The 70,125-nt window shown below is 36.1% G+C and overlaps 8 protein-coding genes across 9 annotated transcripts in view; 5 read left to right on the top strand and 3 right to left on the bottom strand.

Moving 5' to 3' along the window:
- LOC122019606 overlaps positions 1–3,819 on the top strand; it is a 5,876-nt gene extending 2,057 nt beyond the window's left edge. Inside the window, exons 4-7 of the mRNA XM_042577059.1 lie at positions 1,109–1,280; positions 1,437–1,577; positions 1,666–1,864; positions 1,965–3,819. Of these exons, the coding sequence (XP_042432993.1) occupies positions 1,109–1,280; positions 1,437–1,577; positions 1,666–1,864; positions 1,965–3,706 (2,254 nt within the window). The 3' untranslated portion in view covers positions 3,707–3,819. The remainder of the gene's footprint in view (positions 1–1,108; positions 1,281–1,436; positions 1,578–1,665; positions 1,865–1,964) is intronic.
- A 2,900-nt stretch (positions 3,820–6,719) lies between these two features.
- LOC122021945 lies at positions 6,720–10,627 on the top strand. Its single transcript, XM_042580131.1, has 2 exons — positions 6,720–7,259; positions 10,419–10,627. Exon 1 carries the CDS (start codon positions 6,880–6,882, stop codon positions 7,243–7,245), a length of 366 nt encoding a protein of 121 aa, XP_042436065.1. The 5' UTR covers positions 6,720–6,879; the 3' UTR covers positions 7,246–7,259; positions 10,419–10,627.
- Positions 10,628–14,233: 3,606 nt separating this feature from the next.
- LOC122018555 (polyamine oxidase 1-like) lies at positions 14,234–15,922 on the bottom strand. Its single transcript, XM_042575896.1, has one exon. The coding sequence runs from the start codon at positions 15,874–15,876 to the stop codon at positions 14,344–14,346; it is 1,533 nt and encodes a 510-aa protein (XP_042431830.1). The 5' UTR covers positions 15,877–15,922; the 3' UTR covers positions 14,234–14,343.
- A 589-nt stretch (positions 15,923–16,511) lies between these two features.
- Positions 16,512–22,764, bottom strand: LOC122018554 (cysteine-rich receptor-like protein kinase 3). Its single transcript, XM_042575895.1, has 8 exons — positions 22,024–22,764; positions 19,323–19,702; positions 18,446–18,559; positions 18,245–18,384; positions 17,960–18,170; positions 17,645–17,879; positions 17,382–17,526; positions 16,512–17,292 (listed from the first exon to the last, which is right to left on the bottom strand). Exons 1-8 carry the CDS (start codon positions 22,449–22,451, stop codon positions 16,969–16,971), a joined length of 1,977 nt encoding a protein of 658 aa, XP_042431829.1. The 5' UTR covers positions 22,452–22,764; the 3' UTR covers positions 16,512–16,968.
- Positions 22,765–26,667: 3,903 nt separating this feature from the next.
- On the top strand, positions 26,668–34,243 carry LOC122020096 (serine/threonine protein phosphatase 2A 55 kDa regulatory subunit B beta isoform-like). The gene is made up of 9 exons (XM_042577850.1): positions 26,668–26,846; positions 29,041–29,144; positions 29,280–29,375; positions 29,479–29,598; positions 29,746–29,934; positions 30,274–30,365; positions 30,613–30,731; positions 33,584–33,707; positions 34,075–34,243. The coding sequence occupies exons 1-9, from the start codon at positions 26,765–26,767 to the stop codon at positions 34,241–34,243; spliced, it is 1,095 nt and encodes a 364-aa protein (XP_042433784.1). The 5' UTR covers positions 26,668–26,764.
- A 6,910-nt stretch (positions 34,244–41,153) lies between these two features.
- Positions 41,154–56,125, top strand: LOC122019607 (alpha-glucan water dikinase 1, chloroplastic-like). The gene is made up of 32 exons (XM_042577060.1): positions 41,154–41,222; positions 42,907–42,948; positions 43,025–43,134; positions 43,238–43,316; positions 43,407–43,498; positions 43,605–43,782; positions 44,561–44,899; positions 44,983–45,090; positions 45,190–45,288; positions 45,503–45,637; positions 45,731–45,819; positions 46,886–47,020; positions 49,069–49,231; positions 49,311–49,400; positions 49,474–49,659; positions 49,825–49,887; positions 49,955–50,017; positions 50,113–50,172; positions 50,794–50,946; positions 51,041–51,124; positions 52,761–52,937; positions 53,014–53,120; positions 53,367–53,580; positions 53,657–53,760; positions 53,842–53,968; positions 54,111–54,236; positions 54,316–54,426; positions 54,871–54,969; positions 55,086–55,259; positions 55,321–55,413; positions 55,575–55,690; positions 55,760–56,125. The coding sequence occupies exons 1-32, from the start codon at positions 41,154–41,156 to the stop codon at positions 55,962–55,964; spliced, it is 3,990 nt and encodes a 1,329-aa protein (XP_042432994.1). The 3' UTR covers positions 55,965–56,125.
- A 106-nt stretch (positions 56,126–56,231) lies between these two features.
- Positions 56,232–59,227, bottom strand: LOC122020804. The gene is made up of 7 exons (XM_042578828.1): positions 58,767–59,227; positions 58,578–58,664; positions 58,291–58,497; positions 58,023–58,187; positions 57,896–57,949; positions 57,648–57,794; positions 56,232–56,789 (listed from the first exon to the last, which is right to left on the bottom strand). Exons 1-7 carry the CDS (start codon positions 58,950–58,952, stop codon positions 56,412–56,414), a joined length of 1,224 nt encoding a protein of 407 aa, XP_042434762.1. The 5' UTR covers positions 58,953–59,227; the 3' UTR covers positions 56,232–56,411.
- Positions 59,228–62,997: 3,770 nt separating this feature from the next.
- The window catches only part of LOC122021148 (SUPPRESSOR OF ABI3-5-like), a 7,438-nt gene continuing 310 nt past the window's right edge, over positions 62,998–70,125 (top strand). For both annotated transcript variants that reach the window (XM_042579232.1, XM_042579233.1), the window contains exons 1-9: positions 62,998–63,167; positions 64,062–64,167; positions 64,347–64,419; positions 64,855–64,909; positions 65,006–65,097; positions 66,938–67,204; positions 67,407–67,633; positions 68,603–68,827; positions 69,916–70,035. In XM_042579232.1, the coding sequence (XP_042435166.1) occupies positions 63,046–63,167; positions 64,062–64,167; positions 64,347–64,419; positions 64,855–64,909; positions 65,006–65,097; positions 66,938–67,204; positions 67,407–67,633; positions 68,603–68,827; positions 69,916–69,999 (1,251 nt within the window). In that variant the 5' untranslated portion in view covers positions 62,998–63,045 and the 3' untranslated portion in view covers positions 70,000–70,035. The remainder of the gene's footprint in view (positions 63,168–64,061; positions 64,168–64,346; positions 64,420–64,854; positions 64,910–65,005; positions 65,098–66,937; positions 67,205–67,406; positions 67,634–68,602; positions 68,828–69,915; positions 70,036–70,125) is intronic.

The raw sequence follows: 70,125 nt of genomic DNA on the forward strand, positions 1-70,125 counted from the left end.
GCTGAAACTCGCCTATCGAAACAACCAATTGAAGAAGAAAATAAAATAAAATCAGAAAAAGAAAAAAAAAAAGAACTTAAATGGTTTCCTGTTGCAAGAATATATACAGTAGGGCCTTAGCTTGTGTAGAAAAGTAATGTTAATGAGTCCTGATATTGCATAAAATATATATATATATATATATATTGCTTGTGTGCTCCAAATATATGTATAAAATCTGTTGATATTATTTTTGGATCACTTTGATGCATATACTATTTCTAAACCAGCGATTATTAAGCCTGTTGCTTTTCTAGTACGACCTCAATAGCACACCATAACTGTCAGATTGCGCTATGAATTGTTATAATCAGAAGAACCTTCATGTTAAGGTACATGTCTGGTAAATTAATCGTCCCCTCAGATGGGTCTAGTGGCTAGCTCATGAGATGTTGCCATAATGAGGTCTAGGGTTCAAATCTCGGCAAAGTCGAGGTAAATACCTCCCTTATGTGCTAGTCACTATTCCAAAGGCTAGTAGCCGTCCGTGATTTACCCCCTCCGTGTTGGCCCTGGGACGGGTTGGCGGGGGCGCTGGGGGCGAGCGTATTCACCTTATGCCACAATGTCTGGTAAATTAATCTATATGCAGAATCAGTTTCATAGATTAAAAACAATAATGGCCCCTATCGAAATGAAGGTGCAATTTGGTTATTGCATCTTTATGCCATATAAGTAGAAAAACCAGCATCTAAAGGTCATATATATCTCTCCATCTTATCACAGATTTTTCTGCTTATCTAGGATTTCTCATGCCTAGAAGGTGCCTTCTACCAAGTTGATAAAGTCAATGGAAGATGTGTTTGTGTGTGCTCAGAATAAGGATTTCTCACTTCGTATTAATTGTTCTAGTGTCACTAACATACAATGTCTTATGAGAAAATAAATTATGATATAATTCCTAAGTATACTTTTCGGTTAATTAGGGATTTCTCACATGTTCTATTGACACTTTAACATTAGATTTTTTTGAAAGTGATGACTCATAGTATACATTAGATTTTTTTTTTGGTTTTTTTCCTGCATCAACTATCTTTTCAGCATTCTTTATCTTTTTCTCATCTAATAGGAACTGCCCTAAGGATCTGAAGGAACCTATTTGTAGTGTGATATTTGCATCTCCAAGGTGCACAGACATTCCAGAGCTTAAGGATATTAAAAAGCAATTTACGGCTAAATATGGCAAAGAATTTGTTTCCAATATTCTTGAAGTTAGACCAGATTGCGGGGTTAGCAGAATGGTAAGGACTTCCAGTGTATGACTCGATAAGTAATTCTGTAGAAGGAAAGAACTTTTAAATTTAATTGTAATGTTTTCGTATGAGTTCTTACATGGTTCAGTCTTTTGAAAAAAAAAATTCTTATACTATTGATTGTTTAACTTGCTAAAATTGCAGATGATTGAGAAACTATCAACAGGAGCTCCTGAAGTAGAGTTGAAATTAAAAGTCTTGACTGAAGTTGCCAGAGAACATAATGTCAAGTGGGAACCAAAGTCATTTGTAGACGAAATTAAGAAACCGAGAGATGATATTCTGGTAAATTTTGTTCTTCGTTTACATCTGATCCTCCATCTGCAATGCATGGCCAATTGTTTCTGAGCTCTTTGAGTTCAAACTTGAGCAGAATGATCCAATCAAGTTTACTAGTGCCAATACGATGTTGATGCAATCCTCTGATGTGGTGCTCTCATCTTCACATATCACGGATGAACAGGTTAAATTGTTCTCCGAGATCGGTGTCAGAGGAAATTCAATTGGTTTAAATAAAGCTCCTAGTGTAAGCATATACAGTCCAAATATATTGCTAAATCCCCTAGGTTCAGGTATGAGGCATGCATTAACTAGTAAATCCCCTACTATTTGTATTTTCTAATTTACTGCTATCCTTTTCTAATTAATGGTATTCTCTGACATTGCAAAAAGAAAGAAGGCCTGTGGAGGAAGAAGTGAGTTGCACCAATTGCAGCAAAAGGAATGCTTCTTTTAATAGCAACAACTGGAGCTTGGAGTTTAAAGATGCAGTCTCTGCTGCTGAGGCTGCCGCTGAAGCTGCCGAAAAGGCTAGCTTGGCAGCTAGAGCTGCAGCTGAATTGGCAAGCCATGGAAATTATTCTGTTCAACATTTTCCATCGCATGAATCATCTGCCTATGTTATCAAAGATGAAGTGTCTGAATCATTGCAAGTCTCAAAGCCGGAAGTAGCTCGGTTTCTAGAATTACCTAAGAATAAGGAAGATGATGTGCTGGAGTACTTTTATTGTGGATTTAGTGAATCATCCTCCTCCTCCTTCTCTGACACTCATCGTGGCTGCACGGAATGGGATATTGTGAGTAGAAAAGAAGTTGATTCCTCTATCATAATTTCTGATCAGAATAATTCTTATATCGATGAGAATTCTGCAAGTGGGAGATCTAGTAAAGAAAGTTCTTCAAAATTGGGGCAAGGAAAAGGAAAACATAGCGGTTCAACTTCAGATGTAAATTCTTGGAGCCCTAAGCAGCAGGTGGATGAGATACATTTTTCATCAGCAACACACCGAATTAAGGATTTAACAAATGCAGAAGGTAAACTTCTTTCTGACCCTTACACAGATTTAGTACTGAATTACGAAACAAATGACGATAGCACCGACAACAAGGATTGCGTAGAAAAATTTGAGGACAACACTTTTGAAAATGGTCCATATGCAGCAGCATCTAATGAAGGTACCTCTTTCGGGTTCAAGAAAGGAGTTGAAAAAGCAACCCTCAGTTCAAGCAATGTTGAGAAAAGTATTTCCGGATTAAGCATGCAAAGTATGCAGCAAACTCCAAGAAATCAATCATCTCCTAGAAATATTGATGATCTAAATGGAGAATTAACACATTCTGCAGCTACTGATGAAACTTCTGAGACTGGAGGATTAAACTTAAGACCGCTAAAAGGTGGACTTAGAAACAGGAGCTATCGTCATCTTCCACATTTAACAGGTTCTGTTCTTGATTCTGTACCTCAATCAAGATTTTCATCGAACAACTCATCTCCTATCAATAAGAAAGAAGATTCATCTAATGATGATTCACATACACCTCCTTATGCATTCAGAGTAAGAGCTTCAAAATCTTATGCAGACAGACACTATGAGAAGGAAGAAGACCAGTTTCAAAGGGAGGTCACTGCCATCACATTAGTAAAGACTGAAGATTCGATAAATACAGAGGATGCATCCTTCCTTACAATGTCAAGGAGAGCCACTAGGGATGCTAATCTTTCTCGAAGAACAAGAAGCATAACGTCAGTTTCTAAGGAAGATACCATCTCAAGAATCATGTCTCAACCGTCAAGTGGAACTCCATACAAATGTTTTTCAGATAGAATAACAGATAAAAACAATAATAATAGTATAAGTTCCAAGTCCGTGCAGTCAGATTTATCATCTGAAGAACCTTGTTTACTGGACAAGGAAGTTCCGCCAATTAAGCGAAGTCAAAGTTCACCGATACATGGGTTGGGAATATGTTCAGTTCAAAGAAATGATGGACCAAACACATCAACCTCAGTGGAGAATCTGACTTCACATCAAATGTCTCTCAAAAGGGCCTCCCATGTTCATCCCAAACTTCCCGACTATGATACCATCGTCGCTCATTTGCAATCACTCCGTTTAAACAGTCATCCAACATAATGTTGCAAGTTTGTTTTCTTCTCCTTTGGGTTAAACTTCGGTTCTTGTTGGTGAATATTCATGACTATAGTCATTTTGTTACTTGAATAGTTGAACAATAAACAGAAGGTAAAAAATTCCTGCACTTTTCCCTCAAATTGGTTTCCCTTTATTAGTAAGGCCATGTTGACTTAGAATCATATTTATTTGGATGAGGAAAAAAGAGGAAATTAAATTCCATCTTTATATCCTCTTCTCCAATTTCCTCTGCATTCCAACATGAGAATGTGATGATGGTTGAACTAGTGGTAGACTTAGCACGGGAGGTTAATAGTTTAAATATGGCTTAATCCATGTGCTAAAAATGATAACCTTGGTTCTTCCATTGTAGTTAAGTTGTTCATTTTTTAAGTGACTTAATTTGAACTAGTGATCTTGTCTTGGATTTGTGATTCTGGTAATTATTGCAGGTCTTGAGACTTCCTAAAATACTTTAGAAGTCTTGAAGGTGCCTTATTTGGTGTTTTAGGTTGTGTTGTTTATCAATAGTTAATCTATGACTCCAAACTTAGGTTGATTGTTATTGTGATTAGCCAACTAGATTAGACATCATTACGCCAGTAAATCATTATGAGGTAACTGTATTTAAATTATAGTTTGCTCTAAGAGATGTTATTAGTCGACTTGATTAGTGAGGACTAATTGACTCCTCACTAAAAGCCTAGTGCCTTGATAACTTGTACGGATCCGGAATTAGAGTTTGGGGTTGAACTTAATGTAATAAATCATATATTATTATCAAAAATATATATAATAAATTATATATGTATAACAAAAAAAATCATTATTCAATAAAATTGTGCCCAACGAGATTTTGAAATATAATCTACATCTATATTCTCATACTCAGCTAAATCTCATTCAAAAAGAAGGAACATAGGGTTGCTGTTGATCGGTGGAAAAATAACAAAAGGAAGGGAAGAAGGAGAGCTGCTGTTCAGGAGAAGAGGAAGAAGAAAAGAGCGTCGAAGGAGAAGGGAAAAATAAGTAAGCTATGGTTGGGGGAAAAAATCAGGGAGAAGGAGAATATAGGAAGAAGTTGGGCGAGTGGAGGCTTGCGCGTGAGGCTCAGGCTGTGGGAGTGAGTCTAAGAGCATCCACCATCGTTACTTCTCGGAGAGCTTCTTCGCTGTCACATTCGCACCACATCAAAAGTAAAAAACCTCACATATCTTTCCACTATCAAAAAACCTCTCAACAACTCTTTCACGGATCCTATACTTTTTAAACCTCCACACCATATATATATATCTCTTTCCTAAATAAAAAAACATTTCTAATGTTATATTTAAATTAAAAAACTTATTTTAATTAAAAAAATAAAAAAAGGTGAAGGAGCGGTTCCATATGTATGAAGTCGCTCCTTGCCAAATGGAGAAGAAGCTTCTTTCGTACTGTCACATCCGTAGTGGGAGCCCTGAAAGAGCTCTCACTGTGGATGGCCAAAAAGAAAATAAAGGAAATAATAGGTTTTCTAAAAAAAAATTCACTAACTCATTTTAGATCGATTGGACTAGTTTAATCTAATTAAACTTAGTTCAATCATAATTTAACTAAGTTATATCATTGTAATAAAAAGTAATTATACTCATTTAAGTATTCTTCACAGTTCATCCTTAGATTATGTGAAGAGAGGTAAATCACAAGATTGGTTTATTGCTGACCACACAAGTGGATAGGGAATGAGGGTAATTTTTTTCCTAAGGACATGCACCCATCGAGCTGATTTATACCAGCATACTCCTTATTTTTGTGTGTACCCAATGGATTTTATTTGACCTTAATTTGATTTTAATTTTTTTAAAAAATGATAAACTCAGTTAATCTCATTGACTATCGGAGTGATCGGCTCGGTCCCATGGAAGTTTCCCATCGACCACTAGGATAAATCAAGAAGTGCACGTGACAGCTAGCCCAGAAGCCCAACATCCTTTAGTTGCACTTTCCATTTGGAGAAAAAATTCTTGCAAATATGTCATAGTTAAGGATTGAACCACATGTGTCTGGGTGACAACCTGGATGTCCTATCATGGAGCACAAATCTTCTGAACTACAATTTACGGTCCAGAAAATGGACCACTACATCCATTGATTGATGAGGATGGATTCCACCTATTAAATAGGTGAGATCCATCTCCATCAACCAATCAACTTGTATGGTCCATTCTCTGGACCGCAAATTATGATCCATCCTCTGGATCATAAATTACGGATCAAAAGATCCTGGCTATCTATCATAACACTGTAACCCAGTGACAATTTGATTTTAATTCAGCACCTTCACTTCTTATGTTTGATTATTATATTTATTTATTTTATTTAAAAAATTAATAAATAAAATTTATATAAATAATAATAAAAAATGATGGCTTCATCTGCTGGTTTAAACCATTTGTTTAAATAAAATAAATAAATATAATTTATATAAATAATAATAAAAAACGATAGCTTTATCTCCTAATTTAAAAATTTGTTTAAATATATAGAAAGATGACATGTTGGGTGGGGCACCCAGCATAGGCGAGTTTCAGGGCACTCAATCGTCTATGTTAGACACATAAGGGGACGTCCAACATATCATATCAATCAAATCTTTGATATATTATAAAATAATTCATCAGTATCTACTCATCCTATATTTGGTATTAGGGTAAGTCCAACTTATCACATCAAAAATATTAATTTAATTACTGAAGAATTATTAATTTCATTCCAACTTAATAAACCCCGAATCATTTAGAAATTGATTCCTACCTTTCCAAATGCAACCACTAAAGTTCGACGTAATTGCACCTTTAATATTCTTTTAAAATTAAATATAATAAATAAAAGGAGTTATTCTTTCTTTAAAAGAATCATAGATAATTGTTCTTTCTTTTTTTTCCCCATAAAAAAAAAATAAGAAAAAAAATCTTTCTTTATGTGTTTCTTTAACCCTTTTTAATAACGTAGAAAAATAGCTCTAATTGAGGAAAGCACCAACAAATAGGCAACGGTCAACGGCGTTGCCAATTCTTTTTCCCAGCTCCTCACGCCGCCGCCTTCTCTCCCCCCATTTCAAACTTCGAACCCCCAAATTCCATTTCCCTCGACGTGACCGCACTTCGCCTTCCTCCTCCTCTTCCTCTGCTCCCATGGATAGCCGCCGATCCAAGTCCACCAGCGGCGGCAACTGGCAGATCGAGGGCTACGGCAGTCGGGAGGCGGCGCCGCCACCCTCCGGCCTCTACGACTACAGGAGCTACAGCACCTACTCCTACAGCGGCTACGGTTCCAAAGGGGTGAAGGAGAAGGCTGTCTCCTCTTCCTCTGTCGCTTCCTCTTCCTCTTCCTCTTCCAAGAAGAGCAGGTGGGCCCTGAGCGACCCCGATTTCCAGCGGAGGAAGCGCGTCGCAAACTACAAGGCCTACGCCGTGGAAGGCAGGATGAAGGGCTCCTTGCGGAGGAGCTTCCGCTGGCTCAAGGATCGTTACAACAAGATGCTGTATAGCTGGTGGTGATCCCTCCTCTCCAGGTAGAATCCCTAATCATCCTTCTGCTTTATGAACCGATTCTTGATAGAAAAACCTGATTCTGAGATAACTCAAAGAATTTAACCTTTATCCGGCATCCTTCTTGGCCAAGTATGTGTTGGGATAAGTATATCTTCTTCTTCGATTGTACTGTTCCTGTGGAGATGGGACAATGAACAAAACAATTATAGAAGCACAATATGGCAGTAAGCCAACTCCACTACACGTCCACTTTGTGATAAGGATTAAAGATTCTCATGTCAATACAAAATTAAATAATAAGCTACAAAGTTCAATCGACTCTTAGATTAACACATGGAACCAAAAGCTTAAAATCATTAAGCGACTATTATCCTCCTTGATCTCCAATTAATCAAACAATGACTTGATTTCTGATATAAAAGATTAATGTCATAACATGGTCCCCTCTAAAACAAACTCATGTATTGATTCTCAGGTTATAAATCCATAAAACAATCACAAGTTAGGTTAATATATCATGTAGCAAGTCAATGATCAATTAATATTATAACTCAGGACAAGTATGAATATCCCAATCCACAATTGTCATTTAAAATCACAAATCACAATGCAACACATGGGTCAGTAACTCAAAGTTTAACATCATCAATTAGAAACTTAATCATATAATATAGTCTAACCAAGGTTAACTCTATGCATCTCTTTAAGATTAACTCTATGCATCTTATTAAGTGGCATGTGGATGAAGATTCCCTTTTTTTCAGAATTGGGTAGTCTGAAGGCCTGCTATGCTTCATATTGTAATATCTACTCTAGATTTGTTCATACATAGTATAATTTCAATAGTGCGTAGAAAGGGAGGAGGCGACTTATCTAAAAGAGAAAGGATGAGGAGCTCAAGGATTAGTCAGAGGAGTTAGACTCAATGCTGATGTAAACCAAGTCATGATAGATTGAAGTGAGGGTTTAGTCTAAGAGGTGCACCAACAAATGTTAAAAAACAGTGATACGGATATTAAAAAAAATTAACATGGAGAAACATTAGAAACTAGTGCATGACACCTAAAATTGAATGACCAAAGAACACATAAGTCAATGGGCTCATTAGTCTGTATTAACACGGCAAGGATGAGCATCCATTTAAATTGTCCCTACCATTGAATCTATTCCTTGCTGGAGACTGCTCCCCAATGTCCTGGCGATATCACAATTAACCAGGTGTGGGATTATGTCATACAAAGAGGGAATGGGTCATGAAGGACACAGTAGAGAGGTCATGTTGTTACTATCGGTTCATGAACTTACTCAAAAGTGAGCATGAAGAGGATGATGATTGTCCAACATGTCCAATTCATAGGGGCACATTGTTACATCCTAGTTTGATCCTTTTCCTTGGAACGACTGAGTTCACTTGCCAACACAAAGCCTTCCATGATCACTGTGCTTATCGTGGGCTTAAATAGAAAAACACTAGACAACACATGTCACTTACCAAATCTTGACTTATTCAACAACATAGAGCTTGAAGAACATTGCTATTGACACGTTTCTTTCTTCATCTTGGTGTTGTCTGTATAGTTATATTAATAATTAATATCATTCTAAGGGGCATCTTATAGATTGAGGAGATTGTAACCTCTAATGCATGAGTAGGACATTAATGGAGATTGGGTGGCATTGATAAGCAATGAGAGCCTAATTTCCCGATGGATATAATTTTCTTGCCGACAATGGATGCAGAGCCTAATTTCCTTGTAATCTTCTTCAATGACATTCATAGTCCTAAAATTGGAGACCATGGATTCAGTCACTCGACATTCCCAACCATCTGTTGTAGGTTCAATAGAGTTGCATATTCACTACCAAATCAAGCTTATCTATATTGCCCTCTGCCTTTGATGCTACATAGATGTTGCCGAAAGGGGGGAGGAGAGTTGCGAGAAGCCAGTCAAGTAATCTTCTAGAGAAAATTGACTAGAAACGCACTCGAATCACATTGGAAGGGATTCTAATCTTATTCACTTGGACAGATTGAGATGAAAAATTAGATTGTGCCCTTGAAATCCGTCATTATTAATCACATAAAATTGTCAACCGTATCTTGTGTTATTCGTGTAGAACCATCTTGGAGGTGCTGCAGAAGACTCACCTCACCATGGTAGGATGTTGTGGGAAGGGAGCTGAAGATGGAGGAGTGCTGGAGGAAAGAAATGTTTGGGTGAAGCGCTGTTGTTGAGCTCGGCATGGGGGGAAGTGGAGGTCTTACAAGGATCCTTGGTATATTAACTCCTAGGTGGGTTGATGACACATAGATGGTCTTGGTGCCAACATTGGCCATATCAAAAATTTATCCTCACTCAATGCATTTTACACATATATTATGCATGAATCCTCAAGGAGGGAAGCACCTCCTTCAAGGAGAAAATAGAGTGAGGCTCGTCATCGTTGGCGGATCCTCTAAATGACCAAGAAGCACCTCCTTGAAGGAGAAAATGACTTGGATATTAAGGGGGTTGACTTGTCTTGGTAACAATGTTAAGGTAGCACTGGCAGTGTCGTAGGGTCTGCAATGAGGTTACTTAGCTACTTAGTGCCAAAAACCACTGTTTGCCACTTGGCTAAGTCCCTCCTTTGAAGGACTGGTGAATCACTCTAACACAGAGCAATTTGGGACCACCTTGATCCTCCCTTTCTAATGTCAAGGAAATCTCTGCTGGAGTTGCTCCATCTGCAGTGAGATTGTGCATCTACTTTGTGCCATGCTCCAATGTACCACTTGGTTGAGTCCATCTTTGAACCACAGATGAGCTGCTCCAACCCATAACGAGTGGGACACCTTCAATCCTCCCTTTCTAATCTTGAGGAAATCTTTGCTGGAGTCCGAGTCACTCCATCATCTCGTTTCTAATACTAGATTTTTTTTTCTTTCTTTGCTACAAGATATGAACTAACTCTTTGACTAACTATTTCTCTTTATACCCTCATGTTTTTTTTTTGCATTACTGATCAAAAGTACCAATAAAAATATTTCCACGGGAAGTTAGTGTATCCTTTACCAAGGCAGCCATGATCATTTTCTGTAGATACAAACTTAATGGTGTTTCAGTATTTGTTTGTCTGCCTGTCATTTATGATCATGGAAAAATATTGAAGTAATTTGGTGTTTACTGATGATACAGGGGGCAGACCACTGTTGCTCAGAGCTTTCTGGAAGTAATTGGAATTGAAAGAAAAGTCCTATACTTGTTTTCTTGTAGATTCCTATTAAGATGCTACTAAAAAGTAATAATGTGTTTTCATGTTGTGCAAGTGTTTTCTGGAGATGATGAACGCTTGTTGCTGGTCTTCACAATTAGTGAAAGTTGAGTAAACGCCAAAGTTATTGTTTTGGGATCATGTCAAATTCCATGTATCGACATTCTTCAAACTAGGTGGTTGGACCATCACAGGCGACCCGTGATGGCTGGGTCTGGCACCCAGTGCAGGCTCAGTTGGCTTCTGAGCCCTTCTAGGCTTGGTCGTTTAATTACCTGACGACCTAATTGGATTGCCACCTTCTTGTTAAAGTTTCTGAGAAATTCTGAGCAACGCCACTTAACTACGACTGACTTCCGTAGTTTGGTTACGTCTATTAACCTTAGTTTTCTCACCTCTATACGTGCCTGATTAGGTGTGTGAATGTATGGTACTTGGAAGTGATTCGGGCGTCAAATCCCTAACATTCACATACATTCAGACGCCTGCACACTCACGCGACCATCATGAGCACCTATCACACGCGGAGGTGCCTTGCTTGCACATGGTGCCTCTCACACATGAAGGCACCTCCACATGTGTGAGAGGCACTCATGGTGGTTGTCCATCATGGGTGTGTAGACTAACAACTTGCTATATATATATATATATATATATATATATATATATATATTAAAGATATCTTAGGTGACTTGTCTTACATAACTATCGGCAACATTCCATGTGGATCATCTGTCGCGGTCAAAATTAAATTTTTATATTCTCTTCTTTCGTTTGCATGCAATTTTCTTCTCTTTCTCATGCGCATGTAAGTCTCTCTTCTGCATGGATTTTGGTGCTAGTCTTTAAATATCAGCACCAGCCTATTGTGTTGGTTTTCACAAACCAACACCAACGTGATGTTGATTTGTGAAAATTAGCATCACGTTAGTGCTAATTTTTTAAACCAACACAAGCGTGCTAGTGTGCAAATCAATACCACTGTTGGTGCTGATTTGCACAAATTAGTACTAATGTGGTGTTGATTTTTGTAAACCAGCACCAACGTGCTTGTGGCGTATGTAAATCAGCACCAATGTGCTGGTGTTGGTCTATGTGTATATAGGAGAAAGACTTGCATGTTGCATGCAGATGAAAGAGGGAATAAAAAAATCAATTTTATCCGCGTCAGATGTTTCACGTGGGATGTCGCCCAGGAAATATATATATAGAGAGAGAGCCTAGGGTCACCGTTTCAACCTTACGAAAGTTTTCCACTTATCATCAGAATAAATTGAGAAGTACTTGTGGCGAGCAGTCCAATATCATTTAGTTATAGGTCACATTTGAAGGGAAAATTTATACACACACATCAAAGTTAAGTCATCAACTAGTCAATCAACCAGCAGAGAAGTCCATAATGCTTTATTTACTTTCAAGCGCGGATAAAGAAAAGAAAGGAATCTATGGTGGAAAATTATTCTCAGAGGAAGAGAAGAGAAAGGGTAAAGAAATCTCTTCCTTTGTATTCTTGTTTATCTTCGTTGAGGAAGATGGATACATGCGACGTAATTTTATAAATAAAAAAGTATACATGCGTCATTTTTTTGGTACATGGTGTAATTTTATAAGTTAAAAAAGGGTGCATGTTTTATTATTTTTTTGTATATGGTGTAATTTTGTGAATGAAAAAGGATACATGCGTTATTTTTTTTCATCCGCTGTTTTTCGTCTAATTTTGAGATGATCGATTTTGACTTCAAAATTATCTGTGGATAGATTACGTTTTTCTTCCATCTGAAAAGTTCAATGAAATAAATGATGAAAATTTTTTCACGGTAGAAATTTTTCCTTAATTTTATTTTACGCTTTCCAAAATAAGCATAGCATAAGATATGATACAGTGATAAGTGACTGAGTATTTTTTTCCAAATAATTAAATTCAAAACTCATGCAGTGCATGTATACTATATTTGAACAATTAGTAATATACTGGGTATCATGTCAAGAATCATCTCGCTTTCTAAATTTATTTAGTGGATAGAATATGATTCTTAATAATAATACTGGGTACCATGTAAGAATCATCTCGTTTTCTAAATTTATTTAAGAATCATCTCGTTTTCTAAATTTATTTAGTTGGTGGAATATGAGAATTCGACCATCTATCCTAGATTAGAAAAATTAAGTACTTGATCTAAATAAATTACGATGGATTGGAATAAAATATGATATCGGTCTGTAAGACTGACAGATAAAGACAAAGTATGAAAACAAATATTTTATCCTAACTCAATCAAAGTTGGTTCCCCGATGAATGCAATAAATTGCTCTCATCTCTCGGGAGCCGCCAGTCGATGCGACGGTCCCATTGCCTGCCATATGCCAACTTTATCTCTCTTCTTTTTATCACTGACAACGAACAATATTCTCTTTATCTCTTAGACTACTCAGCCTAGCTGCGAGCTCACGGCCATGGACGAACTACAAACTCGTGACCATGGAGCAGACAATAATTAGCTGCGACCTCACGGTAGTGGACTAGCTGCGAGTTCGTGACTGTGAACTAGCCACTAATTAACTAGTCGTGAGCATGCTTTTGTCGACTAGCCTCGCACAAAGGACAAGAGAAATGCCCAACGAGAGTTTCAAACAAACAATACACGAAGTGAAGTGCAGGAAAATTTTCAACCTTTATTATTCACAAAAATAAAGAATTACAAAGTGGAACATTACTCATGGATTCTTCATTACTCTCCGCTCCCTTTTGTCGATGCCCAACCTTATCTATTTATAATGCATTGATGGCGATTGTCTTGACAGTTACACGATGGCTGTCCAGAACACTTTACTCGTAAAAAATATTTGTCCATAACACTTTACTGCATTCATCCCATGCCAAATGTCAGCAGCATGTATACATTATGCTTTACCCTGTCATTCTGCTATTTGACACCATCTCAAATGTCAGTTTGCACACTTCGTGCTTTCCCTGTCACATATCAGCCTATACGCTATGTATGTTAGTATATATATCATGTGCATAATCACATCATTGTACTACTTTGACGCCTTGCTTCCAAATGTCACCATGCACATCATGTGCATGGCTACTTCATTTTGTTACTTTGACACCAGGCTTCTGAATGCATGTGCATTGTCACATCATTCTGTGCCTTTGACACCATATCAAGTATCAATTTGCACGCAATGTGCATGACTCAAAGTCCAACACTATGAACTTAGGTAAAAACAACCCTCGTTGAGCCATCAGCTATGCTGTATTCACAATTCAAATTTATCTCTTCCATGACTTGTGGTTGAACAGCTCTCCACGCTACCACATCTTTTATGCTTGCTTGTGTCCTACTCGTATGATCACTAAGTCTATCTCCTATACGACTTCTACTTGGACATCCCATATGCCCCGTTGTAATTCTTGTCACTCATACCTTGCATACATGCCCCGAATCCAAATCTACCTTTTACATGATGATAAAAAGATGATTCGTTCACTTACAAAGGTAAGGAGAGACACCTGACTATTAACCAAACATGGCAATGAGATTAGAACTCTATTAAAATCAAGTTAATCAAAAATCAAATAAATATCGATTAATTCAATCTATATTAACCAAATAAACTGATTTATCTTAATTTTTTTAACATGTAAATTTATCGATTCATTTTTTTTAATTTCAATTTATTCAATTTAATCGAATATTTTTTAAAATCAAAATCAAATTAACCCAATAAACTATTTAGAAAAATAAACGAATAAAAATTCAGATCGATCGAAATTTTGTTCAAAGGTAACGCGATCAGAAAATGAACGACATCTAAATGCAAATGGAAAAGGCTTTTGTTTTTCTAAGTGGCCGCGGCGCTAGGGCATAGCTTTGGCACGTAGTGTCGCAGGAGCCTCGTAGCCTCGCGGACCCCACTGAGATACGCTCCATGAGTGGTCGAGTAGTGGCTTTTGTGCGTCGCCTCCCCGGCGAACAGTAGTTCCGGAGTCGGAACCACGGCCGAAACCCTAGCTCCGGCCAGCGGCTCCGCCATCGCGTCCAGGTCGTCCGAGCTCGATCCTACCGCCACGTAGCTGTACGACCCAAGGAACAGCGGGTCGCGCCCCCACCCGCTCCGTTTAACCCTTTGCACCCTCGCTGCCGCCGCGGTCGGTGGAAGGAACGCGTCCAGCGTGGCGCTCACCCCGGAGATGATTTCCTCGTCCGTGAGAGCCTCCAGTTCCAGCGCCTCGGTTCCGGCGAACCAGGCCAGCAGTACCCGCGAGCCGCGATAGATGGGGCAGATCGACCCCGTTTTCCTCATCCACGCCGGGACGGTCCTTTTCGCCTCCTTCGTCGGCGGGGCGAACGCCATCTGGAGGAAGGGGAACCGCGTCTCGTCGGTGCCGCCCATCTCCATGAACAGCTTGTTCACCACGCCGAACCCTAGCCGCCTGATCGCCTCCCGCTTGCGCTCGGGGAGAGCCGGGGAGAACTCCAAACCGCTCGTCTCGCCGCCGCCCTCTTTCCCCAGCCCGGCCTTCAGAACTCCCAGCGAGACCGTCACAATGACGTGGTCCGCCGTCATGGTCAGGTTCTCGCCGCCGTCAAAATGGAGCTTCACCGGGCCGCCGTCATCGCCGCCGAGGCGCCACTCGATCCGCCGGACGCGCCTGCCGAGGAGAATCGTGGCCGGGGACAGCGCGCTGGCCAAGTGTTCGATGATCCGAGAGTAGCCGTTGGCGATAGTGACATGATCCCCCGGGTAGTCCCTGTACTCGCCCTCCGCCGCCAGATCGAGGTCGCTCAGGTCATCGGCAGAGGTGCAGACCCGCTCGGCGAATTCGTGCAAGGCGAACACGGCCTCCTCCATATCCTCCAGGCTCCAGCCGCCGCCTACATCCGCCCCTTTGTCTCCCCTGGAGACGCGGTACTCTTGGAGGCCGCGGCGGAGGAACGGCCCCACGCCAGGGCGCTTCGGTTCGACGGGAGCATCGCCGTCGCGGGCGGAGTCCATGAGGCCGCAGTAAAGCGAGGTGATTGGGTCGACAACGAGAAGCGGGTCGACGACAGTGCCTCCCTCCGCGACGGTGAGCGGATCGGAAGGGAACCCGTCCATTCGCTCCCAAGGGACGCTAGCGCTGCCGGCGAGAGCGCCGATGTCAGCGGCGACAGCGTGAATCGGACTCCCGTCGATGCCGTGGATCCAAGTGGCGCCCATCTCGATGCGGTCGCCGGCGAACTCGGAGGTGAGCACGCGGCCGCCGATGCGATGGCCTGCCTCGACGACGCAGAGGTCGAAGAAGTCACCGGCGGAGGCGGCGTGAAGGCAGCGGGCGGCGGTGAGCCCGGCCAAGCCCGCCCCAATGATCACCACGCGAGGCTTCTCCGCCATGGATGCTCTGCTTCCTAGCTATTCGCCATGGAAGGGGCGGACGATCAACAATATATAAGACGGCTTCCTTTGCCCTAGCTACGTGAAGGGCGGCTTCCGACCGTACGATTCAGGTGCCATCCATCCTAACTGCTCACATTTGAACGGCTAAGATTAATTACGGCGGCAGAACTAGTTTAATATCCGTGCTGTCCGCGAATGAAATATAAAATTAAGAGTTTATTATTATTATTATTATGATTATTATTATTAGACGTGGTCGCTGCATTGTTCGGGGCAATAAGAATTTTATTAATTAATAGATAAAGTTGAATAATTTATTAAAACTAAATGAATAAATTTGAATCTATATGTATTTACATCATTAATGTTTATATATAAAAATTATGAATTGATGGCGAAAAATATATTCATTTTTTTATAATCCACGTATCTCTAATTTTAGAGGTGATCGATCTAATCCTATAAAAATTTTCTACCAATCATCAGGATAAATCAGAAAGCACATATATGTTTTAAAGAATAGCTCAACGTCACAAGTAATTTGAACTCATCAAGTGTAATGTGTCATAGATGAGATTAGAATTCTCATTGCCTAGAGAGTCTGTCCCACCGCTTACTATCACACCATAACCTTGAGGGCATGAATAATGTATTCACTTTTCACATGTAATATTTTATACTAGGAGAATAAGAACATTGATCACTGAAACATTCTTCACAAATTTACTATCAAACTCTAGTAATCAGTTTTGGTTCTTACATGTCCAGCCTGTGGATTCAGGGCAGATAACTCCATTCAGCGAGCTGAGGAAGGATCCATCGTTCAGTAGTGACTTTGAGAGGAGATTCAAAAGGCAAGGTAAAGTACTTCTTTCCTTTACCTGAATATATCAGCTCAGAGAAGTTTTTGGATAAATCTTTCAAAGTTGGAAGAAACAATGGCCTTTCATTATTTATGCTAAATACAATTTCTAACCTAAAGATCCAGGCCAAAATTTGTTTCAAATAAGTCTGTCTAAATGTAAATTCACAGCCTATACTCTCGATTCAATCACAACCTACATAGAGTGAAATAGTGTTTCAATCCTTTTACCTTGGCTCGATTACCGTCATTGTTGTGCTGTTCTCTGAAGATTGAGTGGAAGTTCCATTCCTGGAATTAACTTTCATTTGAGCCGCCAGTCCTCTCCGAATGCTGGAGCTGAGAAATGGTGGTTGGGTTGGGGAAGGGATAGGGGAATCATCCTTGAGCATTTTAACGACCGACGACATCATCGGTCTTAGCTCAGCAGATGCTTGAGCACAAAGGAGCCCAATTTGAAGCGCTCGAGACGCCTTCTCTGTCGGAAAATTGCCTTGTAAAATAGGATCCATAGCTTCCAGCAATCTATCTGAAGTGTAGAGACTCCAAACCTGAGTAGACATACGAGTTTAGTTGTTCTAGTTTTTTGAACTTCTATATGGACAACAAGCTGAGGATTGATTGAGAAAGGGACCATTACCATTTGCAAAGCCGAGACAGTATCCTGCGATTGGAAACTAGTCTTTCTTCCGGTCATGATCTCGACCAAAAAAACTCCAAAACTGAAAACATCGACTTTCTCAGTCAACTTGCCTTGAACAACATACTCTGGAGCCATGTAGCCTCTACAAGCAATGGTAAGAAGTGCATTCACAAAGTGAATACCGAACGTAAATAATACAGTACAAAATGCAAGGTACATCGGAACCATTCTATTGATTCAAGCTGAACCAGCTAACTCACAAAGTTCCAACTACACCGGTGCTAATGTGGGTTTTGTCCTCTGGGAAAAGTCTAACAAGTCCAAAATCAGCAATTTTAGCAGCATACTCTTCATCGAGCAGTATATTGCTCAGCTTAATATCTCTATGAATGATTCGTAGTTGCGACTCTTGATGAAGATAAGTCAAACCTTCTGCAGTCCCCAGGATGATGTTGTATCGTATGCTCCAGCTAAGCAGCCTGGCATTTGCATCATCTATGAGGAAAACATTTTTAGGTCACAAATTTATGGTAAGATTATTGAAAATTAAAGGCAAATGAGATATCGAGTTGAACCAGAAAGGTAATGATCAAGGCTCTTGTTTGGTACATATTCATATACAAGAAGGCTCTCAGGACCAGTGATACTGCAGCCCAATAGCTTGACGAGATTCTTGTGTTCGATTCCGCTTATCAAATTGACTTCATTGAAGAAGTGATCGACCCATTGCCTTGTATTGTAATATAGTCTCTTTACAGCAACACGCCTCCCATCTGGTAGAACTCCCTATGGTTGAGCATATGGTGTCGGTAACTGGCTCAGAACACTAAACCTATGCAAGATATGGCATCGAAATTTACCTTGAACACTGATCCAGAGCCTCCTTGACCCAGTTTATTGTCGTTGCTAAAAAAGTTGGTGGCCTTTTCGAGTGTCTCGTATTTGAAGTTGAGATTAGATTTTCTTACAGTAGGTGCTAAAGCTCCCAACTGCTTCCTTTCTGTGCAACAAAAGTTTGTCACATTAAAGTTTCATGAATTCGAACTGTTGAATTACTTTACCTTTCCTCCTCTTTATAATCTTTCCCCTAAGGATGAATATAACTGCTGATAAAATCATCACCGATGCCAAAACTGACGAAAGAACGGCCAGGATCACGGCAATGTGTCTGCCACCTGAAGTCCAGTAGAATTGTAAGAGAATATAGTCAAGACAAACATAAAGTTAGCACACATCACATTTTAGTGAGGAATAGTGAATTCAGACCTAAAGGTTTGTGAGGTAGCTGATATTTTAGACATAACGATAACTAGAAGCACAGATTAAGGCTTTGTGGTGAATCCAATACATTAGATGTGTCAAGATGCACCTCAAGTGCTTTGCGGTGATCTGAAGATAAGGTGACAATTTCACCACCAAAGGAACAGACCCTTAACCCCTCAAACCTTCCTGTGGACCTAATTAGATAGTTGAATTACAAGTTATTTTACTCATATTCTTTACTTCAATTGTATCAAGATGAATTCATATAAGTTTTACTCTTACAAAAAATTTTATCTGATCGTCATGTCCTCTGTTACAGAATATCTACGAAGTGATATTCGGACCTAATCTCTAAATCAGTTGAATGAGAAACATCATTCAAAGAAGCTTCATGGATATTTGTTGAGAAAACCATGCGAGTAAAAACAACTACTTTCAACAGAAGTGAGTATTGCATCTTGTTGACGATACAAGAAAAACTTATGATAAATTGGATAGACAAAGTTATGCTTCAAACATGCGAAACATTAGTATCCATATCGAATCTTATTACTTCAAGTATTGATGCATGACAAGCTTTCCTAGCATGTTTCCATTAGCAGAATAAGGCGTAAGTGAAATCAGTGAAACAAGGTAAGGTATGCTCAGACTGGCATATCCAGAAACTCTACATACCTCCTTCAGCAGCATCATTTGTCGAATTGTCGTAAAACCGAGTGGTGGCATACCTCAAGTAACACCCGGAGTTCAGCACCCTTCCTTCCTGCCTAGGTATGCATGAATGAATTGCCATTCTAGCGGCAAGCAAGCATGTCTGGCATGAGGTCCTGTTCACAAACTCCCAACACTGCCCCAGTCCATACACAGTAGAATTGCCTCCTTCAACAGAGCCAACAAGAAAGCCATTGTTCCTTGGAGCCTCATCAGTCAGGTTCCTGATCAATTTTCTTGCATTTGCAGAGAAAGAAGTAGCATTCCCTGTGTACTCTTGCTCACTGCAGACAACTCTATCATATTGGCTCTGTGCCTCTCCGAAGAATTGGTAGTCGTCATACCTGTAGTAAGAAAGCAATGTCTGATTCCATGGCGGTAGAAAAAGTATATAATGAAGAAGTCAATGTGGTGATATCGCTGATATCGACCCTACTTTGGATTAATAGGATAGGCCTATATAGTCTTGCTCTAGGAGAGATTGGGCTTTCTCAGACAACCAGAACAAGCCATAATTAGGCATGACACTAAACGACTCATAGCTCACAATCCCAAGGGTCCAACATATCTAAGGTTAGAGTTTGAGATTATAATCTTCTATAAATGTTATAACCAATAATGGTATGAACAACTAAGGGCAAAGAACCAATGGTCAAACTCATATTTTGATAAATGACAAATAGATTAAAGTTAGATGTTATGTTTGTCTAACCTTTGTACCGAGTGTGCAAGAATTGATGGGTCTAGAGGACCTGACATCGAACTGAAGCCCAGTGAGGTCCGAGAACCTTATAATTGTTACGAAATCCAAATGTGTGATTCTAGTAAGAAGTCCAGTTGGGTTTGCTGGACCTGAGCTGAAGTCCGGATGTGCGATTCTGACAGAAAGACCTGGTGGGTCAAGAGACAAGTCAAGAGACTGCAAATGGTAAGTGAGGTAAGTCATTGGAGGAGAGTGATCCAGTGAGGACGAGTCGCAGTCGGATTGTAGGCACTGGTCTAGCTTAGATCCATTTTGAAAGTCTAAACTGAGACTATCACTAGATCCTGGTCTTCGGAAGACAGGATCTAACTAATATTCATTTTATTTTAATTGTACTAATTCTGTTTTACAGGGTATATTTTGTTTTGTGGATTAACTCTTTTTTGCAGGATTAAGTGCAAAAATAGACTCAGTTGAATAGTGTCGTGCCTCGAAGCTATGGCAAGGCGCCTTGGAGCTCGAATGGAGGCACCATGGATAGGTCGGAGGCACCCTCAAGGAGATAAAGTTTATACCGAGGGGAGGCATTCTAGAGTCGGTTGGATGCACCCTCGTGCATCTGTTGGAGGCGCCTCGAAGCGCGTTGGAGGCGCCCTCACGCGAATAAGCTACGGACTTTGCACATATAAGTTGCGGACGTTGTGCGGATCTGATAAGCCTCAAAGGAGGCGCCTCAGAGACGTTGGAGGCCCCTCCAATGAGCTTTAAAAGAGGGCCACGAGCAACTTCAAGAATACAACTTGTTTACATGCTTCCTCGACCATTCGACTTCTCTGATTGTACACTACTACTCTGCCGCATTCGAGTTTCAACGACGCAAGAACGACACGATGTCGCTACGTGCTCAAACGAGCCTAGACTTGGGTAACGTGTAGTTGTTTTCTTTATTACTCTTGTTTCCTTTCTGCACATCATATTCTAAAGTTGGTAGTCTTGTTACCAACTTATTTTTGTAAAGAAATGATTGATTACTGAATTACCCATCGGAAAGGTCCGAAGGACCTGGGTCTTAGAATATGAGTCGCCAAATGCTTTGAACCAAGTAAAAAATAATTGTGTTCTGTCTTTCGATTTCTTACTTAGTTATTTTTCTGTTGCATACTCATTTTTATAAAATCGAAAAAGAAACCGTTTTTTTTTAAATCACGTGATTCACCTCACTCTCTCACGTACATCGGTCATACATAAAGGATGTCCTAGATTTATCAAATCATCAAATGGACATCCATTTAAAAAAAAAAAGTCAAAAGAGTGTCCCATTTTTGAGAATATCTTTACTTTTAACATTGTTGTAGCAGCTAGAATGTGTGGCAGCTACCAAAACATTAAAAATTGATTATTTCATGTTAATCGAAATTATTATCAAAAACACTCTTTACCAACTTGGTCAAAATTGCTTAAACTTTATTAAAATTGCTTTAAGTTGGTCAAAATCACTTTAAAACAATTATAGAAGCTACTAAATAGCTGTTAAACGGTTGTAGAAGCTACTAAGTAGCAACTACACAGTTATAGCTAAACTTTAAACCTTAAATCTTAAATCTTGAGCACTATTATATTAAAATATTTATCAAGTTGATTAAAGTTGTTTAAACTTTATGAAAATCACTATGTAAAAGTTACTAAGTAGTTGCTACACAATTGTAAAAGCTATTAAGTAGCTACTACAATTATAGGTAAATCTTATATCTTAGACCCTAAGCCCTAAATTCTTGAATTCTAAATTCTAAATGTTGAATATTATTATATCAAAATACTGTCTAACAACTGGGTCAAAATTATTTAAACTTCATCAAAATCAGTTATAATCAGTTACTGAAGCTTTCAATATTGCTAGCACTATCAAAACTCAAGTGATGCAAAAGGGTGATAAGGAAAAGTTTTGTTTTTTATTTGATTCACCTGAGATAGCAACCGTCCAAGAAATTGCGACCACCTCGGGTGGTTTTCTGGAAGGGAAGGCACCTGAGGATCTGTGTCTTGCAGGTGGCGAAGCAGAGGTCGCAGTCGGACTTGGAGAGGTCCCTCAAGCACTGGCCGAAGGCGTAGACCGAGGAGGCGTTGGGGGGATCGGTTCCGCCGGTGACGACGACCCTGGCGTACTGTCGGGCGGAGATCTGCGGGGTGACGGCGTCCATGGCGGAGAGGAAGTTGGCGATGAAGGGGGATCTGGCTGCGGCGGAGGCGGTGTGGTTGGTGCATATGAGCGCCGCTTGGGCGATTCTAGGGTCGGCGAGCGACGGGGCGAAGAAGGTGGAACACGACATCAGCAGCAGCGCCAGGAGCAAAAAGGAGGCTCCTTTCTTGCTTCCTTTCCTGAAAAAAGCCATCGCCGATCGGATCGGAGCAGGCGCCGGTGGCCAGTCAAGCCGACAGATCGTCGATTTATCGGAATGAGAAAGGAATGTTTATTTAGCTGACCAATCGAGAAAAAAACAGAAGAGATGAAAAGAGGGCAGCGGATCGAAAGTCAAAAGAGACGTGCGGAAACCGATTGGATTGGAAGGCGAGCATTGATTGCTCTGTTGCATCGCCCATTGATGACGAATTGCGTAACAGCGAGGGCAGTTGGAGCAGCGAAGCGCGTGAGAGAGACGGACGGAAGAAGCAATCTGAGGTTGAAATAATTCTCGGCGGTGGAGTGTGGGCCTGCGAGAGAAGACTCTGAGGCAAATCTACGGATAAAGATTTTTTGACTGGGAAAGAAAGAGAAAGAAAAAAACTTGGGCCGACGGACAGCCCTCACCAGTCGACCACGAGCTCAGGGCTAAGTGACTCATGACGCTGTGTCATGACGTCATGAGCTGGAGAGCAGATCGTTAGCTTGCAAGTAATGCATTTTAAAACGGACTTAAATGTGTCTGTCCATGTGGATTACGACCAGACTCGGATTGATTACGAAAATAATAATAAAATTAAGTTATATTGAAGGACCGTCTACGACTGGACTCGGATTGATTAAAAATAAATTAAATTAAATTATATATATATATATATAGTAAATTATGGATTTTTTTATCAATGGCTTTGGTTAATATGCTGTATGGATAAATATGAAATTAAGAATTAATATTGAAGATTTTTTAAATAATATTTATTTATAAAATAATCAAATTCAATGAATTGTATGATATATATATATATATATATATAGTAAATTATGGATTTTTTTATCAATGCTTTTGGTTAATATGCTGTATGGATAAATATGAAATTAAGAATTAATATTGAAGATTTTTTTAATAATATTTTTTTATAAAATTATCAAATATATATATATATATAGTGAATTATGGATTTTTTTTATCAATGGCTTTGGTTAATATGCTGTATGGATAAATATGAAATTAAGAATTAATATTGAAGATTTTTTAAATAATATTTATTTATAAAATAATCAAATTCAATGAATTGTATGATTTTTAAAATTTTTTTTATGAGTTCACCGTCTAACTTATAATAGGGAGAATAAAAACAATGATAGAAGGGATGAACAGAATGCATCTTATTTTTCATTAAACATAAGAGTAGGTAGTGGAAATAAAGAAATAAAAATATATATAAGGTTAACATCTTTATTTTTTACTTGATTCACAGCTCGTCGATTGTTAGTCCAAGATATATACTCGTTAAATATTTTCGTTGGACAATTTATTATAAGCTTTATCGAATACAGCTGAATTGAATACAAAGTACATGTAAATAAAAAGATACCAATAAATGAAGAATGTAGTAACTTGAATGTTGGTTGTCGGAGCATTGTTTCGACATCACAGAGTCGATTTCGGAGCAGCACACGAGTATGAAAGTTGTATTGAATGTGTGTTTCAAGCTGTTGGTTGAATCCTTCTTTTATAATTTCTTCCAGACGCTTAGACCAGTTTCAGATACCCCCACCAAGATTTATCTGATCCACCTTCGTCGCTAGCTGACTTATCCAACTCTGGGCACCTGGATCCATTATCGACATCTAGACTGCTGACCTCGACGAATCTCTATCTAAGTCGCTTCTATCCATTCCCGAGCGTCTGGATCCCTTCCAGACACCTAGAGTCTGACGTGTGCCAGCCAATTACAGTGTGACAACTCATCTATTCGTGTGACTGGATTCGGGCAATTCCGAGTGTTTGTATCCTTTCTAGTCATCCGGGTCTCCAAACTCCTAGATCCATTCCGGGTGCCCTATTTTGATTTCCTACATCATAAAGTTAACACAATATATAGACATAATATAAAACATAAGTGAAAAAATTTTAGACAGTTTCGAGATTGTCTGGTCCTAACTTTCAGATTTCATTAAAATCTTAGGTCAGACTGATACCTATTGTTCCCTTAACGGAAAATGCATTTTCACCTATTTCTCTCAAGAGAATTTATCTATTACCAAATATCTGGTCCTTTTAACCTGTTTGGACTTTTACTTTGCATTCAAATTGGACCTTCAGGACATTCGCTAGATGTTCAATCCTTGATCTGCCTAAACTTTTGCCTAGTGTCCGTGACCCCAAGACTTCCCGCCCAATGTCCTCGACTCCTAATACTTCTGTCCAATATCCTCAATCTGCTAAGACTTCTATCCAATCCACTTGACAAGGACTTCTTTACCTAATCCACTCGACCAAAACTTTTTACCCAATTATTTGATCAGGATTTTTTTTTATTTAGCCTTAATTAGGATTTTTCTACCCACTTAGTTAAGCTCGTTAAATCATAATAATTCTTAACTTTGAATCTTTATGAATAAATGTATATTTAATTAGTTAGTACTTTTCATACCAACACAATTCACTTTAGTTGGGTGGATTAGACATTTTCTAGCTCATCAAGATGGCGGGTGAGTCTCTTTCGCCTTGTGAAATGATGAATTTTCGATGGATTGATTCGTCTGACGCTCGACCATCTTAAGAAAGAAAGAGAAAGCTTGGGCCAACGTCTAGCTTGATCTAACAATTGTCTGGCTGTGAGCTCATGGTTAAGAGGCTAGATTAACCATCTTAAGCTCATGGCTAAGTGATTGCACAACCACGGTGACAAAAGGTGAATACGCTCGTTCTCAGCGCTCATGCCAACCCGTCTCAGGATTAATACGAAGGAAGTAAATCACAGACGAAGTAATTGCACAACCACGAGCTCATGACACCGTGTCATGAACTCGCGAGCAGATTGTGATCCTGTGAGTCTGAGTAGACCACGAACTCACAATGATATCTCTAATTCAAAAAGAGGTGGTAGACGAGAATTAAATTTTATTAAAAGTTATTTAGGTGGTTAAATTTTATAATTAATTAGAATTAAAAAATGTATTTTTAAAAGTCTTTTCAATTTTTATAAAAGATTAAATTTTATTTAAAAATCTATTATTTAATAAAGAATATAAAAAAGATTAGAATATCATGTAATAGACAAATATTTTGAACTTAATATAATTTTTAGGATCAATAATTTTCTTTTTTAGCGCATCTTTATTTTTGAGTTGTGCTACATCAATTGGTACATAAGTGGGATGGTAAAATGATCCTCATAAACTCCCGGGTGCAACAATTAAATTTTCTAGACGGTTAATCAAGTATGTAAAATTTAAATACCAACTGGAGCTGACGATCGAGATTTTTTTTCATAGGTTGACAAACCTACGAATGTAGACATTTAGATAGATTTCTATGAGTACTTTTTAATTTATCCCATCATCGTTAGAAATAATTCATCAATTTAAAAAATTAAATATCTAAATGATCAAAAAACAAATAGTTATCACAAATATTTTGGGGCAACTCTGATAAGGATGAAAAGAAACTTGACCTTCTATTATGATTTTTTAATAATCAAGTTACTAAGCTTTTTGAAGTAATTTTGAAAGTAATGTCCTATTAAAATTTTTCATGGACCATCGATAAATTAAAAAAACTTATAAAAATTCATTCAAATGACAAGCATTTTTAGATTTATCATTCTACCGTAAAAAAAATTCTTACATTACGTGTAAAATTCAAATCTTAAATGTCTGATTAAATATTGAAAGAATTTGACAGTTGAACAGTCGTCCGAGACCTTCTCTCCTAATGTTCGCCCTAATCACAAGCTGGTTTACCTACCACAAGATTCATGTGATTCATAAAAGAGTTTCTTTTTCAAATACTCTCATTCTCATCAATAAATTAAACTTTGACTATTGAATATATATTAAAAAATTATAAAGAGTTTAAAAAAATAAATTAGAAGAACACTTTTATTTTGATTACAGGTGCTCATTTTATTTGTTTATATTTAAAATATTCAGTATTATGACAGTCTTAGTTAAAATTAGTAAAACATATTTGAAATAATTTTAATCATAAATATTAATTATAACTATTTGAATTTGATAAAATTTATTAAATATTATTAAACTATTTCTTATTAAAATCAGAATAATATAAAATAATTTATTACAATTATTTAAAATTGTTTTTATATTGAAACTTCAAATTTCTCTTTTTTACAAAACATTTAATAATAATAATAATAATAATAATAATAATAATAGGGATAAGGGCCCTTCGAGTTTTGTTCTCTCCTGGTTGGGTTCGTTACACAGTAGCGCTCCTTCACCGCACGCTCGCAGCTCCTCAGCTCGCTCGCCGCTTCGAGGGCGTTGGTAAGGGCCATGGCTTCGTCGGCGAGGGCGTTGGAGTGGAAGTTCTCTCAGGTGCTCGGAGAGAGGCAGCCTGGCGAGAAGGTCGACGAGAGTCAGTCCTCTTCATCCCCTTCTCCTCTTTCTTTCGTTCTCTTCATTTTTTTCCTTTCTTATTTTGCTTTCCTCTTAGATTCTTCATTTTTAGCTTAAAATGATCGGACTCCCTAGTTTCCGGATTCAATTCCTTAGCTTGATAGTGTAAGACTCGGGAAAAATGAGGGCAATCGTGATACTTGATGTTGATTCTGCAGTTTTTGTTTTAGAGGAAAGCAAAGAAAAGGCAGCAAGCTGCATGTTGATCTTGGATAAAGCTGGAGTTTTACAGCTCAAACAAGCAATTTAGAAACCAGGTTATTGGATCAATCATTCAATTTTATCAAGAACTGCGCTTTGCAGATAGCTGTTGAGATCCGAGAATGCCAAAGCAGAACTAATGCCAATGGCGCAAATAAGGGAGAGTTGCGTCTTCGTTGCCCAAAACTGATGGAATTTCTTTTGTCATTCCTGGTAACTGAAAGCCATGCCTGACAAAAGATATTGAGGATTTTTCTGATCGTCTGTCTACGAGGTGAGGTCAAAACACCAAGCAATAATCTTCCAGCCTCATTGACCTCTAGGAAAAGTGCAGAAAAGATGTTCAGATGTTTCAAGACCTTGCCTTTACATGATCTGTAAAGCCTTCATATGGGGAATGTCATAGGAATACTGATAATTTCATGAACAAGGTGGAATTGAGCCTGTCCCAATAAGTTTCTCAAAAGTACTATGCGTTGGGAACAATCCCCTGGTTGGAAGTTTCTCAACAGTCCATCCCTGGTTGGAACTGCTGGATTCTCACCTTGTCAATTAGAATGAGAAGTCGTCGAAAAGAAGGGGAGATGGTTTGTACATCCATCCAGGATATTTTTATTGGAGCATAATGCAAATAGGGATGGAAAGTTATGCATTTAACAAGTGTTTCCACATCACTGATACTCCCAAAACACCTCCTGTGACCTGCTATTTGTTGAGCTTTCACTACAGTAGAAAGAAATCCTTCATGTGGGTAGACCTTTCTCAGCCAAGTTTCCTTTCATCCTTTCTATTTTCCTTTCATCCTTCATGGTACATGGGCGTGTGAATACATGAACACTAAGCGCTAACTCAAGTACATGGAAGTGTCAATTCTCATGGAATTGCACAATTGAATGAAAAAATGAGATCAATAAATCCAGAATTGGGCTGCCATCGGAAGGTCAAAAATTTGGCTACAAATCGAAAGACAAATTTAATTAAATCCTAAACTAACTCTGTATTATTTAATCCTTCTTTTCTCGCACTTGTGACAATGCTTGGAGCTGAATGCCACACACAATTTTGCTTTTTGCATTCCACTTTTGCATCACCACAACAAATTGTATCCCTGAAGTGACAACGTCCACATGACACCTCAGTGCTTGTGCCATGCCTTCACATTCGTGTGCTTGTGTCCCAAACAAGGAACAACAATGATGGCCAATTGGAAGTGGAGTCATAGGATGAGCTGAACAACAGACACATACGACGAATTCAAGAGATCCAAATTTGAGCTGTGACAACTAAAAGGCATAGTGGTAATTAATTATCTTTTTAGAAAAGGGTTTGACTAATGGAAAAATTACATTTTAGGGTCTCGGCTTCACCCATATAAATAGATTCTCTCTCCTGTTGTTTAAATATTTAATGCTCATGTTGTCAAGTTGTGACTTCTACTCTTAGCTCTCCTCCCCATCCCTTCCCTCCCCTCTAAGAGTTCGAAGGCTTTGGAATCGTCAAGGATTTGAAATTTGAGTGTTACTATTTTGAGTTGAAGGTAGTTATATCTTGGTTGATGATTGTCAACAAATTATAAACACGTAGATAGGTCAATATTGTCGTAAAGATAATGAGTTCAATTATTAGCGGACCTTAATTCTCTTATTTGGAGAGATAAAGTTACTTGAAAGGGTGTGTCGATACTTGATATCCAAAGAGGACTCAATGACGACAGGTACGTCTATCATATCTAAATCAACAGATTTCCCACAACAAAGTTCTTCCAATTGCATGGATAATTGCTTACCCATTTGTGGTTCGTGATATGTTAACTATTTTCTTTCCAATTGACTAAATATAAGAACATGTAGGTCTAAAAATTCAATTAATAAACTTTATATGAACATGTGTCATAGGTTTTCGAGTGCTTCTTACTCTACCATTTGACATTGCTATTGTTGTCTCATTTGTAGTTGACATGATATCGGCAGTTGAATTTGAGAGTAGAGGTGACTACCTTGCAATTGGAGATCATGGGGGTCGTATTGTTTTGTTTCAAAAGAAAGACAGGAAAGATGTAACTTTCTTGCTTTAGAAGATTCATCCATTTGCCTTTGGATGCATAAATGTGGAGATTCTAGCAACATGATAAAATTGTATCATATAATTGCATTCATTATTGCGTCACTAATCATTTTACATGTTCCATCAGTCACATCCTAGAAAAGTGCTAGAGCATACAGACTATATTGTTACCTCGCCTCCTCTCTATTGCTATAAGACAGAGTTCCAAAGTCATGAAATTGAGGTGGTTTTTTTTTACTAATTTTCAATTACATAAATTATCTACTCAGTAATGTGCTTTTGTATGAATTAGTTATGCATTCAAGTCTAATGTATTGCATCCTTAGTTTGATTACCTGAAGAGTTTGGAAATTGGAGAGAAGATCAACAAAATAAGATGGTGTGCCAACCCCAATAGTTCTCTGTTCGTTCTTTCTACAAATGACAGAACAATTAAGCTATGGAAGGTAAGGGGGTTTCTGTATGAGCTAATTTTCCTAAACGTACATATTATCACCCTACAATCAGCGCTAGTCAATCTTTAATATTGAATATTGCTGGAGTTACTGCTAAAGCTTTGTGCTATTTGTAATGTTTGCATATTTGTTAAACAGGTCTCAGACCATAAAGTTAAGATCAATGAAATGGATTCAAATGTGCATGTAGCCTCAGAAAATGCTCTTCTATCAGAGAGAAGTTTCTTGAATGACCAAAGAAAACCATCTATTCCCAAAGGTTACCAATTAGAATGGATTGCTAAAAGGCCACGAAATACATCTACATTTAAGGAAAGCTCTAATGTGGTAGGTAAATTGACATGATCAAAATTACCTAAATGTTTTAAGCCAAGATATTGATGAATCTGTTATATGACACAGTATTTGATATTCTGGGTTGTTGATAAACTTCTCCAGATGCTCTATATAACTTAAAATAGTTGAATGCAAAACGTGAAGTTGCATGATGTGAGTCAATTGGATGAAAAATAATTTTTCAGAAGCACAAAGTTGCTTGTAGGGTCACATACACAAAATTCCATTCTACCTTAGAGATCTTTTTTGGTCATTGCTCGTTTATTGTTTTTGATGTCATTGTTAAGAATGGTGCTCAAGAATTAATTTAACTGATGTCTCATTTATCAGACATTTGATATTGAAGATTTTGCTTCCTCGAGGTGTCGTCGGGTGTACTCCCATGCTCATGACTACAACATTAATTCTTTATCAATTAATTGGTAATAACTTTATGCACTGTCTTCTCTTTTCATAGACCCTATTTTGAGTTCTCACATTTTGTACTTCTGGTAAAACAAATGTTGTCGCATTCTGTATTTTTCATGTGGACGTAAATTTTCCTTGTCATTTTAAAATGTTTATTATTATTTTTAACATTAGCAGCAAGTACATAAAGCATTTCTTTGCGACATACATAACCATCGTATTGTGGTTGTCAAATCTGATTTAAGTCACCATCTTATACAGTGATTTGGAGACATTCTTATCTGCTGATGACCTGAGAATAAACATATGGAACCTCGAAGTTAGTAACCAATGCTTCAACATCATTGATTTGAGGCCTGTGGACATTGAGGATCTCGTAGGTGACTTATCTTGTAACTTATGCTTTATAAGCTAGAAGTTGCTAGTTTTGGTAAATTTTATCTACTCAAATCGTATAGAAAAACTACGCAACATAAATAGCATCCACGCTCCTTTCTTGATGAAACCTGAACCTAGTTAAAGTTAGTTCATAATGTAGCTTCAACTTTGTATTTTTGGTTTGTTATTGGTGTGTTAATCCTGGCATGAATATTATTATAATTGCTTTATTAACTTTTTTTTTTTTTTTGCTGCATTTACACAATAATTGCCAAATAAATTGACACATGGTCATCAACTAGATCGATGATGAGATTGTTCAGGCTCAACATTAGAGGAGAAATTTTGCTCAAGAGGGAATTGGTTGTTAGATGCGAGAGAAAGGTGAACACAAATAAGGAATTCAGCTCTAATACTAAATTGTACCTATAGAACAAATTTCTCAAAGAAATAATATCATAAATTGAAGAATTTAGAATGTTATAAACTCATAAACCAATTCATCTAAAAGCTTGCCTAACTTATCTCTAAAAATCATAACACAATCTGAAATTTTAAAAACAATCTTTAAAAATCAAACAAACCTATAAAAATTAAATACTCCAAAACTTTATAAAGTCTAAATTTAACCATAATGTTGTGTTGTATCAACATCATTCTCATAAAAACTCACTCCATAATCCTTTCACTGATAAACATCTAACTAGTAACCATCTTACATACTTATAAATCGTGGATGTGCCATCCACAACCAAGTACTTTGTCATAATTTACATATTATGGTAGACAAGTATCCCTAAAATGCCACCTAAGTAGAAAAAGTTCCAAGCTAACCTAGAAAGTTGAGAATAAGTGAGTCATCAAACTCAGCAACCAATTACATTTGCAACCATTGGTATTTATTTTACGAATTTTAAGTGTTAATGAGCAAAACAAGAAAGTAACTTGAAAGGCGAATGACATAAGTTATAGAGCAACTTTAACTAATTAATATAAATTAATGAAATTAGATATTCATAACAAAAGTCTAGTTGTTTAATGGAAGTTTGTACAAATAACACGAGAATGCGTAAATGGAAAAGTGAAATACTTCATATCACCAGATGCCAATCGTCATCCCATAACAAATACATGGCGTACAAGAATATAAACATTAAGTATTTCATATCACGGAGTATATAGCACTCGCCCATGTCTAAAAGAGTATATTGGTAAGGGCCAGTAGCTCCGCTGATATAATTGTGATGTGGAAACTCGAGGTGGCTTACATGGATTCAGAAAGCGGTCCCACTATTTATAATGTGGCACACTGCTTCATGCAACAGCTAGACCATCACCAATAGAGATTATCATACATAAGTCAACAGGTCATTTGCAGATATTCTTAAGTCGTATGAGGTGACCAACACGTATAGAGTGCACTAATGGAACAGTAACGGTAAATGCCTCCCTTATGTATTAGTCACTATTTCAAAGGCTAATAGTCACCTGTAATTTACCTCCTCTGTGTTGGCCCTTGGACGGGTTGACGGGGGCGCTGGGGGCGAGCGTATTCGCCTTTTGCCACCACTAATGGAACAGTAATGCTTAAGGACCTCAAATAAGCAAAATAACCAATCTACCAATTATCTTATGGTAGTGGGATTCAAGGTATTTCTCTATGGCTAAGTAGTTCCATTAAGTAAATTAGCTACACAGATTCCACAAGAGGACATATATCAAATGACTTTAACAGGTGCAGTGGTAAAGCAAGCTGATAGGAGTTAATTATAGAGATCACCTTGGATATTTAGTGGGTTCGTGGAGCAGGATGTCATCTAGGAGAAGACTTCTCAGGTTCTCTGCAAGATGAGCCACATGCTCAAACTAAACACACGTATGCATGCACCTGGGTGCAGCCCAGATAATGGCCTTAATTACAGCGCATAGGCATGCACAAATCTGTGCACAAACTAGGTATTGATATCCTTCGACTTAAAACTCTATTTGAGGGCTTTGTGGGAGATTTTGACATTCTAGAGCTGTGAGGATGCCTTTAGACGCATGCAAAAGGTATGGAAGATTAGGGAAATGACTTTTATTTCCCAGGAGCAATTGCAGTGAGATTTTTCTTGTCCTCTCCATCGGCAATTGGCAGTGATAGAGCTTTTTTTTAAACACAGTTTCTAAACCCTTATAGGATATGTTAGACTTGGTATGAGTCCAGTTTGCATAATTTGAGGTATTGTTCATTTCCTAAGTCTAATCCAAGTAGAAAATTAGACCTAAAAACTTTGTTGAATATTGGTTCAAAATGTCTACTTTAAATGTTCCTCATTTGACCAAAAAAAAAACAAATTAAATTTCATTTGATTTGATATTTTGACCAACAGAGTGATGTTTTGAGTTAATATGAAAATTCTAAGGTTTTGTTTAGTTAATTAAGTAGAAATGATTTTTTGTATTAAATTTTATAAATTTGTAATTATCTTATTTTATTTCTGTTCATGAATTAATAAATGAACAATGAATAAGTAAGAATGAGACTAACAGATTGAAAACTAAGCTTCTAAGTGATAGTGTGAGAATTACTTTGGGGACAAAGGTAAAAACAAACCAATCTGAAGAGCTATAAGTTCTTTATGTGCTAAGATTCCTGTTATTCTTGTATGATTAAGTAAGTGTTAAGGACATAGGGGTTTGAGTAATATGTATTGAGTGACATGAATATCTACTCCTTGTGCATGATATATTTGATGACTAATCAGCTATGCAGTATATTCAGAGTTCTATCTAAAAAATGAGTCAAATTCACTTTTCTATTTGAAGATATGTTACTCACTCTTTCTTCATCTATGATAAAATCTCCAATCAGAGGTAATAACTTCAGCTGAGTTTCATCCAGCATGCTGTAATCTCTTAGCTTACAGCAGCTCAAGAGGTTTCATACGACTAGTAGATATGAGACAATCAGCACTATGTGATCAGAATGCAAAACTGTGAGTTTCCTATATTATTTTATTATTTCGCGCCATTATATTTCTTTTCAGGATGATGCAAACATATGGTGAATATAAAATTTTAGTCATCAAACTTTCATTTAGTTTTCCATTTGTCCTTCCCTTGTCAAATGGAGCTCACTTGTGCTGATAGTAAAAAAGGATCCTGCAAATATTACTGTTACTTTATAAATGACTAATAAGCAAAGTCCACAATATAGAAATGCAATTAAAATGATCTAAAAATGGGGAGAAATTGAGTGCTCCTGGTTCTAACTCCCCATGCATACTTTTTTAGCATGCTTCTCTTAAAACTACACAGGTTTAGGCGCTATCATGGTTTTCCATAACATGTTTTCTACTGCAGTTTTCAAGATCGTGAAACTTTTGGGTCTAAGTCCTTCTTCACTGAGATTGCTGCTTCTACCTCAGACATAAAGTTTGCTAAAGATGGGCGACATATTTTAAGTCGGGACTACATGAATTTAAAGGTTTTCTGGTTGTCTTTTTCTTTGGTACTTTGGAATATTGGTTGAGGCATTAGGTTAATTGTTTTGTATGCTGCTCAGTCTCGGTCAAATTCTGGGGTTGTTGTCAAGTGTACGGACAACATAGCAATGTTTAGTTCAAATCTCCCATCCCATCCCTAAATCTCTCTGTCTTTGTGTCCCACACGTTGTCCCAGTCTACCGCCTGCGGCCAGACCTCCAGCCGCCACTCCAATTAATACTATAATCCTTGGGGAAGGTGAACCCAAGGAGATAGTCATCGGCACGATCGACGTCGGAATCCGGTCGGAATCCGACCGGATCTGAGCAGGGGCTCAGATCACGACAGAGGAAAGTCTGCTCAAATCCGGCCTGATTCTGACGTCGATCATGCCGATGGTGACTCCCTTGGGTTCATTTTCCCTAAGGATTATAGTGTTGATCGGGACGACGATCAGAAGTTGCCGATATTGGATGGGATGATGAGTAAGATACAGAGATAGGTGATATTGGGGACAGAAGATTTGAACTAAGTAATGACAAATTAAATCTGTTAATGAGTTTTTTTTTTAAAAAAAAAATCTTAATATACATGTTAATCACAAATTGAATTATAAAAAAAATCTCAAAGAAAAGTTTAGTGATAAGCACGTCAAATTATAACCCATTATTTTCACTTTTATAAGTGTTTTTTTCCCTGTAAATTATTTTTTTATAAAATTTTACTATTTTCTTTATAACAATTTTTTTAGCCATACGTTACAAATCATATATCTTTATTTTTTTATATCTATATAATTTTTATTTAATATTTTAATCAATTATGACCTTTAATTTAATTTATAATTTTTAATTAATAAATTTATAAATTAATAAATTTAAGTTTTTTAATTTAATTTAGTTTATAATTTTTATTTAATATTTAATCAACTAATACATTTTAATTTAATTATAGTCTATATTTATTTTAAAAAAGAATTATCATTTTAATTACTACTTAATATTTATGAAATAAAATATTATAATTAAATATTTTATAAAATAATTTATTTTTAAAATATTTTATAATATGATATTATCATTAATTATGATTTCACCTTCAAGAGAATAAAATAGATTTAAAAAATCAAACCTAACTCTTGAATCAAAAATTTGAGATTTTTTGATTTGATAAACTTTAGATAAATCTTACATTGAATGTGCTTTTAGAGATATATTACAATCGTCGGTTGGACGGTTTTAAAATTATCAATTCGATGGTTCATAACCGTTTAAAACGTTTATGATTTATGGTTTTGAACCTTCGAAAATCAGTATTGTTGTTTTATGATTCATGTCGGTTCGTGGTTTAAAATTATTATAATTAAAAAAAAACATTTTAAAATTATAAATTTATAATATAAAAAACAACTATAGGAATCGGGCCGTTGACCCTTTCCGAATTCACATTAAATAATTTAAGATTAATAAATTATAAAATTAACTTTAATAAAAAATGAAACCGTTTAACATCAAAAATTTCAAGATAAATAAATAAAAAAATTAATTTAAATAGGAAATTAGAACAATACTTTATAATTTAAAATAAATATATATAAAAATTAATTTAAATAAAAAATAAAATTAATTAATTAAAATTGAAACACATCATTAATAAAATTAAAATATTATAAATATATTAAATAAAAATTATAATTACAAAATCTAAAAAAATAAAAATAGTGAACGAATTGGCAAATCAAATCAGTAGTTGAACCGATGATTGTTCGTTGATTAATCGGGGATCCAATTCGTATCGATCTATCTAAATATGAGCCGATTACTGAATTGAGTCAACAAATGATTGTTTTGTTGATCTGACCCAGATCGAATTAGGTTTAGTTAGATATATATTTTTTTAAAAAAAATATTGGAAATTAATTTTAATTTAATTGTTTTATTATTTTATTTTTAGAAAATTCGTTTGACATAGTTGGCCCATGACAAATCAGAGTCGTGTGGCACGTAAATTAAAATACATATTGCATTAAAAAGATATAATAAATATATGTATATATATACTCAATAGATTTGATTTTAAAATTAGTTAATAAATTAAAATAATTTAATTATTTTAAAAAATAAAACTATCAATTTAGATATATTTGATAATTATCTATTTTTTTGCTTATATATTTCTCTAAATAACTTGATAGTATTATATTTATTAATTTTATCCATTTATAAAATTTTAAAGAATATTATTTTTTATTAGTCAACTCCATAAAACTCTTTATCTTTTTAATAAATTATTTTTTAAAAGATAAAAATGAAGCAAAATAAAATTAATTTAATGTTTATTCATTTTTAAATAAAAAATAATTTAGTTATTTTCAGTGATTCATGCCATTTCATGAATAACTTGTCTATTTAGAGTAATTAATTCTATTTTTGGTAAATTAAATGCACATTTTGGAGTCTAGCTAGATCATCAACATGTTTGGAATTAAAATACCTTCCAATGATAAATCTTTAATCTTAAAAAAGAATTAGAAAAAAAAAGCCGAAAACATGCTTTTGAGAATTAGAAATAATTCTCATATGTGAAGAAATAATTGTAACTACATGTTCTAGCAAAAAAAATATATGTTAACATAAAATTTAAATTCAAACTAATAATAATTCATATAATCTTTCTAAAAATTTAAAATATACTTCTATTGAAAACTTTGTGCATGAATGCCTTGACAAAATAGTTAAAGTTTAGGAAAAATAATCAAACTTTGTCAATCAGGCAGTTGAATATAAGTATCAGAGCTCTTGTAGTTAAAGTTCATAATGTAATCTAAGGGTAATCTTCTTCAGCCCTTGTCCTGTATTGACCGTGAAATTTGTTGGTAAAGGGAAGGTTCATTAACGGAAGGGGAAAGAAGACAAAGGAAGGAAAAGTAAATTATTTATGTTTCTTTTGTTTGAGAAGGAGGGAAGATTCATTAACATAACACGTATTACTCTATTTGAAGAAAAGAAAGATGAATGAAGATTAAATATATAAAGTTATAAAAATACATTCACTTATTAAATTAGACATTGATTTATTTTTTTAATATTAATATTTATTTTATAAATATAAATTAGATAATTTTTTAATTCAGATTTTTTTTTATTATATTACCATTTAAATTGGTTACTTTTGATTAAAAATTAATTCTTTTATACTGCCATTTAATTAATAAATCATCAATTTATTTCTTTATTTGGAAAAAAATTTACTTTATTCAATTAATAAATTTTATTTTCCCTGATTTTAAATGAATAATTTCACGGCATCTAGACCACTTCATATTACTTCTATTATACCTAATAATATTCAAGAATCCTATAAGTTATCAAAGCTCTAATATCAATTCATCATCTATTTGGGAGAAAAAAAAATCTACTAGTGTGTTAAACCATTTTGTAACTCCATAGGAGAGAACTATAATTTGAAAATACAATTAGAAAATTGTTGTTGACTATTCCCCTCATCAATAATATTCATTGAACTTAGATACGAGGTCACACTCTGAATTAGTTCCCATAACAAATATATCCATTCCACTATAATACGAATAAAGTATATCCAATCATCAAGTAACAAGTCTTACATTAAATAATAATAGTCTAATAAACATCCAAAATCATCGAAGTACATAGTATCCAAATGAATAATACATAGCATCCAAATATAATCATCCAATTATATATCACATAACAAATAACAAACTAATCATGCAATGGATTGTCTCCATCATCATTTGGAATAACAAGATTTTGTGATATTCACAAGGACGTACATTCAAGTAAAGCTCTCAACATCTTCGGGCATTGAACAAGATACAAATAGCACGTAGGAATTTTATGTTGCTCAATACCTAATTGACTCAACAAATTCCAAACTTCATTCTCAAAAATAGGAAGTTCATTTGACTTACCGATTTCATATGTTGAACTCATAATATCTTGAGCTACTTGTTCAATTGCATTGCTTATATCATCATCGTTAACTTTACCTTTCTTTGCCCTCTTGTTCTTGGATAATGCTCCAACAAAAGAGTTAGCTTGAGATTTAGTTGGTTCAGAACCAGGAGTTGGAATTTGGACATCCTTATTTACTACATCTATATTATTCAAATAGATTTCCTATTGAGATATCATAAATTCAACTTCAACAATAGTTTCAAAATGATTTCTACTGACATTATTCTCCACTTCCATGCTTGCTCTTTTCTTTCGCATTTCTAATACAATTTCAACATGTTGTCTCGTAGCCCTATCTTTCCCATATAATTGAACTAACTTCTCATAATTTTGAATATGCTTGCTTTTCCATTTGATAGCTTCTAGTTTTTATCTACAAGTTTCAATAAAATTGCATCAAACATTCATTCATAAATAATATCACAAGAGAAAATCCAATATAGTTTTCAAATGCATATCATGAAATGCATCTCAATTAGTTGTTGCCAAAATTCAGGTTCAGCAATGAATATTTCTGTGGTGGGATCCCATGCAAAACCACTCATACCATTCTTGAATAGATCATAACATGAAAACCAATATCTTTTAATATGTTTCATGCAATTCTGAATCTTGTCCTTATCGATAGGTTTGTCGATAAATTTTTCTTTCAATTCATTCATAATATTTTCAAATGCATGTGCAATAAGGTTCCACCAACCCTATTGCCTATATTATGTTTGTTCAAATAAATATGCATCAATAAGAGCATCATCCATTACTTTATTCCAAACACATTGATTATTCACCTTGCTTGCACTTGCATTTTCACTTTACAAGTCCTTTTTTAGCATCCTTAAAAATAAAAATATAGTAACAATTAAAACAAATAATCATATAACAACCATATGGCATACAATTCAAGTAACATAATAAATTAAAATGTCAATACTCACCATCATCCAATTACAAGAGACTTTGTCCAAAACTACAAAATAAACAAATAAACATAAATATCATGTATTATAATCTAGCCACATAGTTACAACTATGGAATCCCTAACCAATTCTCCCCTTCTTGCATTTTCATGGTCATCTCAATTACTATGATTTGCCTCTTGATGTTCACTATTATTACTAAGTTTAACATCAACCTCGACAAACAATCCCTCATCTGGATCAACATTAATCAAGTAATTATGTAAAATACAACAATAGAGAATAATTTCTTTTGGGGGTTCAACACCATAATTTAGCTCCATTGAACTTCCTATAATAGGAAATCTCTTCTTAAGGACTCCAAAAGTTCTTTCAATTGTATTGCACAAAGAAGAATGTCAAACATTAAATAACTCCCAAGCATTTCTTTGTGGATTACGGCTATATTCTTTCAAATGATAACATTCTTCTCGATATGGTATAATAAGACCGCTTTTCAACATGAATCCAACATCAACAAGATAGTGTTTTCCTAAAAAAAAATTATGTGTTATTAAATTGTAAGCAAGGAAAGCCTAATCACAATATATGTTATTTGATTTACCTTCTGGAATTTTAAGACACTCCTGTTTGATTAATGCATTTTTTATTATTCTTGAGTCGGATGATGTCCCTTCTCACCCGGTTAAGACATAAGTGAATTTCAGATCAAATATGTATGTTGCTAAAATATTTTGTGTTGAAAATCCTTTCTACCGTGAACCTTTGGCGCATTATAGGGAGAAACTTTAACACAAATATACATTCCATCTATTGCTGCAACACAATCCTAATATAAACCATATCTAAAGTATTAATAATTATAGACATGAATATATACTAGTCAAAAGATAAGAATACTATTTTCACCTTAAAAAATAGGTAGAATTGATTGCTATTGAAGATTTCTAAGGAACTTGTGATCCATCTGGTTGTTTGAGAAATTTATCCTCCAACTCTATTATAGCTCTTAAAACATTATGGAAATGATGACTCACTGTTTCTCCCGATCGATAGAAAAAGAAGCTAAGTTCATAATTTGTAACATTATGACCTAAGAAATCCTTGTTGTTACTTATTCATTCACGGAGATCCTTGTTGTAGGTCGTAAACCACCTTCTTTGACTAAAAGATTACACAATCCCACAAATGTAGAAGGACCCATTCTAATTATACTACCATATTGATCATTAGTTAGTACTTTTGCCATTATTCATTTAGTATATGTTCCACTTTTGACCGTACAACACGAGAAATTTCACTATTTTATTTGTGCCTATTTCATGCATACCAAGCCGCAACAAAACAAACAACTTGGGCCGATGCGAGTTGATGCATATGATGCAACTTAATAAAATTATTACATTTATTGTTTTGACCACCCATCTATAATCAAATAAATGAAAAAAATAAATTATAAGTAAAATAAAATAATTAAATGAGAAACAATTAGGCAAATAATGTTTACTAAATAAGAAAAATAATTGACAAGAAGATGGGAGAATGTGATAAGTGAATATTGATGAGCTAATATTTTTCCTATTACTTTTTCCCAAAAAAAAATGAAAGAGAGAGTGGCATCTCTATCTAATGTCTTCTTCTTGCTCTTTCTGGGTGGTCAGATAGGGAAACGAAATGAAATAGTCATTCCACAGGACAATGATAGTATGACAATTGGCCTTAAAAAAATAGTAAGGGAGGATTGCTTGCTGGTGGCTCCTAGTTCACCCCTTTGGTTCCATTAGCTTAATTTACAACAAGACAAAAAATTCACATCTATAATTCAACACACAAGTCAACATGAATGTGTAAACACACAACACAAACCTTGACTCAACAAACCCAATTACAGAACACAACCTCAAATTCTAACAAAGTCACAAGATCAGATAAAAAATTAGCCCCTAATTAAACTAAGAACACCAAACGACATTAATCAAAATAGAGTGAATCAATAGAAGCCACAACTTAACAATTGGAACGCCAAAAATCCAAAAGGAATATGGGTGGAAATACACCTTACCTGCGTGGCTACACGAGAAGTGGCTGTGAGAAGAGGAAGACACAATCGGTAGCAGCAAGAAGAGAAGGAGCAGCTTATGTCTTGAGAAGAAAGGAGAAACACAAAGAGAGCAACACTTCTGTCAAAAACACACAATAAAAGAGTGTAAATTGGAATAGGGATAAATTGGGAATTAATATTTTAAACAATGATAAGATTGGAACAATAAATATTTTGGGTTCCCTTCGCCTTCCTTACACCCCAAATTGGGGTATAAGAAAATCTTCCTTTTCATCGGTAAGGAAAGTTAAAGTTCACCAATCCTTACCTTTCCTTTCCTTTAGCTCACTCCTACTAAACAAGGTTTAAAGTTCCCCTTCCTTTTATTTACCCTTCTCTCTTCTTCCCTCACCTCTTCCTAAATAGTGCATTCGAGGTGAATTTGTCTGTTCTTTTGATGATATAGAAATAGCTTAACTCTGCTGTTGTTGCCATGTATTACATTTGCTGCTAGTTTTATACTGCTCTCACCCAAATTCATTTGCTAATGCCAAAGTTCCCTCTTTTCTTTTCGATGCTGATAATCACAAGGCTCAAAGCCTTTGATACTTCCAACCTATAGATAATTTTCTAATGAAATGGTGGAAATTAGATCAAATGAACCCAACTGAGAATAATTATATTCATCAAGTAAATGACTCATAAAATTCACTAATTAAAGTTCTCATACAAGTATTTCTTCTAGTACAAAGATATATACAAATAAGTAAAGAAGAGAAGATTTACCAAGAGCTCATAGAGAATAACCTTTCTTTTGTTTTCCAAGCCCTGGACATTGTTTAACTTGAGCACCAAATCGAACAAGAATCACTAGAGAATTCACACACATTAATTCAAGCCAACAACTCCCAAAGCATATACAGAACAACAAGCTATAACAGATAATGTTCAAACACCTCCAATCAATTGGAAGAAGCTTCAGGTGATTGATTGTGGACAAATAACCATTGCACAACTAGTGATCAAATGACCAATTGAACAAAAAAATTCTTCTAGTCAACTAGAACCCAGTCAAAGTTAACTAAAGCCTGAACAAAAACATCCTATGAATATACAGTTTATAGTCGACCCTCGAGTTGACTCAACCTCCAACATGTCAAAATTTCAAATAATAATTTGGTTTAGAATATCTAGTTTTCTTTCTTATCTTCTAATTAGCGGTTTGAATGCTAATGTTATAAAAAAAATCTAATGGAATATATATTAAATTTTAGTGTGTATCTCATTTTGGGCTTCTAATTTCATTTTTGCCTCAATGTGGCCTCTACTATTTATATTATCCTAATTTCTGATAGATAAATAAAAAAAATTAAACTGGTTAATAATCCTAATTCTAGCAATGGAAAATACTTGATAGTATGTCTTTCAATTTTTTACATTTTTTTCTTAGACATAATGACAATGAAAACCATTTAGTATACCTTATAGAATGTTTGTTTTACTACAATACCTTTAGAATTAGCAAAAAAGTATCATCCTTTATCCCTTAAAATACCCTTAGCGATAAAGTAGTCTCATTGTTGTATACATGGCTAGTCTCTAATTACTTACAACTCAAGAAAGGTCTGCCTAATTTATTTTCTTATGATTACCAAACCTACATCTTCTACCAATCTTAATTCGAAACCCTGTGTACATTTCTCCATTTAAGCACTGGAGTGGCTATTTTCTGATATGTTCATGCTTTGAGCAGCTTGCAAAAAATTTCAAGCTGGACACGCATTCTGAATTGGAGGTACTCGTTCTTCCTTGATGAGTAATACTTTGAATTTGTTTACTCGTGTTGATGCTTTTGTGCATAATATGCACAGGTCACTGTTCATGATTGCACATCAAGTTCTCCTATACAAATTGAATTTAAAGTAAGCAATACGAATGGTTCCTTGGTGCTACATTGGGGTGTAATTCATCAGGGAAGAAAGTAAGGAGAGATCCTTTGTTGGGATTTTCTTTGTTTCCTGAGATAGATCTTTGTCTTATTATGGCTTTCCATGCACCACTGAATATTTATAGCATTTTCTCAGTGATTGGTCACTTCCTTCTTGTCATCCGGAAAGAACACAATTATACAATAATGAAGCTCTTAGGACAGCTTTCACAAAAGTATGATAATTACATTGTAGATCATCAGTTGTAAGTTACTGATTCAAACAAACATCCAGACGATTCACTTTTCTACTTGCTTATCTATAGTTGGGTTCTATCTCTTCACTGAAACTAGAGATTGAGGATCCTGAAGTCCAATTTGTTGAGTTTCTCATACTTGATGAGACAGCAAACAAATGGTGGGTTCTATTTTTTGTGATTAAAACAGTTGAGAGCTAATGCCTTCTTGTTATTGTCCTTGTCTTTACTAAAATTCATACTTATGCTATGCATTTGTTTTGTTAGGATAAAAAATAATGGTCAAAATTTCCGAGTTCAATTGTTGGAACAAGACTATCTAATTCAACATGTTCCAATCTCTATAAATCAAAATGTTGCAGTACCAGCAGACCTTGTTCAGGTTCAAGCCTATCTTAGGTGGGAAAGAAAGGGTAGGCAGACATATACACCTGAGCAAGAAAAGGCAAGTGTTTTTTACTATATCATCCAAACTATTTTTTTTATTGTGCCTAAACTTAACTTTTGTATGTATGTAGTTACATATAGAAGTCATCTAATGCTAGAACATGTATAGAAGTATTCTAATTCTGGAGTCTATAACAAATCTTGGTTGCAAAAGTTGGCTAGAGAAAGCTAAGTGTATGAAAGTTCGTCCAGGTTGGTAGAGTATCCAGTTTAGTTCAGTTTTATTTTCATATGATCGATCAAAGTATATGTGGCTTGATAGAGTTGTAAACAATTTGTCCAAGATAAATGGGTATGGGATTGTCTTTTGTATCAAAGGTTGATATGAAGAAAGACTAGTGGACATGATGGAGCTATTTGGGTCGATAAGGGTCAGGGCAGAGAGAGGAGAGCTTGTTTGAGGTGGCAATTAACTGTCTTTAAAAGCTTTGTCATTCATTGTAGCAAATCCAATGCTCCCTCGGTCCCTCTTTTATGTGGCATTTTCTCCTCAAACTGAGCACCAGCCTAGTGGCCACTTGCTACGTGATCCTAGGTGCCATGATAGCCATGCGTTTACCAAGTTGATCAGATTGTTGGTTAAGCTTACAGCATTTGGATTGGCCCTTGTTCATACATGCCACCCATCTAATGTACTTTAAGCTTGATGGGTAATTCTATCCACACCTAGCACAAAATGCTAAAGGACTTCAGAAATTATGGTGTTTTATCTTTGTCTATCACAAATCACAATATGCATTTTTATATTTTTTATTATGTTAAGTTATCATGAATAGATCGAGTTTGAGGAAGCAAGACGAGAGCTTCAACTTGAGTTGGATAAAGGAACTTCTCTGGATCAACTACGAGAAAATCTCTTGAAGAGGGATACATCAAAAAAATCTTCACAGCAACTAGAGGCAGAAAATTATTCCAGAAATGAAAGAATTCATCGGAACAAAATGGGCATAACAGAAATTTTGAATAAAAATGTTGCAGAAATTCTAAAGGAAAAGACCACTCAAATATCCAAGGTTCCAACAGTTTTAGAACTCTGGTCTAAGTCTATACAGGAGCAGGAGGGTGAATTAGTTCTAAATCAGAAAGTATATAAGCTGGACAATATGGATCTTCGGGTTCGATCTACGCTCCAAAAATTTCCTTTTTATATTTGTTATACTAAGTTAATTTTACTTAAGATATATATTGTTGTTTGAAGGTACTAGCAATTGAATCTCTTGGCAGGAAAAAAGTTTATTTGGCTACAGATCATAGTGAACCACTTATTCTTCACTGGGGACTATCAAGGAAAGCAGGAGAGTGGATGGTGAATTTTTAACCTGAAGTTTAATGTGCCTTAGAATTAGAGATGAAATTGTTTCTTGTGATATATATTATACACTAACGCGATGTTACTATTATCCAGATACCCCCTTCAAGTGCAATGCCTTCAGATTCAGTATTGCTAGAAAAGTCTTGTGAAACCCCTTTTACCAAGGGTCTCATAGAAGATCAGTTTTATCAGGTAGGCATGATCAGTCTTTCAATTTGGAATATGGGACAACTTTCCTGCATGAAAATGTTTATATTGGTGCATAAGTTCTTGGATTCTACAATGATGTTCTAATTGATCTAGAAGATACACTATTATTGAGACTTTTTTTTTTGTTTCCAGAAGTTAATCTAGGAATGTTCTAATAAATTAGATGGTCATTTATCAAAATGTATTTCATCAACAGGCCATTCAAGTAGAGATTGATGGGGATGACCATATTGGAATGCCATTTGTTCTTCGATCTGATGACAAATGGATAAAGAATCATGGTTTTGATTTTTACTTCGAGTTGGATATTAGAAGTGTTGAGAGTAGCGAGGTATTTCCTTGTCATTTCTCTTGATCAAAGCTGGTAAAACCTGGAATGCTGTCTTTTTTTATAGTTTTGAATTTGTATTCATTCAAATTAAAGGTAGTTGGTGATGGAAAAGGCACAGCAAAATCATTGCTTGACAGGATTATAGACCTTGAGGCTGAAGCCCAGAGATCTCTTATGCACAGGTATACTCTGATATTTTATGTCACTACCAATAGATTTCCGCCACTGGCTTCTTGTCGAACAATCTGATGATCTAAGGAAGTTAGTTATACAGTCTTTCAGAACATAGAAACATCAATTTTACATTCCTGACAATTTTCCCTTCAAAATAAAGTTTAAGAACCCTCAAAACATGTTAAAATAAATGGTTGAAACTATTGCATATAAAACTTTACCATTTTATCTTTACTGTTGCATATATTCAATCTGAAATTTCATCGAAGAGTTTAATTGTTTGATAAAACCTTTCTATCTCAAAGCTTCTTAATGAAATAGTTTGATTGATCTTCATCAGAGTTATTGGGTTTATTGGAGGTTTAGTACAAAATTGGACATTTTACTTGGTATTGGACTGGACACTCCTGGGGTATGGTTTTTGTTCTTCAATCCACTTTAGGAGATTGCAACTTTAATATGACAACACAACCTCCTTTCCCATTACCCTCTTTAAATCCTAATCTCCATCTCGACTTAAAACCTTAATTTTGTTTCATCTCCATACTTTTTCCATCCTCCACCTTCTCTAAATTAAACTTACTTTTAAACATATTCTCCACATGCCTCACCCATTCTAGCATTACTCCCTCTTATAGAAGATGATCAGAACCTAGATCACACGTATTTGGAACATTTTTTATCTTCACTAGTTGCAATTTCGATGATATCTCTCCTCTTAAGAGTAAAATAACTTGCTAATTCAATGATATCTAAGTTTTAATTTGCCCAAACTAGCTTTTTTTGTTTTTTTGAACTCCAACTATCCTACATTAGCTGTTCATATCATGCAAACTCTTGGATGATTATCAGTATTCTGTCAGTCTGTCTATTTCCTGAACATTCCTTATATCGTTGAAATTGAGTGTAGTTTTAACTCACTTTCTGAATTTCTTTTTACTATTGTATATGGAAGACATAAACTGTTGATCTAATTGGCTCTCATGGTATCATTTTCCCCCAAATACATCTTATGAAGGTAGAAAAAGTTATCTGATGTTTGTTGACTAAACTGGCTAATTTGTCGTTCTACAGATTTAATATTGCTGCTGATCTCACAGAGGAAGCTAGAGATGTTGGGTTACTAGGGTTTGCTGGTATTCTTGTTTGGCTGAGATTTATGGCAATGCGACAGCTCATTTGGAACAAGAACTACAATGTCAAGCCACGGTATATATCCTCCCATACTGTAAACAAATTGTTGCTTATTCATCTTTCCAATCTTGGATGTGTAAGCCTATTAGAGTGATGCCTAAGATTTCACAAAACAAAATATATAGAAACCCATTCAGTAACTTCAGTCATTGATGTGGTACCTCTAAATTTGTTGTCATAAGATTCAGAGCACTATCCATGAAAAGTGGTCACCATCCTTCTACCTTACTTTTACCAAAATCAATCTAACAGGTGATCAGGGAACTTCAGAATTTTACAAACTCTAGGATTGATATGGATCCATTAATCTTTCCTTTTTTCTAGGATTATTCACTCACTCATGAAAAGAGTTAATTCACAGATATTGACATGAATAATATTAGAGAACTCCATACGATCAGGATGTGTTTAGTATTAAGTTGATCTGAATAACCAACCATGTAAAAAATCTTGATTTAGATAGAGGCACAAGAAGAACATACAAGGCTTGCCTTAGGTTCTAATTCATAAGCAGATGTTAGCATATTATATGTCAACCGAATTGAGAAGGTTCAATTTGATGTCTACCTCCATATAACAACAATATTAGAATTACTTGAAGGAATATTGAAGGAAGTCAGGAAACACAACACCAGTTGCTCAAAATATACTGATATTTTAGTGTGTACATGGAGGAAGTAGCTTGATAAAACTCTCAATATTGTATTGCCAATCCATCTTCAGTGCTAAAAGAAAACTTTAGTGGATCATGTGGCCGTCATACTGATACTTATAGCACAGAAATTGTGAGTCTGCCATCAACTTCTTAAGTGTTACTTCAAATTGGATTTTTGGCATACAATTGAAATAGTATAATTTTGGTCCTATGCTATGTAGAAACTTGATACACTTTCGCATGCTTCAAAATGTGGTGAGATCAACTTGAGATTTAATCTATAATCCTCTTTCATTTTTCTTCTTTTGCTGCTAAATATAAGCCTAAAACAATTAGAGTCAATCAAATTAAAATTGTAGAGCACCAAGTTATAAAAGAATGGCAAACATTTCAACTAATGCTTATACCTTATTAATATCAAAATGAAAGTCATGCATCAGATGAAAGCTTTGATTCTTGTAGCATCCTAGTGAAAATTAATCCCATAATTCTTGTACACATATTAAGTAATGTTGTTAGGACAACTATTATTAAAATTGGTTTCTTCAGATGTCTATAAAGACATCGTCTAAACTACTTAGAGTTGAACTTGAATAGACACAATTAGAACTATAACAAACTAAGGTATAAGTATGGTATATATGCATCATCCTTTCTTCTACTTGGTGCTTCCCTCCCTCATTTTTTTTATCATGTTTTATCTCCTCTCTATGACCAGTAGACGAAATCTAAGGATGAACCATAGGAAGAGAACCTTCCTGTCTTGGTTGGTTTGCACTATATCAGCCAAAAAGACCTGTCTTTGTTTGTACTATCAATGATAATATATTGACATTTACAGTGTTAACCTAGTATTGATATAAGTTGGAACAACACATTTTAGCCATGTCAATCGATACTAGTCAATACTTGAAATCATGCCCACTATATGCATCTCCAAGTGTAAGACTAATGACAATCTGGTCCTATAATTTTTGGTGGCCATTTTGAAAGTAAGGTTCTGTACAACTAGAGCCTAGAAAGATTTTCCATGTTCAAGTTTTTGAGATCAAGAACCTTTTAAGCCTCCATGTGTAGTTGATGTGACGAGCATATCCTAGGTCACTTAATATTGAGAGAGACAGTTGAGGTGAATTATGCTACTAGGAAAAAAGATCATCTCACTCTATACAATTTTCAGAACACCTAATATAAAAACTTGAAAGATACTAGAAGTCATCCTAGATATTTGTTACCTAGGCTCTCATTCTATTTTATACTTTTTGTGTGTTGCATATGGATCTCTTGACATCTCATAAAGATCTAACCAAAGAAAATATCGCATGCTTGTATTTCTAAGTCTAGTAAAGAAAATGTTGGACATGACCAATACTTTGATATGAATTGGACTACAATTTGTCATTTGCAGTGAGATTAGTCAAGCTCAAGACAGGCTAACGGATCTTCTTCAGAACATTTACAAAGACTCTCCCCAATATAGAGAGATCTTGCGGATGATCATGTCTTGTATTGGTCGGGGCGGTGAAGGTGATTTTGGCCAACGCATCCGAGATGAAATATTAGTTATCCAGGTATAGTTAGCTAAATCTAACTCATACTTTCTTTTCATACTTTTATTACATGAATTACATGTCATTATTTTCATTCTAGAGAAACAATGCCTGTGAGGGAGGAATGGTGGAGGAATGGCATCAGAAGCTACATAACAACACTAGCCCTGATGATGTAGTGATATGTCAGGTACTTGTTAACGATAATTCCTAATCTTAGATTGTTTTACAGGAAGAGGAAGCTGACTCCTTCTATTTTCCAGGCACTTATTGATTATATTAAAAGTGATCTTGATATCAGTGTTTACTGGGGCACTTTGAATAAAAATGGAATAACTAAGGAACGGTTACTGAGCTATGACCATGCTATTCATTCTGAACCAAGTTTCAGGGCTAACCAGAAGGAGGGTCTTTTACGTGATCTTGGAAACTACATGAGGACTCTGAAGGTACATTCTTTTCTGCTTTAAGTACTTTTTCTGATGGAAAATATATTGCAGTCCAAGTATTAAACATGTGTTTAAGAATAATTTGGACAATCATACTAATACTTTATATCTCCCTTTTTTAACTATCTTCTCATCATCTTCTAACTTAACTTTGATTCTGTATAGGCAGTTCACTCTGGTGCAGATCTTGAGTCTGCTATCACAACTTGTATGGGTTACAAGGCTGAGGTAGCTTACTTTTGCTTTAGAAATTTCTTATTCTTGATGCTTCACTAACTTAAATTTTACCATTCAGGGCCAAGGCTTTATGGTTGGTGTTGAGAAAAATCCTATAAGGGGCTTGCCGTCTGGATTTTCCGTAATTAAATTTTGTTTTTTTTGTTTTTCCTTTTTCAGGTCAATCACTGAGACTATTACTTATTTGATATCAATGTTCTGAATTCGATCGAACAGGGTCTAATGGAATTCATTCTAAAACATGTTGAAGATAAGGTGGTGGAGCCTTTGATTGAGGTAAGTAGCGCCTTGCAAGGAGTTACTTTTTCTGTCCTTTTGTAACACATCATAGGATGATTATTTTATCAGTATTTTTAATCAAGTTCCACATCAATCCTCAAACACTTTCTTGTTCATGAATTTGTTAAGAATCTTGGCATAAAAAATAGCAGGGATAGTTCATAGTAAGGTTTAGCAATTGAAGCCGCGTTCCAACTCTATTTAGATGGCTTACAAAAACAACAGAGAAGTGGAGAGAAATTTAGGTGTTTACAAAACTCTCAAGAACCAAATTATTATATAGTTAGACAAATTGAAACAATTATTTTCAAATTTATGTAACCTAAGGGAGACCAAAAACAATTTTGTTAATGCAATTATAAATGATTCAAAAGGTTCTACATATTATTTGTCCTATAAACTTACATAAAAAGTTAAGATTCATGTAGTTGATTTCAGAAAGTTGCTATTTAAGGCTCTATTGCTATTGTTTTCGAGCCTTTTTTGAGGCATCAATGTCTCATCTACTTTCACAAAGTAGTAAACTCCTCGCACCTGTAGACGAAACCATTTACATACATTCTATATACCTCTTGCTTTTCCTTGAATAGTGTATACTGATTCTAGAGGCCCTTTCAGGGGTTGCTAGAGGCACGAGTTCAACTGAGACCATTGCTTCTCAATGCCCACGAGCGCATGAAGGATCTTATCTTTTTGGATATTGCCCTTGATTCTACTGTCAGGACAGTTATCGAGAGAAGTTATGAAGAACTAAAAAATGCTGGGCCACAGGTCTTCAAATACTTTTCCTTTTTCATGCTTTTTTTTTTTCATGCAAAATTTTGTTTTGATAACTTGATACTGATAGTCATGTCTCCAATGCCAGAAAATTATTTACCTCATTTCCCTGCTTCTTGAGAATCTCGCATTGTCTACAGATGATAATGAAGATCTCATATATTGCTTGAAGGTGATTAACTGTCGAATTTAAAGTAGTCTCTTTTTTATTTGCATCTTCACTGATCAACATTTATATTTTCTGTAGTGAATGCTAGATGTATGCAAATATATTATATTCTTCTTAGATGACGCAATCCTCAGTGATGTTTTATTTTTCGAAAAGATCATAATATTTAGAACTTTGTATTATCAGTTTTCGAGCTCAATAGAGGGTTAAGATTCATGTAGCTAGTCTGAAATGATTAAGTAGTTGGTAAAAACATAGATTGATAATGAAGAAAGATGTTATTGGTCACTTTTTCTGCAATCTAATTCTTTAATTTTGGACTATTATCTACTGTGTCTTCTATGTATGGTTCCATTATGTTTGAAGGTATGAGTTTGATCTTCGTCTCAAAATAGAAGCACTCTAAATTTTGATACTTGGCGAGCATTCACCTTAGAACTCTTATAGAGGATAAAGAACAAAAAATAAACATAAGATTAAGTGATTTGGAATAAAAGAATTGGATCGCTTTTACAGGACTGAAGGGGCATCACCAAGGGATGAAAAGACAATTCCAACGGGGGCATAGGTGTGGTTAGTAGGTGGAACAATGTCGAACAAAACAGTTTCCAGCAACATTCATTTGACACAGTTTCCAGCAGTGTCATTAGACATTGTTTCCGGCAATGCCATTTGACATTGCTTCAATGCGCATGAGGAAGGGCAATGCCAATACCCTCCTCAATTGCTTTCATAGTTTAGGCTTCTTAATGGGAGGATGAATCAAGGTTGTCGGACTTAACTAAGGCATGTACTACCAACCAGAGTTTGTAGAATCGTGATCCTACGCAGGATCAATTTGGGGTCAAGATTGGATCGGTCAGGATTGAATATTGATTCTTTTGATTCAAACATGAATGCCATAAACAATCATTTAAAGACCTATTGATTCAATAGAATATCAGAAAATAAGACATCCAAAACTCATAATTTTGGAGAAAAGAATGAAAGAAATATTCATGATAATCAAAACTGTAGAATATCAACTAAACTTTTAAATAGTCTCAAAACCCTAACGATGCAAAAAAGGAAAATAACCCTAATACAATGACATAAATTATTCAAAGCTTCCAAAAATGCTTTAAATAATATTTTTAAGCCTAAAATTGGGCAGTTACTGATAATAAATCTAGATCTATGAATAAGTTTCGATTTAATATATTGTGCGTCCTGTAGTTTAACCTGAGTCAAAAGTTATAACCTCTCAAAGTGTAGAATCTTAGGATCATAGAGTCGTACCAATCCCATCGATCCTACTCTGATTCCACTACAAAACTCGATCCCGGATCAAGTGTTTCCGGATTGTAAGATCGTACAATCCTATAATCTAGATCGTGATTTTGCAAACCATGCTTCTACCTATTAATTGGGCAAAGCTCTAGCCGACCGACTCGAGCTAATAATCTCTTTCATGATTTCATTTTCCTTTTATATCATCTTGAGTTGTTGTTGCTTGTAGATATATTACGTACTAGTCAATCAAGTTTCAATTTATTCTTATTTATAAGAAAATGATCTTTTTTTTATCAATCACAAATATATATATATTTTTTCAAATGACCCAACATTGATTCACTCTATTCTTGTATTGCTTTTGAAGGGATGGAACCATGCAATGGAATTGACAAAGCAAAAGAACAATCAATGGGCATTATTTTCAAAGTCATTTCTTGACAGAACCCGACTTTCTCTATCGAGCAAGGCAGAATATTACCATCAAATTTTGCAACCTTCAGCTGAATATCTTGGATCATTTCTTGGTGTTGATCAATGGGCGGTATGTAATTGCATAGGGATTCATAGGAATATTCATTGAAGTTGAAGTTCACATTAACAAGGACTTATCTCTACAGGTAAGCATATTTACAGAAGAAATTATTCGAGCTGGTTCAGCAGCTTCTTTATCTACACTTGTTAATCGATTTGATCCTATTCTTCGGACAGAGGCACATTTGGGAAGGTTTTCTCAAAAACTTTCTGCTTGCAATTTTAGATAGCGCATTTTGGTGCTGTCATTGGCTGCAACTGCCCGTGTTGTGCCCGGCACGACACAAAAACATGTTGGCCGGGCCCGAGCCTTGCCTAGCCCTCTAGGCTCATTTTGATACCATTAGTCCAATCATAGTCTAATGATCATATACTTCAACATAAGCTGCTAATTAGTATCACATACTTCAACTACCTAATTGTTTGATGACTGAAACAGTTGGCAGGTCATAAGCCCTGTTGAAGTTGCTGGATATGTTGAAGTTGTAGATGCATTGCTTGCAGTTCAGAATAAATCTTATACACGACCGACAATTTTGGTTGCGAAAAGTGTGAAGGGAGAGGAGGAAATACCTGATGGCACAGTTGCTGTTTTGACACCTGATATGCCTGATGTTTTGTCTCACGTCTCCGTGCGAGCTAGAAATAGCAAGGTCCTCTGATTTCATGCTAACACTTTGGCCGAACATTCTGAATCTATCTTCATTGTTCTTCATTATCACAATGTAGGTATGCTTTGCTACATGCTTTGATGCCAATATCTTCTCCGAGTTGCAACGTAATGAAGGAAAGCTCTTTGGTCTAAAGCCCACATCTGGTGACATCGTATATAGGTAAGCTTTTATAGAGACACTTCTCTCCTCCGACATGATTAGTCTTATTTCTGATGTAAATTGCAATATCTTACCTTTCAGTGAGATGGAGAAGAGTGAGCTTGAAGATACGAGTACAGATGAACAATCATCGTCGTCGGTAACATTGGTTAAGAAACACTTCAGTGGCAAATTTGCCATATCAGCAGAAGAATTTACTAGTGAAATGGTTTGTGTCAAACCAAAAGTTCTATCAAGTCAATTCTGTTTTTTTTTCATATACGAAGTTATTAAGTTGAATCTTATAATCAGTATTAAGTACATTAAATTTTATTCGTTTAACAAACTGTAAGAGTATTTCATCCTTTTAGGTTGGGGCTAAATCTAGAAACATAGCATTTCTAAAAGGAAAGGTGCCTTCTTGGGTGGGGATCCCCACATCGGTTGCTCTTCCATTCGGAGTCTTTGAAAAAGTTCTTTCAAATGATGCAAACAAGGTACCATAGTTCATATGAGCATTGTTTTTCTCCTCTCTTTTCTTTTTCTCATCTTCAATTTGTTGATTCATAACTACAGGAAATTGTCAGTAAGCTACAGTTCTTGAAAGATAAGTTAGTTGGAGGAGAATTTGATGTGCTTATCGACATAAGGGAGACGATCTTGCAACTAGAAGTTCCTATTGAGTTGGTACGTTTAATCAGTATACTTCCTAAAATTTGTATAGTTGCAAAGAGTTGTATAGGCAAGCTCAAGATGTTAAAAAAAAGATATACTACTACATTTGTCCCTATGGGACTAATGAACATGAAATATCATAGCTTTAGTGATACAACAACCAAGTGAGATTGGTTATATGTATCTTCCTACATTGTCATTGGACTCGATCTTCTACTATATCTTCATTTAAGAAAGTACTGTGATTCTTATTTTGGGGGTAAAGAAGCCAAATAGGTAGACTGGATTTATCGGTCGGTAGTATTGCTGCTCATGATCATATCAGCTGATCTCGCTACTGTTAATTGTGTTTAGAATTTGGAACTTCCTCTTATTCAACCTCATTTTACTGTTTCTACCCTGCATCACTACTGGCTTGATAATCCAGAATGCATCAATTGGATAACTCTACTTCAGGTACAAGAGCTAAAGGAGAAAATGCAGGCATCAGGAATGCCATGGCCCGGTGATGAAGGCGAGCATCGGTGGGAGCTTGCTTGGATGGCAATAAAAAGAGTAAGAAGATTCCTGGCTTGATTTTGAAGAGATGATAACATTGCTTCATTCAGATATAGTTCTTTTAGTGCGACCAATTCCGAAATAATCACTGAACCTTCTTCTTTGTAACTAAGGTTTGGGCTTCAAAATGGAATGAAAGGGCATATTTCAGCACAAGGAAAGTGAAGTTGGATCATGATTTGTTGTGTATGGCTGTCTTGGTTCAGCAAGTCATTAGTGCTGATTATGCATTTGTCATCCATACTACTAACCCGTCGTCCGGTGACTCGTCTGAAATTTACGCAGAGGTATGCATTCAAATCACTCCGGCTTCTCGAAGTATAAACTAAGACATGTTTTCTACTGAAGGTAGTCAAGGGACTCGGAGAAACTCTTGTTGGAGCCTATCCAGGTCGCGCATTGAGCTTCGTCTGTAAGAAGAACAATCTCAACTCTCCGAAGGTTTGTTTTGATAGTATATTTTCTTAATCATGAATCCTAAATAGTACTAGCAAACCATATATTCATGTACCAGATCTAGTTAACATCGAAAATTAAGAATAAACCAAATTAGACTATGAATCTGAATGCAACGGAATCTCATTAGGCCTTTTCGATTTCAGGTCCTTGGTTACCCAAGCAAGCCTACTGGTCTCTTCATCAGAAGTTCAATTATCTTCAGATCTGATTCTAATGGAGAAGACTTAGAAGGTTATGCAGGAGCTGGTCTCTATGACAGGTCAGCTAATTCGTCAACTCGATTAGCTTCTAATTACATTGTTAAAGATCTATTTATGTCTTAATTCAGTGTGCCGATGGATGAGGAAGAGAAAGTGATACTGGACTATGTAGCTGATCCATTAGTAATGGATAAGAACTTTCGAAATTCACTGCTTTCGAGTATCGCACAGGCAGGTCATGCCATTGAGGAGCTCTATGGATCGCCGCAGGACATTGAAGGCGTCGTCAAGGATGGGGAGATCTTCGTTGTCCAGACAAGACCACAGATGTGATTCTTTTAGTCCCCCAAACAAAGTTAACTAGTAGATTATGATTCTATTTCTCAAATTGTACACCATAATTTTGAGTTTGAAAGGTCTCATTTTTGTTGCCGAGAGTTCATGGACTGTATCCTAAGAATTGGCACTGAGAATTAATAAAGAATATTTATTCACGGCACTGAGAATTTGCTATTTATTTTTGACATCTTTGATAAGGTTTAGTCGCGAAAATAATCTATTACAATGTTGGGTAAGACTCTGTACATATGGTCCGATCGATTCATATAAAAACATGCAATGCCTTTTTTTTCTACAATAAGTGGCATTTGTAATAACTCCATAGAAGACTAATTACATTATTCTACTAATTAATATAACATTACAGTGTTAAAGTGTAATAAATCTCAAATGCTTCCCTTGCATCTATAGAAGCACTCCAAAAATACATAGACATTGTGCTTAACGACATCTCATGTTTCCTCCTGGTCCTCCATAGTAGAAATAGCTTCCCCATGCTCCGTTCGCCCCTCCTCGAATACTATAACAATTAGGATGGTCGGCCAAGAGGCGGAGGTTTGACAAGGGGATCAAGTTGTTGTCCCAATCCACTAGTTGCAAGTTGCGAAAGTAAGAGGCTCTTCGGAATCCTTCTTCGGCAAAATGCCCGCTCCCCATTTGCGTTGATGTGTGCAAACCCAACGACCGAGTGTTCACCGTCTCTCCTCCAAATTGCACCATATTCGCATGTTCGGCTAGGTGACTAAACAAAAATGCTGGCCAATATCCCACCACTAGTCTTGACCCAAGTTCAAGCCACCAATGCCCATGTTTCGGGTCCTATATACAATAAAGATAACCATGTATCAATATAACCAATACTAAAGATAAACATGCTACTAGTTAGGTCAATTGAGATTCTATGAGTTTGTGCACAACCTTTCTCGATAGAGCTCCTCTTCCTATTTCTATATTCCTCTCCATCGGTGCAATTCCTCAACACACTTACCGCAACCCTCAAGCATAACCATTTTGTAAAAGGATTACATGTAGTCGGTGACTTTTACCTTCCATATAAGAAGATCAATGTCGAATTGGACATCATTCCTATAACCCTCAAGCAAAACCATTTCATAAGGTGGATTTTACCTTTTCATATAAGAAGATCAATGCCGAATTGAACACCATTCCTATAACCCTCAAGCAAAGTAAACCATTTAGTAAGGTGGCTTTTACCTTCCATATAAGAAGATCAATGTTGAATTGGACCGTGTGGAGTGACGAATTCCACCTTTTACTACTATACTATATCGAGCAGAACCATTTGGTAAGGTGACTTTTACCTTTCCATACAAGAAGATGAATGTCGAATTGAACACCATACCTATAACCCTCAAGGAAAACCGTTTCATAAGGTGACTTTTACCTTCCATATAAGAAGATCAATGTTGAATTGGACGGTGTGACGGATTCCACCTTTTGCTACTATACTATATCGAGCAGAACCATTTCGTAAGGTGACTTTTAACTTTCCATATAAGAAGATGAATGTCGAATTGGACACCATACCTATAACCCTCAAGGAAAACCGTTTCATAAGGTGGCCCTTACCTTTCCATATAAGAAGATCAATGTCGAATTGAACACCATTCCTATAACCCTCAAGCAAAGTAAACCATTTAGTAAGGTGGTTTTTACCTTCCATATAAGAAGATCAATGTCGAATTGGACACCATTCAATGCTGAAGTCGGCGAGATCGCTGCCCCTAAGGCAATCTTATTGCTTGTTTGGACAAAGCCGGAGCACAAGAGGTTGTAGCAACCTGTCTGTTGGTAAGCATCACTCTACATGACAAAGAGATCATTAGTCATCGTGTGCAAATTAATGTCGTCGATCTATCGCTGGCTACTTTGTCGGTTGTTTTTGTCAATTTCATGTCACTTACAGTCCAGTATGTGAAGAACCTGGGCCTGCCATCTCCATGCAGCTGAGGATTCACCTGAGGAACAGCAGATAGATCAGTAACTATAACCTTAGGCAATGATCAGACACAAGGGCCATTGAGTCTATACCTGCCAGCCAGCTTCAATGGTGTTGAGATCATCGCCAAAGGAGCCAGAGATTAGCCATATCTGCGACAAGCTGAACTCCGATACCGACGTCACCGCCGGTGCCCAAACGCTGAGGCTAGCCTTTGCGCCGTAGTACCGATTCCCCACGACATAACCAACAGCGTGCTACAAAATATAATAGATCTAATGTGATCCGATCCTTTGCGGGAACTTGGTGCACCTTATTGAATATTCTAAGAGAATGTAATCAGTGAAGACAGAGGAGGACCTCATGGTCACTGCCGGTGGAGTCCCGGCGCACCGGCTTCTTCCCGAATTGTCGAATGCTGCTGGCTCTCAGAATGTCTTCCTGCGTCGTCCTCCTTATCGGCACCGTGCCGGGAGGGCACGACTCAAAGCCAAAGGAGATCAGGCTCACTTCGTTTACTGTGCTGCTGCTCACGTTGAAGCCTCCAGCTGGTCTCTCAGGAGGATCCTGCAATTGTCCACAATCACCATCACAATTTTTCATATATAATTGACAGATCGAGATCAATCTCACACACTACTAGCTACCAGTGGTTTCTGGCCCCGAAGCTTCGGGTGATCAAATGCCGGTTGCAGATGAGATGGAACGCAGTCTATAAGATCACCGCCATCAATCTGCATTCATTAATTCACAGCATTTCACAAACAAAAATGATGTCAAAAACCTCTCTAGCTAGCTAGCTCTCAATCTGAAGAAAGATGAAAATGGCTGTCTGCCTGGATTGTCTTGACGGGGGGAGGCCTGCTGGCCATCTGGCGCTGCGTGCGGTTGGCCGCTGGCGCCGCGGCCACCGAGCGAAGAGGACAAGCAGCGAGCAGCGTTAGGAGAAGACACGCAGCGAGGCTGCTGCCAAATCCAATGGCCTGCAGTTGCGTTTTGGAGTCGTTCGTTTCTTTGGACATTGGCGCCGTGCTTGTCTTCTTCCTCTCGCATCATTCGTTTTGTTCGGCGCCTTATAGTGAAAAAGAAAGTCCTCCGGGCGCTCGGTCTAGCTCGATCCCAATTCCAAAGGGTGCATCGTGCATGACGATTCATGGAGCACTAGCTTTGAAGCGTAGCCCCCATCGTGTCCGGTGGCTCTGCCCCCAGTGCGCATCGTCGTGCCAACAGCTAACGTGGTGGTTCTGACAAACTGAGCTTTTTGGGAAAGCAGATTAAGATTAGACAAACAATCGACTGCTTCTGTTGATCCGCCAAAGTGAAAGAAATTTATCTTCTAGTGTTTTGTATCGGACAAGAATCTCTTTTTTTTAAAAAAATAATAATAATATCTTAATATATTTTTATCTTATGAATATTTTACAATATAAACATTTCAATTTTAAATAACATTAATAATGTGTTGTTTCTGTTAAAATACATCATTACAGTAATATGAATACTTTATCTCGCATTAATATTAATTCTGTCCGGAATATGAGTTAGACGAATATCAAATGAACTGTCTGATATTGACGGAGAGGTGACTATGATACTCTTATCATATGTGCCCACAAGAACGGACCCCCATGTAGCGCTGACGGACAACGATGATTAAGCCAGCGGTACTTGAGCTCTGTGCACACTAACACAAGCACACGGAACATTAGAGGTTAGAAACCAAGGAAAAAGTTTCCGAAGCAGGCCCTTCGACGCTCAAGTTAGATACTTTTTCCCTAGAAGAACAGTGTACGAAGGAGAAAGAAAAGTAGAAGACGAAAGCAGAAGTGCCCGTTCTTGCTTAAGGGAGAAGACCTCCCTTTTTATATGACCGTGCGTACCTCTGGAGCCTGATCGATGTTAGAGAATGTCGGGTGTCAGGCCTTGTAAGGCGATGGAGGACGCGTGACACCCTTTTATGGGACGGAAGAAGGTTCCACTCATAGATTATAGCCGACCCTTGGAATATTCCCTAACATACAACAATTATTCTCTGACAGACAGTTACGATTCCCTGACCTTGTTGTCGCCTAATGCTTTCTGTCCGGTCTGGGTATGACTAGGAACAGCTCGGGATGATCTGTCAGGTATAACATCTGGCCTAAGGCTTGAGGGGCAGGGAGAGCCGTGGTGAGATCGTTCAAGAGCTGACCGAGAGTTGACCTATTGAGAGAACCAAGTTTAGATATAACCGAGCTGTGAAAACCCGACCAGTCGGAACAGGTCAGGCATCACCCGGATTGTACATCCGGATTCAGATCTGGGATCCTGATCTGTATGCACTCGATCAGACATTATGCGTCTAACAACACCAGGCAGTCCTACCTCTTCTTTTCCTAGCTGCTGACTAACACGTCCTCCTGACTATTGACGGTCACATCCCCTTGACTTCTGACCACTACGTCTCCTTTATTTTTGACTGTTATGTCTCCTTGACTCCCGACAATCAGACCCTACTATTATACATCGTATCAAATATTATTTTTGATTACTTTAATTCTGATCAACACTTTTATCATTGTATTACAGTAACAGTTTATATCTATTACGATATAGATATTTTATTTTTATCAATAATAGTCAACATTATGTAATTGTAATTACTATAATATAAATAATTTATTTTTGGTTGGATGATCAAGTACCTCTCATGGGGAAAGTCTAATAAGTCCATAAAACATATGTAAGTACCTTAGGGTACCTGAGGGATCTACAAATTCCTACATGACCATCCCACGAGGAGTGTGATCCTCTTTAGCTTTAGAACTTTTATTGTTATTCCCTCATACTTAAAATGATATCATAGGAGTTTTTCTTTAAACTTTGAAGACTAGTCAATATTATATTATAACAATTATGGGATGATAACTATTATAATTATATAATTGTAGTAGTTAGGTAATCATAACAGTTATAATTGTTTAGTAAGTATTTGATCATAGTAGTTATTGTTAGAGTTAAGAAGATGAAAGCATATTGTTTCCCCTTCATCTATTCGTTCATTCAATTCCTCCATTAATAAAGGAAGAAGAAGAATCATCTTTCTCTAATATATATGCGTCCAAACTAAAGATGACAAGAGGGGCTTGCTGTGTGCGAGTTTTGTGTAATGTCAAAAGAGAGAGGGTTCACCCCATATGTGAAAGGTCTCTGTGCAAGGTTCATCCATGTGCACAAGATTGTAAGAGGAGAACATCCATTAGAGAGAGATTTAGCTCGTGGAATAATCTTGAACAGCTTTTTGATTCGTTTGTGATCGTTCTTCTGATGACAAGTTATTCTTCGATATCTTCTCCGATCTTCTTCGAGTATCACCGTGAGTTTTTTGTTTTGTACAAAAAGCAAAAATCAAGATATATTATGTGAGATCACTATGAGTTCTATTTTATATTTCATGCTATTAGAATTAACAATGGTATCAGAGCATTAGTTCTAAAAATTCATGAAACTTACCCCATGTCGAGAGAACATTGCTTGCTAGGGACAACATCTCGAAAGAAGGATGCTATCAGCACAGCGTCGATCATTGACAGAACACTGTTGTTGTGAACCATGTTGTGTCGGGTCAAAAAAATGCGACAACGTCGTGATTTTCATCGAAGTCGGGCTTCGCATGGTGGAAGGTATCTGGTAATGTTTTTTCTGGGACCGACGAGAGCATCCGGTTGGCCAGGGATGCGCCCGTGGCTACCGATGCGGCTATGGGCCGTCTCTCGTTGTTTTCGACGAAGAAGACGAACGGTTTCTTCGTGCATGCACAGTAATTTATTTGCATGTTCATTTTCTTTATAAAATCAAAACGTAAGAAAATAGAAAAAAAATAATATATGATATATATTATTTAATGGTTCATTGAATCAGATTTGTTTTTATCCAAATCAAACCATTGGATCGGGTTTTTGACCCAAGTCTGGTTTAAGTCATTAGTCCAGATCAGTTTTGTTTCAATAAGACATAGTTCTAGTTTAAATCATTAGTTGGTTCAATCAGATAAATTTGATTCGATTGGATCAAGAGCTGGTTCAAATCATTAATTGATTTAAACTAACTAGTTCTTATTTAATCTTTATGACTAACTAGTGTTTTGCTCTGATTTTTATGACTTGATTATAATATAGTCTATGTGACTTACATAATCTTTGTGACTAGATAACCTTTATGGATTAACTTGGACGAGTGAGAGATATTAAAGTTAAGAAGATGAAAGGACACCCCTTTCCCTTCATTTTCTCGCCCATTCAATTTCTCCATTAATAGAGGAAGAGGAAGAATTATCTTCTTCTAATATATATGCATCCAAATCCAAGAAGACAAGGGGGTTTGCTGTGTGCGATGTTTGTGCAATGTCAAAAGAGAAAATGTTCGTCCTATATGTGAAAGGTCTCTGTTCGTTCGTGTGCACAAGATTGTAAGAGGAGAACATCCATTAGAGAGGGATTTGGCTCGTGAAATCTTAAAGAGTTTTCTGATTCATTCGTGATCATTCTTTATCTGACGTAAGTTATTCTTTAATATCTTTTTTGATCTTCTTCTCCGAGTATCACTATGAATTTTTCATTTTATACGAAAAATGAAGATCAAGATAAAAATTACTATGAATTCTATTTTATGTTTCATGTTATTAGGATTAACCGTTATTATAGTAAAAAAATGTACAGAGTCGGAATAGAGCTTTTTTTTTGGAAAAAATATTAAAAAAAATTCATTTTGACTATTCCAATAAAAAAACAGATGCTTTTTAATTTTTTTTTATATTTAAATTTGATTCCATCAACAATTTACAGTAGTTGGGTCGGACATGATTTCATCATGGCATATTGACCCACATATTAAAAAAATAAAAAATAAAAAATATTTAAATGTTATAACAATATATATATATATATATATATATATATATTATGTTTTTAATTTATTGGTTTATCAAAAGATCAGGCCGTTACGGGCCGTCGCGAACCTGACCCGGCCCATTCGATATCCGTTTTGCCCCCCGTAATAAAATTGAAATTTACCCTACATTTTGGCGCAGAACCCTCGAAACAGCTTGGAGAAGACGAAGACGAAGACGGAAACAATATGGCCGGAACGGAGCTGGTCGACAGTGGCGGTGGCTCCGAAGAAACCGAGAGTGAGCAGGAAAGCTACGGTTCTTCCTCCTTCGTATGGGATGACAATTCCAAGCTCTACTACCACGCCAGGTACGGCTTTGCCTTTTCTTCTCTTGCCCGTTTAGTAATCTAGGGTTTCCCTCTGACGGAAGAGCAATATATCCGATCTTGATTCCTACATAGTTTTGCTTGCCGGCTTTTCATATAGATTCCACCTAATTCCTCGTTATCTTCATCGTCTCCTTTTTGGTATTTTTCATTTGATAGGCAATGTAAAAAATATCTTCTCGTTCTAGTACTTACTATAGCGGTTTTTGTGAATCTGCTATCGTGACCATCCTTGAAGCAAAATTTAGTTGGAGTTACTTGAGGCCCAGCAAAACTGTCAACGAAATTGTTAATAGATGATATGACTTGGATAACTTCATTTTCTTCTGGTGAGTTCTGCATTTCAATAAAAGGCCCATTAGGAAAATTGTACCAAGGTTTCTGACGCAGTCTAAAAGAAAAGAATGAATTCAAATGCCCCCATTACCTATGCAATTCAGAATTGTTCTCATTTATCTTCTCTAAATTAATTATTCTCTTTATTTTATCCACAATTATTTACTACTTTATATTTTTGGAATGAGTTATTTTACTATTGACAATACCTTCTTCAATGTCTATAAATAATCACCCTATGAGTATGAACCTCTTCTCTGTTTAGCAAATTGAAATGAATAGCTTTTTGCATTTGAAGGATGATCCCCTTAAAATGATCATTCTCTTCCCTCTCCCCTCTTCCCTTTTCTTTGGTTCTCCATTAGATATGCTTTGGGTTCCTGTTGATTTTGTATTAGAGCACTAATCCTCTGTACTATCTCTATTGTTCTACACCATAATTCTTGTATTTGACTTTGCTATCATATTTGGAGATTTATTAGCTAACTTAATTTCATTCCTGTGCTAAATTTGAGTATCGATTCACCTGTTTATTTGCAGTAGTGGGTTCTACCATGATCCCAGTGCTGGTTGGTATTACAGCAGTAGAGATGGTCATTATTACACATTTGAAGATGGAAGATATGTGCCATTATCATATAGTGAGGTGAATTTTAGAAATATTCTTATCTTGATAGCACTTTACCATTTTATCTAAAAAGAAAGTCATGCGTCCATATAACTGTCTTGGGTAGCTTTTGCTTGGTGAGCAGCAACAATGGATGTTTTACCAGTATTAATATGCAATTCTGAGTCTTTTTTTTTTTTTTTTGTATTTTACTGAAGAAAGGCGAGGTATCTGAAGTTGTTGATGGTGCAACTTGTGCTTCTTTCCATGAGGCTAGGGATGATGAGACATGTATGTTCTATCCTAATGTCATAGTTTATAAATGGTAAAATTTTGAATTTTGTTGTTCCTTTTTTGATTTGGGTTTAGCTTTGTGATTGGAAATTTCATCTCAGTTCTGCATGAGATGTATGATAATTTAGTTCAGCTTCAGATTTTACAGTGTGTAAAACTTTCCATCCCACTAATAGTCTGGATACTTGTTCTTCCTGCACAATCCCCTTATGCTAGTTTTGTCAATTTCTTATTTGTCTGTTCTGATGCTCCATATTCTGTTGCCATGATGAAAGCCACATCTTACATGATGTTACATATGAAGTTAAATTCAACATGGTAGTTTTGACCTTTCATTTTTGAATTAACCTGGTTTATCTTTTGTAGTATAATGTATGCATGCCATCTCCTTTGATTGAAAATATGAATGTATTTGACTTCTTTCTCTCTCAGTTAGGATAGATGAAAATGCATCTGCTGATGGGATTCAGAATCCACCATCTGAATGGTATGCTTTCTAACTTATTTAATATAAAAAATGAAATTTTCTTCAAATTCCCTGATTTAGATGTGGTGTTCAACTTACACAAATAATTTCATGCAGGCTGGAAGATACTCTTATTGATCTATATTTGTCTGGTTATTCCAATCTAGATGCCCATCCTACTTCCTCATCAACTTCTTTGCATACTGTGGGTATGCATTATACTGTTTCAGTCCATGTTACTGCAACTTTATCTAGAAGTTACTTGATATCACGTTAGATGTTACACGGTGAAGATCATATATACTTTATTGGAGGACAGAGAATTTCAAGTGGATAGTTGCACCATATAAAATCAACATCAACTAGATCAACTTGTGCTTAGAAAATTTAACCATGATTTTGACTCTTCCTTTGTGTTGCATGGCAAGTTTTGATCCTTGGAGTATTTGGAAGGAAATTTTGTCCTATCTAGGTTTTAAATACATTTTCAAGTAGTTGCCGGTTGACCTGCTGCATACCAGTGGATATGCAGTACACAAGAGCATTGGACGTTGACATTAAAAAATATTTTAAAAATATTTAAATCAATATTAAAAGATTAAAATGATTAATATACGTGTCCAACAAAATATATTAATCAAAACAAATTCACAAGTAATAAGGGATAAGCTAAAGAAGATTAGAACATCACATGAAGCGAATTCGAGATATGGGAATAGGAATATTTAAATCAATCCTGCAAAAGATAAGTAAGTTTGTAGAAAAGTTACAGTGATGAGGATTTCTACAACATTCACTAGCTATTTTAAATTGTTGTTGAAGAGAATGAAAATTGAGAAGAGGAGATGGAGACCTTACCTTGGAGAGGAGAAAATTTTTTACTCCAGAAGTCCAGAACAATTATTTCAACACCTATTTTAAAGGAAAACAGCTGAAATGTTTAGAGGATATGTGAAGTAGAGAGAGAAGAAGGAAAAAAAAAATCTTAGAGAGGATAAGAAAACTTCAGCATCCGGCAACTATTTCTGCAACTGATTTTGAAGGGAAAAAACTCTTAAACATTTGAAATGAGAAATCGAGAAGAGAAGATGGAAAAGATAGGGACCAGTTAAACAGAAGAAATCACAACAGTTGAAGGAAGATGGATAAATCACAGTGAGCAACCTTCATCTTCTGTTCAGCAGTCTGTTCCCACAAGAAAGGAGGCTCATGTAGCACATATGCTCATCGAGGTATTGTCTGCTTTGTCGATACTATTGGCCTCTTGATTCTGTCCCATGATTAAGTTTGAGTTCAAACCGAGGAACTTCTCAAGAGGTCACCCATTCAGGAATTGCTCCACACTAAACAAAATTAGTACGGAATTCTTACAAACAACCTTAGTCAATTCTATGAAATGACATCTTGCTATTGAAATATTGAAAGTATATAATCCATTTAAGGCAAGTTACTTTCAGTCTCATCGTGCTTTGGTTCATCCCTGCCTCTGCATCCTAGAAGCCCGCCAAGAACCACATCTTATTTGACCTATGTTCCCTAATGATGACACCCTGAGCTCATCAAATCGGGTTGTTACAGCTCGAGGGTTTTGCATGAGGCATGAGGGAGGGATCACTCGAGATGGATAAGCTAGGGTTTTGTATAAGATATACAAGATTTAGTTAAAACAAAATCAAATATGGTTCCTTTGGTTCTTTAAACTGCATATGTGCTCACTTTATTCAGTTAACCTGCATATGTGGTCTTGTTGGATTGCATTTTAGAATGGTTGCTTATAGAGGACCACATATAGGGTAGGTGACGCTGTCACTTGTCTAAACTGCCTAGGCGGACACCTGGACCACTTTTCAAACAATTCTTTGGTAATTTTAGGTTACTCTTTAACAGCTTCACCATACTTAAATTAGTTCGGAAAATTGAGATCACAGATGATAACTGATTTTTCTCATTAGTATTATAGAATGCAATTTATTAAACTATCTCTTCTTTGATTCTCTCCTCATGCTAGTGCCAGATAATGAGATTCTTTTTATTTCTATTAAAATGTAGATACTTCATGGGAGGAGGAGAACTGGCAAGCTCAGTATGGTCAAGTTGTTAGATCCGGTGATGAGCATCAACCATCTTTTCCAGTTATTGATCTATGGGATTGGGAAATCATCAAAGAGCCGGCAAAGAAAAACAATCCAGTGTACAAACTGATTGGAAGAACTGCAAGATGTTCCAATAGGCTTCATCCTTCTGTGCCTGCTGGAGGTGCTTTAAAAACTACCCCAATTCGTGAGGTTCATTTAGATTTGGTGCGTGTTACTTCAGGTCTGTATCTTTAAGTCTTTTTAGGCTATGTTTCTGTTGTTGACCATTCCATGTATGCTAAATTGTTGATTCAATCTGGAAACATCTGTCTGATTTATTCACCTATATTCCTCTTAGTGATTATGATTAGCTTCCTTCTTACAGAGTGTTTATAGAATTCGTACAGAGTATGGACTTTTTGATTTGTTGATTTCTGTTTCAGGAAAAGTTTACCGATTGAGGAGTCCAAACAGAAGATACTTGACTTCTTTATCATCATATGATTCTTCCAACCCCACTAAAGATTGGGGTTTCCCAGATCTTTATGACAATTTGCAGAATGGTATATCAGATGCATTATCATATCCCAATTGTCAACCTAATCATACAGATGAAGTTTGTGATATCTGGTCTTCTAAGCTTGACAATTTTCCAAACACACCAGAGAAGGTAAATGTATTCTGTGTTAACCTTGTCTGTCTATTATTATATAAAACATAAACTTGATTTTATTCTCAAGGTAGATGCTGAATCTACATAACCAGGGATATTATTTTACGATGTTGGAGGGTGGGAAATGCATTAAACCTTCTAGATAAGTACTTTATATTTTTTTTTAGCAATCTATGTAGAAACAACTCTATTGGTTCGAGGCTCTGTTCCTGTGAATCAAGTGGTATAGAAATTTCTTGGAAGATGATAAATATTTCAAGATTTCAATTTGAAATGTAAACATTAAGGCCATGATTCTTATGAGAGTGTAATGTGAGGGAGAGAATGAGACTAGAGAAATAAATTTTTAAGAAAAGAATATGAAAAACCATTCCTCATTAAGAGAGAAATCTTTTCCACCTTGGAAGAAGATAAAGTGGGTTAGAAATTTGAATTTGTAATTTTTTTTTATGTGAAAATTTAAAAAAACTAAAAAACATTTAAATGACAATGTCATTTATTATTATATATCGTAAAATTGGCAACAGTGTCATGGAATTTGAGCATTCTGTCCGATTTGGAAGCACCAAAGTGATCAAAACTAGGGAAAATGTTCGCTTGTTTCCTTCAATTTTTTGCGCAAGAAAATGGAGGGAAAGGGTAAGTGAGGTACTCTTTCTTTAGGATTATTTCTTTCCTCTAATGAAAATGTACTAAGTTCTGCTTTGTGATATTAGAGATTATTGTCATTTTAATGATTCTTAGATCAGTTGAATATAAATGATTTCTGGCTTCATAGTCAGAAGACAGGTTGAATATATTTGATAAACTAAGATTCTTTATGTAGGATATAAATATTGTAGTTTCCAATTACAAAATAAGCTCGATTAACTTTTATGGAAGTTGTAATGGTCTTCTATTTGGATATCTGTAATACCAATCTGCTTATAATGTATACTTGATTTATACTTGTGCCTCTAAATCCAGCACAAAAATGTAACTTATAAAGATCGAGCTGCTGCAAGAAGGATGTTACATGGTGATTTCAGTGTTGGTCCTGGACAAAAGGACGCTGAGAACAGATCGTTTCATGAACCAACCTCATCGTCACAACATGCTGATCCAGAAGATGCTGCAGCAGAAGCCATAAAGTCATCGTTTGGAAGTGGAAGTTATGCCAGAAGAATTCTGAAAAGCATGGGATGGACTGATGTGAGTTTGATATTTTGACTTTTTAACTATATACGTAGAATACGGGCAAAGAATTTTTGCTGTACCATAGTTATGAATGTCAAGCTAAGATTTATATTCAGTGTGAAATGAACATTTAGTTGCTATATGGTTCCTTTCTTATTTGCTCATATAATCTACATAAACCAAGATGAAAATTGTTAAATGAAGACACTTTGTAATCTGAAATTAAATATATAGGTGCCCATCATTTGGTGATTATATTAAAAACATAATGTTGATACTTGGTTGACAATTATAGGTGCCGCATAATTTCTTTCGTTGTTTCGTGAATTAAGTGGTAGACGTTGTTCATTTGTGGTTTCTTGATCTTGCGTAGAACAACATTATGGTATCAGTCACTATGCTCTATTACCATAAGAATCACTATAATGTAATCTTAAATCTAATAGATCTGATATTTTTTTTTGTGCTTTCTTACCTCAGAAGTGCTAAAATCTAATAATTTTTTGTGCTTCCTTACCCTCAGTTTACATAATTAAATGTGATTTACAATGTTTTACTAGTGATACAACTTGGCAAGAGTTAAGTGAAGGGATATGATTTATGTAGCTTGCCCAAGATAGTTGATTAACATTATCCATAAACTAATGGCATCATATCTAGCTTGTCTTAAATAGTTGATTAACATTATCCATAAACTAATGGCATTTTGTTATACATGAATTCTATGTTCATCTGCATAGCTCACGAGTTATGCAGTATTCAACATCTTTTGCTTCCTCTTTAAAATATACCTTGGTGGACAGCTATATCAACTAGTTAAAATGCTAGCTCATAGTATGAAACTGTTATACCATTGCTTTGTGGCTAGTTCTCCTGTATAATTGGAAAATAACTTGATAGTACGAAGGGCTGCATGCATTTCTATGCGCATACCCAACTTCTTCAATGCAGATTTCCTGATGCTGTTTATGCAAATGACATCCAGTTTCAGCATCTACATAAATCTACTGAATATTTTGTAGTTTGTTTATCTAGATATGAAATTAATGCTCAACACAATTCTGCTAATCTATTTGTTTTCTTTTTATTCATCCCCTTCATAGGGAGAAGCTTTAGGGAATAGCAGAAAAGGTATTTTGGAACCTCTTCGAGCTGTGGGTAACAAAGGTTATGCAGGATTGGGATAGAATACTCATATCAGAGATGCTACATTGTAGCAAACGGTAAGTATACTTATTTCAGACGCCCTTCACAGTTTGTCTTTATGTGAAGGGAGAAAAATCATAATGTCAGTTTTGTATCCTACTACCAAA

The sequence above is a fragment of the Zingiber officinale genome, chromosome 9A, assembly GCF_018446385.1.
Source record: "Zingiber officinale cultivar Zhangliang chromosome 9A, Zo_v1.1, whole genome shotgun sequence".
NCBI classification, from domain to species: Eukaryota; Viridiplantae; Streptophyta; class Magnoliopsida; order Zingiberales; family Zingiberaceae; genus Zingiber; species Zingiber officinale.

Excerpts from the sequence above, each read along its gene's own strand:
- LOC122021945 (XM_042580131.1), top strand. The coding sequence starts at position 6,880 with ATGGATAGCCGCCGATCCAAGTCCACCAGCGGCGGCAACTGGCAGATC.
- LOC122018555 (XM_042575896.1), bottom strand. The coding sequence starts at position 15,876 with ATGGCGGAGAAGCCTCGCGTGGTGATCATTGGGGCGGGCTTGGCCGGG.
- LOC122018554 (XM_042575895.1), bottom strand. The coding sequence starts at position 22,451 with ATGGCTTTTTTCAGGAAAGGAAGCAAGAAAGGAGCCTCCTTTTTGCTC. Across the intron at positions 19,703-22,023 it reads TTGGACGGTTGCTATCTCAG|GTATGACGACTACCAATTCT; the intron begins GTGAATCAAATA and ends TTCTTACTACAG. Across the intron at positions 18,385-18,445 it reads GATTATAAAGAGGAGGAAAG|AAAGGAAGCAGTTGGGAGCT; the intron begins GTAAAGTAATTC and ends TTTGTTGCACAG.
- LOC122020096 (XM_042577850.1), top strand. The coding sequence starts at position 26,765 with ATGGCTTCGTCGGCGAGGGCGTTGGAGTGGAAGTTCTCTCAGGTGCTC. Across the intron at positions 29,145-29,279 it reads AAAAGAAAGACAGGAAAGAT|TCACATCCTAGAAAAGTGCT; the intron begins GTAACTTTCTTG and ends ATGTTCCATCAG. Across the intron at positions 29,935-30,273 it reads TTAAGGAAAGCTCTAATGTG|ACATTTGATATTGAAGATTT; the intron begins GTAGGTAAATTG and ends CTCATTTATCAG.
- LOC122019607 (XM_042577060.1), top strand. The coding sequence starts at position 41,154 with ATGGGTGGAAATACACCTTACCTGCGTGGCTACACGAGAAGTGGCTGT. Across the intron at positions 43,499-43,604 it reads GATGAGACAGCAAACAAATG|GATAAAAAATAATGGTCAAA; the intron begins GTGGGTTCTATT and ends TTGTTTTGTTAG. Across the intron at positions 55,691-55,759 it reads GGAGCTGGTCTCTATGACAG|TGTGCCGATGGATGAGGAAG; the intron begins GTCAGCTAATTC and ends GTCTTAATTCAG.
- LOC122020804 (XM_042578828.1), bottom strand. The coding sequence starts at position 58,952 with ATGTCCAAAGAAACGAACGACTCCAAAACGCAACTGCAGGCCATTGGA. Across the intron at positions 58,498-58,577 it reads TTCGGGGCCAGAAACCACTG|GATCCTCCTGAGAGACCAGC; the intron begins GTAGCTAGTAGT and ends GGACAATTGCAG. Across the intron at positions 56,790-57,647 it reads TTGATCTTCTTATATGGAAG|GACCCGAAACATGGGCATTG; the intron begins GTAAAAACCACC and ends TATTGTATATAG.